Source organism: Lissotriton helveticus, chromosome 9, assembly GCF_964261635.1.
Source record: "Lissotriton helveticus chromosome 9, aLisHel1.1, whole genome shotgun sequence".
In the NCBI taxonomy this organism is placed as follows: Eukaryota; Metazoa; Chordata; class Amphibia; order Caudata; family Salamandridae; genus Lissotriton; species Lissotriton helveticus.
Genome location: NC_136070.1, coordinates 309702479 through 309774567, shown reverse-complemented (window position 1 = coordinate 309774567; position 72089 = coordinate 309702479).

The following is a 72089-nucleotide window of genomic DNA, read 5'->3' as shown; positions in this document are numbered from 1 at the left end:
CATAGAATAGCTACAAGTAGACCATAAAGGTCCTGTGAAAAAAAATTGCACTGCAACAGAAAGCAAATTACAGATAAGGAAGGAAGCAGGTGCCAGCCAGACTGGAAGTTTCAAAATTACTGACACATTAATCCCCCCCTAATTAATTCATGGCAGTTGAAGAAGGGCAGGTGTGCTTGCTTTCACTGCAACAGAAAGCAAATTACAGATAAGGAAGGAAGCAGGTGCCAGCCAGACTGGAAGTTTAAAAATAAGTGACACATTAATCAACCCCAAATTAATTCATGGCAGTTGAAGCAGGGCGGCGTGCTTGCTTTTTTTCACCCCCATAATCTACAGTGATAAACAAACCTAATGGGTGGCAGTCAGGATGTACCAGAGGGTGGCATGGGTGTACCAGAGGGTGGCAGTGGTGAAACAGAGGGTGCTGTGAACCTGTGATGATAAACCAGACGTAGAAACAACATAGTCGCGGCCGTTGCGAGCCGAAAAGTAAGTTCGCAATTGCGAAATGGTCCACAAATTCTCGCGAACGCTCGCCAACAAAAAAACCGGAAAAATCCGCTAATCCGCGAGAGTTCGCGGATTTTGCGGATTGCGAATCCGTAAATCCGCAAATTCGCGTACGCGAGATCCGCCCATGGGCCGCTCCCGGGCTCCCGAGCTCCCGAGCTCCCAAGCAGAGAGCTGCCGCGGTCAGCAGTTCCTCGAACGTCGGAGCCCCCACTGCGGCAAAGCGGTAACAGAACAGCAGAAACACACCAGATTTTCTTCCTTTTCGCCACGGCGTTTCTTCACCTCCACCGCACCAAGCCAAAAACGCGATAATCAGTCAGCAAAACAGCAAAATCCAGGTGAGCCGGGTCTGGGGACAGAGAGCTCCTCACACACGCGTCTGCATGGATGCCATCTTGCCTCCGGAAAAAAGCTTGCTTCTTGTTTTCCTAAAACTTATATTTCCAGGTCAAAATATAAATAGGCAGTGCAAATAATTTTACAACCCGATTGTCTTTCTTGATCTAATCACACATTTAAAATAACTTACTACAAGCCCCACTGTCAAAGCGTCTGCCATGCATTGTAACTTTACATATGCAGCTCTACAGTATCTTAACCCATACTGCTTCAGGATTGCTAATAAAAACTATCTCATTGGCAATGAGTAGAACCTGCAAAAAGGGTTACATGCAGTGTTGATTGTACCAAGTTTCCGTCACAAGGACATAATCCTAGAATGCGTGACCAATCATTCATCATGGGAAAGGTAGTGAGCCTGTGCACAATACCTAGGCGAAATCGTATCAGTAACATCCGATCATACGGTCTTGTTACATATGACAGATATGGCTGTATCCCTAAACATGTCAACATAATATGGTTGTCCATTACCGATTGTTTTCCTTTCTCCAAAGACCATCGCTTGTTCTCCAGATAGGACAAATAATCCTTTTTTAGTGCTTTTCTGGAGGTGATGTTCATACAGTCTGGGTTTGTAAAATATTCCGGGTGTCAAATCTCTTCTGTCAACTCCTTGATGTGTCAAAGCCATGGGCTGCGATAAAAATTATCCAGTTTTAAACAGTCCATAATCACATCCTGGTTAAAAACTGCTTCAGGGGTAACAAGGGGCAAGACTTTATATTATCAACTATATGCCTCATGCCTACCTCGGAATGACAAATGCATGTTGCAGTTGAACCAGGTACTGCTAATAAGTAGCGCAGGAAGTTAATTTCACAGTTTTGTATACATTGTGCATTAGTAAACCCCCATATACCTGCGCCATATGTGGCTGATGTGACACATTTAGTTTTATAAATTTCAAGGAGCTTTGAGACCGGTCGACTGCCAAGCGCCCCAGTGGCTCTTAAAAACATATTTTTCCTAGCTAGTATTGCAGCTGACCAGCTGCCCTTCTGATCGAAATTTATACCTTGGTGGGCAAATTTGTCCACACACTCAATTTTTTTGCCATTAATGAAGATGTGGCATTTCTTAGCATTTCTTTTCCCACACTTCATGCTAAATGTTTTACTTATGTTCACTTGCAACCCCCTCACCTGCATGTAATTGACAAAATGTGTTACTGTTTTCTGGAGGCCTATTTGTGTCCTTGACATTACAACCGCGTCGTCCGTGTATAATAAAATTGGGACTGGGTTATTATTTATTTTTGGATAATCATGGGGGAGCTCGGCCAGCCATTCACCCAGACTATTGATGTACAATGAAAAGAGGAATGGGGCAAGGACGCATCCTTGCCTCACTCCCTTTCCAATACCGAATCTGACCGAGCACTCCCCATTTATTCCATATCTCACCCTAGCTCCGTCCTCCCGATAAAGTTCTTTTATAAATAACAATACGCCTTTTTCAACACCCAACTCGGATAAAATGTCCCATAATTTGTTGTGTATAACACAATCGAACGCGGAGGATAAATCAACAAAATTTAAAAACAAATTTCCACTTTTTGCCCGAGTGTATTTATCGATTATTAGGCAAAGATTCAGGCCTTTGCTCAATTGTGCCCAATCCACTTCTAAAACCATATTGTAACCGTGATAAAACACCCATTTCCTCCGCCCATAATTGTAACTTATTTAAAAATACCCTTACAACCACCTTCAGCAGAGAATCTAACAATGTTATAGGGTGATAGCATTTAGGGTCATCACGATTTCCCTTCTTAAAAATGGGTATTAAAACAGCATCTGACCAGGACTTTATAAAAAACAATTTGACAACACTTATTTAAAATGTTCAGTATTAATGGTGCCCCGATGTCGGTATTTGACCTATACATGTCAACTGGGACACCATCCGGCCCTGGAGCCATACCTGGTGCACTTTTTTGTATTGCACACACTATCTCAACCAGAGAAAAACTAATATCGAGGGGATATACAGGTGGGCTCTCATGATTCACATGGCTACCCACTGCATCAAAACTTCTTACTTGGGGTAGTTCCCTCCCCGGTTCGTTATCTCCTGGGCTCGTACCTGCATTGTATACACCACTAAAATAGCATATCCAGCTATCTTCTGTGATGGCTATATCCATCTTTTCACAATCCCTCGCCGAGAGATATGGACAATTCACTATTTTCCAAAACGTAATGTTGTCTTTCTTTATTCAAGCCTCATGTAGGTCTTGCCAGAGTTCTTCTTTTAGTTTGGATTTTCTTTTGGGCCTGTTTATAGAGCAGTCTGGCTTCCCTTAGCTCTTCTTTATTTCTAGGTTTCTTTTTCAAAGCTATTTTTAGCATCTTATGTGCTTTACAACCATCATGATCGAACCATACCTGCCTTTTGCTCAATACCATCTTTTGTTTAACCGTGAGCATTTCTTTAATCTTAGTTGAAATGTTCGTGAAAGCTATATTACGTCCACACCCTTATTCTCCTCCGCTAAGCAGACATTGAAATCCTCTTGTGTCTCTTTTACAAGCAGTCCCAGGAAGGGAGTGGGATCAACCTTCTGCCATTTTAATGTATAACCATTTGTACTAGATATATTTATTTCCTGGTTATATAAAACGCCCATCTCCTCCATTCTATTATGGGTACCATTCTCAAAAACAATGGAAACATTATTAGGATAGTGATCACTCACCGCAGAGTGTCGCACATGTAAGAATCCTTATAAAGTTCTTATTTTTTGAAAACAAAACAAAATCAATTGTTGTGTTACATCCTCGACCTATGTATGTGGGCTTAAAAGCTACTGGGGGTATACATAATTCATTAACATAATACAGATTGAATTCAGACATGATCTCATTTAACAAATCACCCACAGCGGAGTGTATAAAGTGAGGTACCATGTCATCAGTTTCCCCCCTAGGCCACAAATACTGCTCTGATGGTACCTACACAAATAACAATTAAAATCCCGTCCCCATAAAAAAATAAAGATCCCCTTTAGGCCTCTCTTGTATTTTTACCAAATTCCTTTGCAGTTGGTTCAAGACATTCAGTATCATATCTTTCGGAACGTTATTATAAAAACTAATAATGATCAAACAACCAGCTCCCTTCAGCTGAATATCCACAATCTGGTAAAAATCATTATTTTTTACAAACATCAATTTCTCAATACTTAACAAATTCGAAATATAGGTATATAGCCCATCTTTAGGTCTGCCAGCTTTACTATAGAGTGCTGAAGTATGGTAGGTCTTGAACCCCTCCATATGCAACTCACTAATTTGCCAGGTCTATTGTAAGCAAATTATCAAATGATCATTTACGACTTTCAGCCATGCTGGGTCCTGAATTTTTGAGGCCAGCCCGCGGTTTTCTAGAACAATAGTTTACAATATTGTTTCCCTAATGATGATTGTAACCTATCATATAGCTTGAAGTTTAGTTTATTCATATCGGTTTTAGAGATACTGTCAATAGATAGTTCCTTTACATGGCTCACAATTTCCAAGTCTTTATTTCTTTGTCGATTAATAGTGAGTTTGGTACATAACTGGGAAACAATCATTATATTGCTCTCCAGAGGGTTGTTTGCACCACATTGCGATAGGGACACTTTTATTATCCTGTTCTCTGCCCATGTTGCCACGACCGGACAGTTGGTGAGCATGTGGTCCTTACTACCCCCTCTGGGGTCATAGGACGTTAGTCAATCAACGTTCCCTCATGATGATAGAGGTCTGAATCTATTTTGTACATCCACTTTAAAAAGATTCCCCCTGGATCTATAATTCAGCCCATTGTAGGTACACTGTCTTTGCAAATTTGGAGGAATATAGAAGAAACCCAAAGGAAGTACACACATTTCGTTCTCAGTAATATGTGTTTTTCCGATCCTAGTCAATATTGCATGGATAAGTCTGGGGTCTCTGAACGTTAAAACAATATAGTCCCCCTCCGCCATTTTCCCTTTATTATCTACCCAATTTACACAGCGGGCCATTTTAAAGTTTGAGAAAAGCGCTTCATTCAAACCAGTCTTATTCCCTAGCCATGAAAGGGATCTATTTCGTAAGGTTTCTCAGGATTCATAAGCTGCTTCCGGTAGTGGGGGGACATTTGCTATCACGATTACATAAGGCGATGGAGCCAGTGGCAGATCAAGATGGCTACCATTATTATTATAAATCTTAGGTGTGGCCTTCTCTATTCGTTGTTTCTTCTCTGTCCCCTTGGTCGTTTGCAATTCCAGACCCTGATTCTGGGTTGCTTGATTGGCCATAATATTATTAGTGATAGTATTGTTAGGCTTACCCGGGACATCATGATTTGCAGGGCCATTCACTCAGGAAATTGCAGGGTTTAGTGGTTGTGATGACCTACCAGGTACGGGTGGGTGACTTATATTGACATTTTGCCTCTCTAAGTTATTTTTTAATTGAGTCTCAATCGCCTCCATTATTCCAAAGAGATTTCCCAAAGAGCCTGTTAGAAAAGTATACAATGTATCCAGTGTTTTAGTTATATTAACCAAATCCTTTTTATAATTGCCCATAGGGAGTCTGGTTTTATCGTACCCATCACCCACCTGTTTTTTATTCTGAGGTATCTTATCTGTCTTGCTTATAGTTTTACTTTTCCTACCTAGTTGTTTTTTTTATTTTTAGCCATATTTATATTCGAGTCTTCGGTCACCTGTTGGTTACCCTTATTCAGTGAGGGGTTTTTCGGTCTTTTACATGGGGGCTCAATCTCTTGCTCAGAGTTGGTCACCTCAATCTGATCGGTGAAATCCAATACACACCCATTTATTACACCTGTCTTAACTTCCCGTGCATTAATTAGCTGACCCTGGCTATATTGAGGATCTTCCCCTACACTTGAATCTGCCGCTAGGGACAGTCTGCCCTGTGATAATGTCTCCTCTACAGATATTATTTGTTCCTCAATCGCTCCCATAGCCCCTTTTAGATACATCATTAATGATTGTTGTCTGCCTCGGCCTCCTTTTTCTATATTGATACAGGAGGTAGAAACATTCTTTCTTTTTCCCATGGTATATATTTATACAATGTAACCTGCCCAAAAAAGAAATTAAACCAGAAGTAGGGCAGCACACTGCAAATAAAGAATTGTACAAAATTATCCTGGGTTGGACGTAAAAAAGAATAAGATGACAATGGACGAACAACTAGGTGCCAAAAAGTAAAAAAAGCACATGTGCAAATTACGGTGGAATAAGGGACGCAGGGCTAAGGTGCCAATTGGCAAGAAGCAAAATATCTGAATGTGCAAATAACGCTTAAATTACAGCAGAACACTACCAAAGCAATGTGCAAATTACACTGGAATGGGGGATACAGGGCTAAAGTGTCAATTAGCAAGCAGCAGAATACCTGAATGTACAAATAACGCTTAAATTACAGCAGAACACTACCAAAGCAATGTGCAAATTACACTGGAATGGGAGATACAGGGCTAAAGTGCCAATTAGTAAGTAGCAGAATACCAGAACGTACAAATAACGCTTAAATTACAGCAGCACACTACCAAAGCAATGTGCAAAATATGCTAGGATAAGAAAGAAGGGTAAAGTGCCACTAAACGAGCAGCATCGTGCCGAAATATGCAAAAAACACTTGTAACGCAACCATACACTATAAGAACAATGTAACACTGAAATAGAGAAAGCGGATAAAAGCCCAATTTGCCAGCAGCAAAATACCACAATATTCATAAAACATTTGTACTGAATTATGATGGGCCAAGTCCCAAACCTATATTGGATACTACATAGGATCGAAGTTAAAAACTGGTCAAGAGAACTAACTAAAAATACTTATAAAAATCACGGTTACATACTAGTCAAAGTAGAGTACACATTTAAACAACAGTCATATATGACATATGTGGAGGTCGAAATAATATACACCAAGTTCTGGGGAGGGCAAAAGTATAAGTATGTGGGGTACGAGTAACTCACAGTCCTTGGGTGGTCTGACACAATACCTCTCCCCTGGCACAATCCTAGTTGTTAGAGGAGTGACCCTGCCCTGCCTCCTCCTGGCGATGACGGGCAAGGACGGACCCGCCCTAGGCCCGGGCATCGCCCGTGCGCATCCCGTGCCGCGGGAGCCTCCGTCAGGCCTTGTACTCCCGATGTCCCGTCAGGTGGAGCTACTCCTCCTTCTCCTGCGAGACAGCGCTGCCCTCTGGATGTTGCAGTCCGGGCAGTGCATAATCCGCGTTTGGGAAGGAGAGGAGATAATGATGCGGCAAGAGGAAGAGTCACAGGAGCTGCTGGTGTATTTTAACCCACGTTTTGGAATCCCGCAGTATGGCAGCAACAAATCAAACGAGCCGGCAAATGAAAAGGGCGTCTCTCAGTCAGTCTCTATCTGTCAGTCAGTCTCTCTCAGTCAGACAATCTCTCTCTCTGTCTCTCTTTCAGTCAGTCAGTCTCTCTCAGTCAGTCTCTCTCTGTCAGTCTCTCTCTCAGTCAGTCAGTCTCTCTCTGTAGTCTCTCTCTCTGTCAGTCTCTCCGTCAGTCAGTGTCCTAGTCAGTCTCCCTCTCTACTCTCTTTCCTTTCTCTCTCCATTCTCTCTCTCTCTCCACTGTCCGTCTCTCTCCACTCCCTCTCAACTCTCTGGGGGGGCCATGGGTATATTACCTGCAAAGTCTGCGGGCCGCCAAGGAAGGCCTGCCGGGCAGCTGGCGGCCCGCGAGTCGCACTATGAGTACCACAGGCTTAGGTGAACAACTGGGGTCTGGTTGAGGCAATATGATTCCTGTAATAGATCCTGAAACTGCAGTACTAAGCAGTTTGTGACCACAGTAGTGTATGCACAATATACTAAACACATTTTGGCAGTTGGAAATGTCTTTCTGATTCACAAAATGGGTTTTGCGATCCATTCCACATTGCATTTACGAGCGGACATCAAAGGAGAACCCCGTTCTAAATATGAGTCATAGTTTTACATATCAATGGAACTGATCAGTTACTGACACCTCAAAGGAGGAAATTAAATAACAAAGAGACATGTATCCCTTTGAAGGTATTTCCTTAGAACACCTTTCCAATTGAGAATCATTTTGGGCTGCCTCAGGGAGACTAGGCAATGCTTCTGAGGACTAATGCCTGCTCACCCAGATGTATTCCCAAATAGAAAACATTTTTAGAAGCTGCACTGATTCCTTAATGCATAAAAGCTATCCTTAGAGCAACTTTCCTCTTTCTGTATGTGCTGTAGAAGGCAGTTCATGAGGAAAGAGGAAATAACAAGGAGAAATAAAGATATTTCTCCTCATTATACCTCGGGAAGCAGTAGCATTTTGATGTAGTCCCAGGATTACTAGTGTTGATAAATCTAAGAATACACCACAATCCATGGGTGGATGCAAGAGAAAGTCCATGCTCCACTCCCAGCTTTTAATGTAACACAATGGAGTGCAAGCCGCTGCATTGCATTGCCTTTCTTCACAAAGCCATGCAATGTGGCACAAATTGCCCCTTGCCTGACCTTGTAAATATTACTGAAGCCCTAGCATTGACCTTGCGTTTCCTTGGTTGAGGTAAGGACAATCCAAAGCCTTGAGAAATCGGGGACCCATTGTTGTGGTGTTTTTTTTTCCAGACCGGCAGTCAGGTAAGGCAGCTTCAACCTGAGCATAGAAACTGTAGCAACAGAGAGTTTTCTGCAGTGTTAGAAGACAACATTATAATTTAATTACATGTCTCCCTTTGCAGCTCAGATCTGTGAGTTTGAAGGTAACTATATAGAAAGGAGGGGAACCAGGAGTGTTGTAGGGCCATCATACATGCTCCTTAAAGTATCTAGAATGTCAGCAAAGTTATGCAGTTCCCAGTGAAAGCTAGTAAAGAAGGACTGAGTAGGAAGGTTCTAAAGTAAGGAAAAGGCTCCAATAGGAGCAAGGGCCTTCACGCTCCCAAATGAGTGTCATGCTTCATCATTGGACTAGCTCCTCGTTGGGCCGGTGCTACAAAGCCCAATGGGCAAACACAAGGGGGCTCTTTGCTGGAGATCTTGTTAGACTAGCCTTTGATGAAGTGGGCTATGTATGCTAAATATGTGCTGTAGATTGCTAAAATAAGTGTGGGTAAAGTGTGTTACAATAGGGGAGCAGATGCTCAAAACAAAAAGTTCAATGAAGGAGTTCTCTAGCCTAGATAAAATAATGTTCGCTACCACAGGATATAAAGGTCCTAGATAGCTTGGTGGATTAATAGTTTACTTGGTAAACATGTTTCTCGCCCTGTTCAGTCAGAAATGATCACATGGTGATTCTTTTGGACCTACAAATTACCCTAATCTAGACCGTGCCCCATTTCTCCGGGGGTGAATGCTCAATTTGAGATAACCAGTTGCTCAACCAATCATGTGGTAAATCTTGTACCGTAAGTTTGATAAAAACCATCTCTCTTTCACAGATTGAAAGTATAAAAACAAAAAGTGATTAATTTAACGACAATTATAAGGTAAATATTTTGTACTCTTTTCGTTACATTTCTATCACATTGAACTACTATTAGTTCCACTGCTTCATTTCTTTAATCCTCAGTTTCCTGCCTTTGCTACTTCCCTCATTCCTTTCTCTATTACATACTTACTCAACTCCTTCCACTCTTTTTCTCAGTCCCTCTCTTCTCATAGTTCCTCACTCTTGTTCACTCACTCCATCTCTATTACTCTTAGTGTCTTTGACTGATCACTGTATCACTATTTGTTCTTAATGCTTTCTCTGTGTAGTTGAAGCACACTAAGTGGCATATTATGAATACAGCCAATAAAATTATTGCTCTTTTTATTGGCAGAAAACTGGTGCAAAAGCGGCTTTAGCGGCAGTTTTCTGCCGCAAAAGCAGCTTTAGCGACACATTTCTGCCGATAAAAGCTGCAAAACTTTTATTGCCTATGTTGATAATATGCCCCTATGTTATTTACATTAGGGCTATATTGTCCAGTATAACAATCAAAATTGCTCTCCAAAGACACCAGGCAAAGCAGACGCTCCCTCAAACAGATCACCAAGCGCAATTTACCCTACTTACAGCCTAGCCTGTTCTCTGTCGAGACTTTAGCAATCTTTAGAGCACAAGATAAGATCTTTTCACATGGAAGAGTCAGACATATTGCAATTCTACTTAAGAAACAAGCATTGGCATAGACAATAGGTCTCGCTTTTGGGACCTTATACGTGTTTAGACATGCAACAGTTGATGTTGCTGCACCAAGGATATTATGCTGCATAACTAAATACTTAGAAGGTCCCAAAGGCGAGATCTATTGGCTATGCCAATGCTTGTTTTTCTTTCACTTCGTTATCTATTTTGTTTTTCACAATTATACCCTCTTCTGTCTTTTCTTCGGTAAATAGATCTATTAAACAGTATCTCTTCTTTACTCCCTATAGCTGTCTTTCTTTTAACATCACTCTCTGTTTACTTTCCTTATACTTACACTTTTTAAAAAAAAATAAAAATTTTTGGGTTAGCTCCCGGTCCGCGTACCGGGAAGCTAACCCGGGAGCGAACCAAAAGAAATAGAGCTTGCCAGAGTGCTAAACATTGTAGCAATTTTTTTTGAAAGCGAAGGTAGTTCTGAAAAGAACTTTTTTTTTATATTTTTGTTGTTTTATATTTTTTTTGTATTTTTTGAACATTTTTTGTTTTTTTTGTATTTTTTGAACGATTTTATATATTTTTTGGTTTTTTTGGGGGGGGGAAACAACAAAAAACAGGCGTTGAAAAGGGCTCAACAGGAGCAAAAAAAAATTACTGGGGGCGGTTGGGGCAATCATGGTGTTCATATGCAAGGTTGAGTGCATTGATGCTCATGTTGCCACAAGCTAATAATGCACGACAGCGCATACATAAATGTATCATATTCCCAAAATTTGGTTGGATATTTGGCACAGTTTCCCGTGCCTCCTCTGGTGTTAAAGAAACCGATGTTGTTGATCTCGCCACAGGAGTTGCTCTAGGATTGTCCATCATATCCCTTAATTCCGCCCGGCTGTAATTTAGGGGATGTTTCCTCGTCATGTGCCTATGCATGGTGTGATTACCATAACTGTATTTTTTGTCCGTCCCTCTGGACAATTGTTCCTTGCATATGAGGCATGTTGCGTACCTGGCATTGACCTTTTTTTGGCCAGGAGGGATGGAAAAAAACTGCCAGATGAAACTGGCTTTCTTTCTTGAAACCCGGGGCAACTCTTCCAGGAATTGTGGTTGTTCTCCCTCCTCATCCATTTCTTCATCTTCCTCCTCAGTGTTGGTAACCACCTGGGGAGGTGGTCCTCTCTTCCCATGAGGAGGTGGAGGTGGTGGTGGGGGTGCACCAGCTGCAGCAATCAATGAAGCCATTTTCACACAACCAAAATAGGTCTTCCAAGAAGCAAAATAGGTCTTCCTCTCACAATAATGAAAGTCAGAGTGAGGAAAGAAGGAGGGGTTTTCATCATTTGGAAAAAACAATACTTCTCAACCAATGAAAAGTGTTATTTTTAGGTCACCTGACCTAGCCTTCCATAATTATGAAACTAAAAGTGAAATGAACCAATGAAAAGTTTTATTAACAAGTCACATGACCTCTAACGCTCATGTTACGCGCTGCGGAACGCTCCCCGGTTAGCTTCCGGTTCGCTGCGCTTCGCGCCTCGGTCCGCGCCCCGGGACACTTCCGGGTGCGCTAACGCCATACGTCACAAGACGCATTTCGCGGCAACGCGATACGTCGCGCTTTCGCGCCGCGGATCGCTTCCGGGGAGTTGCGTTTCGCGCCTCGGTCCGCGCCCCGGGGCACTTCCGGGTGCGCTAACGCAGTACGTCATAAGACGCATTACGCGGCAACGCGATACCGTCACTATGTTGATTTCTTACCGGTTCGCGGACCGGATCGCGGAATCAAATTGAGCTAACGGGAAGCTTCCCGGTTCGCGGACCGGGAGCGAAACAAAAAAAATATTTAAAAAAATTATTAATAAACATATAAAATATATTTTTGGATTTCAAGAAGAATACATTTTACAGCTATAGATATTAGCTTTTAAAAAACCAATGAAATTCATTGAAAAAACCATAGGTTATAGACCATATATAGTTAGGAATTAGCATTTACAAAACCTTGAAAATTCACTGAAAAAAACATAGGTTATAGACCATATATAGTTAGGAATTAGCATTTAAAAAACCTTATTTTACTCACACAAAACCATTGAAATTCCATATATAGTTAGTTGTACTAACTATATATCGCGCACCCGCAATCCACTGCTGATCATGTCACATATTACATCATTCATGACATGGTCAGTGACATCACTGATGACATCACTGATGACATCTCAAATGACATCACTGATGACATCACTGATGACATCTCAAATGACATCACTTATGACATCACTGATGACATCTCAAATGACATCACTGATGACATCACTGATGACATCTCATTTGACATTACTGATCACATCACTGATAACATCATTCATGTGATAATACGATGAACCTCTTCAGACTCTAATATAACCTTAGATACACTCAGTGTAAACAGACACTCATAGACTGTCACTCATCCATGGAGTTACTCAGACACTTAGTCAGTCATGCAAAGAATCAATCACACCTCCATTTCCTCAACTATACAGTTATACACACCTTACTTATTCAAACATATACTAAAACATATTTACTCACTTATACAATCCTGGATACAAGTTCACAATGATCCATACAGCCACTCACACATTCACTGGCTCTTATGCACAGTTATTTATATATGTCAACTCTCACATGTACTGTGTTTTACATATGTACTTACTTTGACATGTAGCACTGAGATATCCATTCACTCACCAATACACTCATGCACACAGTCAACCGCCCATACAGCTGTTTCCACATGCACTTTTGAACCCATACATCTAGTCAATCAACTGCTCACACATCTATGCAGAGAGTCATACACCTCCCAGCCACCCACACACACACTCAGTCTCCCATACAAATGCTTGGGCAACCAATCAATAACCCATACAGTTAATCATATAGCTACTGATCAACACATGCAGCAGTTTACAGAACAACAGACATAATGATGCACAAATTAAGACAGTTTAGTCACTAACCCATGCACTCACTGAGACACATTTAATCAGTCACTCATACAGTCAGCCATGCCCCTACTAAATCCTTCATCAAGACACTTATACATCCATTCATTCTTCAATATGTAAGACATATTTTAACTTTACAGAATTATACAGTCACTGGATGACGTCATCAGTGATGTCATCAGTGATGTCATTTGAGATGTCATCAGTGATGTCATCAGTGATGTCACTGACCATGTCATGAATGATGTAATATGTGACATGATCAGCAGTGGATTGCGGGTGCGCGATATATAGTTAGTACAACTAACTATATATGGAATTTCAATGGTTTTGTGTGAGTAAAATAAGGTTTTTTAAATGCTAATTCCTAACTATATATGGTCTATAACCTATGGTTTTTTCAGTGAATTTTCAAGGTTTTGTAAATGCTAATTCCTAACTATATATGGTCTATAACCTATGGTTTTTTCAATGAATTAAAATTAAAACTTACTGGGGCCAGCAAAGGAGCCCTCGCCTGCCCGATCCTGGCCTGCATCCTCCTGAACAGCACCCTCCTCCTGTGTCCTCTTGCCCTTGGGGGGAGCTGATGTACAACATGAAAGAAAGAAAGACCAGAAAACATGGATGAGATTTGTCAACCAAATCAAACATTTCAAAAGAACTATAACAAAATATTTTTGAGAAATAGCAAATAGATAGACAACTATTCCACGGGATATATTGACCTATCTCATGTGGTATACTACGTTATTCGTATTGCCTGATTTGCGGACCGTTGACTTTCAAAGTTCCTATGTAACTCAATAAACAGACTACTAAAAAGGTTTGCCTAGGCCTGGCAGGCAGCAGTCCGCAGCACGCAAAGTGACAGACAAAGTCCATCCTGCTTGCAGGTCAGTGAATACTCAAACTATCAATCCACCGACCACCACCACTATTTCTTCTTATAGCCATGTGTCTAAAGGAAGGACTGGACTTCAGTCTGTTGGGGCTGATTTAGAAGTCCCTTGCGGCTCATTTTCCTCCATTGTTGCGTGACTTTTGTGACGCAGCGGCAGAACAAAAGAGTCGCCATGGTGCGACGTATATATTAAAAAAAAAATGCATATGGGAGATGCATCACGTTGTAAAGCCCTGCACCATCAGGGGGCGTTCCGGCGCAAGGGAGGGCGTTCCTGCGCAGGAACGAATCCTAGAAGTGGGTGAGGGAAATGTACAAGATGTCAATCAGTCACTTTTAGGACAATGATGCGTGACTCAAACCCTGCGCCTGCTTGAAGCCGACGTACGGCTTGATGCAGCATTGGGGAGATAGGGCACCCCGGAGCATTGCTGAAGCTGCGCCATCGTTGGCACGCAACTCCAGCAATGCGCCGCCTTTACGCCACAGATGCGTAAGGCTTCTGTGACGTTTTGGGCCAATGGGTGGTGGTGGCATGGCGCACAATTACTGCCGCATCCCTGCTACTTTGCAGGGATGCGCCGGTAATTGAAAATATGACCCTTAGTGTCTAGCATTACGCAGTTCTTTACACTACACTCATACATAATTTCTCAGGCCAATGAAATGAACACAAAATACAAAACAAATAGGCATAGTAGCAAGCAAGGCTACTGAGAAGGAGAGCAGTGCACCTGAAATGCATAGAAGATTTTGAAATATAATTTACCTAATGTAATCGGCAGCATTATTGCTCTTGGTAAAGAACAAACATTTGCAAATAACAGAGCCGGATAAAACAGATTAGTGATGAAATAGCTAGAAATGGCTACTACTACTCACCAAGCCCGGGGACCTCTACGCCGAGCGCGTCCAGCAAGTCCCGTTCCCGGTCCATGACATCCGTCCAGCGGTGGGTGGCCTGGTTATAGGTGCGCCGGACCCTAGAGAGCTTAAACATGGCCCGGCACACCTTCTCCCACCGCTTCCGGCGCTCCCGGATGCCATAGCCGGTTGCGATCTTGCCGCCTCCCAGGATCGTCTTGGGGAGGCGGCGCTGGGCGTGGAAGATGAGTGCGGCCACCTCCTCTGCGCTAAAGATCTCCCGTGGCATCACTTGCTCCCCCCTCAAACGCCCGTACGGGAGCCGGGCACGGGGTGCGGGACCCTTCCCCTTCTCAGGGTGCTTCCCGGCTCCCTTTCCCATGGTCTGGGCAGAAATGAGTTAAATAATAAAGAAGAAATAGAATAGGGAAGAAGAAAATAAAAGAGTTTAAAAAAGTAGTTTAAAATTAACAAAAAGTAGCAGGAAACACAAAAATATAGAGCTAGAAAAATAGAGGGATAGATAATAAGTAAAATAGATCAAATAAACTTCAAAAAAAGCAAAGGATGGCAGAGATTCAGAGAGGATACAGAAAGCATACCCAGAACCATAGCAATGAATGAGAAACAAGATGGCCACGCCCATTCACGACCGCGTGGGTAAGTTCGCGCGAGATTTTCCTCGCGAGCACGTGCGAAATTGTACTAGCGAGCAGCACACTTTGCGAGATTACACATAGCGGCCGGAAACGGAATTACGTCACGCAAACAAGATGGCTGCACCCGTGTACGACCGCTAGGGTAACTTCGCAAACGTATAGCTACAAGCGCCTTGCGAACACGAAAAAAATCATGCGAACATACACGCCGCAAAAAAAAAAAAGTGTATTCGCTCGCATTCGCGGCTTCCGAAATCGATCTCGCACGGATTCGCGCCCCGCAAATGACGCGAAATTGCAGAAAAACGATTTTTGCTAAACTGAAAGCAATCAGCAGGTGCAAAAGTTAAAACTTAACATTAGTAACCATTCACTCTAGTGCTTCCTGAGGGGCCCCTCCAGAGTTCAGTTGCCTATTTGCAACTATTCCATGACCCTGCTATGACCCAAACAGCAGGCTCATAGAATAGCTACAAGTAGACCATAAAGGTCCTGTGAAAAAAAATTGCACTGCAACAGAAAGCAAATTACAGATAAGGAAGGAAGCAGGTGCCAGCCAGACTGGAAGTTTCAAAATTACTGACACATTAATCCCCCCCTAATTAATTCATGGCAGTTGAAGAAGGGCAGGTGTGCTTGCTTTCACTGCAACAGAAAGCAAATTACAGATAAGGAAGGAAGCAGGTGCCAGCCAGACTGGAAGTTTAAAAATAAGTGACACATTAATCAACCCCAAATTAATTCATGGCAGTTGAAGCAGGGCGGCGTGCTTGCTTTTTTTCACCCCCATAATCTACAGTGATAAACAAACCTAATGGGTGGCAGTCAGGATGTACCAGAGGGTGGCATGGGTGTACCAGAGGGTGGCAGTGGTGAAACAGAGGGTGCTGTGAACCTGTGATGATAAACCAGACGTAGAAACAACATAGTCGCGGCCGTTGCGAGCCGAAAAGTAAGTTCGCAATTGCGAAATGGTCCACAAATCCTCGCGAACGCTCGCCAACAAAAAAACCGGAAAAATCCGCTAATCCGCGAGAGTTCGCGGATTTTGCGGATTGCGAATCCGTAAATCCGCAAATTCGCGTACGCGAGATCCGCCCATGGGCCGCTCCCGGGCTCCCGAGCTCCTGAGCTCCCAAGCAGAGAGCTGCCGCGGTCAGCAGTTCCTCGAACGTCGGAGCCCCCACTGCGGCAAAGCGGTAACAGAACAGCAGAAACACACCAGATTTTCTTCCTTTTCGCCACGGCGTTTCTTCACCTCCACCGCACCAAGCCAAAAACGCGATAATCAGTCAGCAAAACAGCAAAATCCAGGTGAGCCGGGTCTGGGGACAGAGAGCTCCTCACACACGCGTCTGCATGGATGCCATCTTGCCTCCGGAAAAAAGCTTGCTTCTTGTTTTCCTAAAACTTATATTTCCAGGTCAAAATATAAATAGGCAGTGCAAATAATTTTACAACCCGATTGTCTTTCTTGATCTAATCACACATTTAAAATAACTTACTACAAGCCCCACTGTCAAAGCGTCTGCCATGCATTGTAACTTTACATATGCAGCTCTACAGTATCTTAACCCATACTGCTTCAGGATTGCTAATAAAAACTATCTCATTGGCAATGAGTAGAACCTGCAAAAAGGGTTACATGCAGTGTTGATTGTACCAAGTTTCCGTCACAAGGACATAATCCTAGAATGCGTGACCAATCATTCATCATGGGAAAGGTAGTGAGCCTGTGCACAATACCTAGGCGAAATCGTATCAGTAACATCCGATCATACGGTCTTGTTACATATGACAGATATGGCTGTATCCCTAAACATGTCAACATAATATGGTTGTCCATTACCGATTGTTTTCCTTTCTCCAAAGACCATCGCTTGTTCTCCAGATAGGACAAATAATCCTTTTTTAGTGCTTTTCTGGAGGTGATGTTCATACAGTCTGGGTTTGTAAAATATTCCGGGTGTCAAATCTCTTCTGTCAACTCCTTGATGTGTCAAAGCCATGGGCTGCGATAAAAATTATCCAGTTTTAAACAGTCCATAATCACATCCTGGTTAAAAACTGCTTCAGGGGTAACAAGGGGCAAGACTTTATATTATCAACTATATGCCTCATGCCTACCTCGGAATGACAAATGCATGTTGCAGTTGAACCAGGTACTGCTAATAAGTAGCGCAGGAAGTTAATTTCACAGTTTTGTATACATTGTGCATTAGTAAACCCCCATATACCTGCGCCATATGTGGCTGATGTGACACATTTAGTTTTATAAATTTCAAGGAGCTTTGAGACCGGTCGACTGCCAAGCGCCCCAGTGGCTCTTAAAAACATATTTTTCCTAGCTAGTATTGCAGCTGACCAGCTGCCCTTCTGATCGAAATTTATACCTTGGTGGGCAAATTTGTCCACACACTCAATTTTTTTGCCATTAATGAAGATGTGGCATTTCTTAGCATTTCTTTTCCCACACTTCATGCTAAATGTTTTACTTATGTTCACTTGCAACCCCCTCACCTGCATGTAATTGACAAAATGTGTTACTGTTTTCTGGAGGCCTATTTGTGTCCTTGACATTACAACCGCGTCGTCCGTGTATAATAAAATTGGGACTGGGTTATTATTTATTTTTGGATAATCATGGGGGAGCTCGGCCAGCCATTCACCCAGACTATTGATGTACAATGAAAAGAGGAATGGGGCAAGGACGCATCCTTGCCTCACTCCCTTTCCAATACCGAATCTGACCGAGCACTCCCCATTTATTCCATATCTCACCCTAGCTCCGTCCTCCCGATAAAGTTCTTTTATAAATAACAATACGCCTTTTTCAACACCCAACTCGGATAAAATGTCCCATAATTTGTTGTGTATAACACAATCGAACGCGGAGGATAAATCAACAAAATTTAAAAACAAATTTCCGCTTTTTGCCCGAGTGTATTTATCGATTATTAGGCAAAGATTCAGGCCTTTGCTCAATTGTGCCCAATCCACTTCTAAAACCATATTGTAACCGTGATAAAACACCCATTTCCTCCGCCCATAATTGTAACTTATTTAAAAATACCCTTACAACCACCTTCAGCAGAGAATCTAACAATGATATAGGGTGATAGCATTTAGGGTCATCACGATTTCCCTTCTTAAAAATGGGTATTAAAACAGCATCTGACCAGAACTTTATAAAAAACAATTTGACAACACTTATTTAAAATGTTCAGTATTAATGGTGCCCCGATGTCGGTATTTGACCTATACATGTCAACTGGGACACCATCCGGCCCTGGAGCCATACCTGGTGCACTTTTTTGTATTGCACACACTATCTCAACCAGAGAAAAACTAATATCGAGGGGATATACAGGTGGGCTCTCATGATTCACATGGCTACCCACTGCATCAAAACTTCTTACTTGGGGTAGTTCCCTCCCCGGTTCGTTATCTCCTGGGCTCGTACCTGCATTGTATACACCACTAAAATAGCATATCCAGCTATCTTCTGTGATGGCTATATCCATCTTTTCACAATCCCTCGCCGAGAGATATGGACAATTCACTATTTTCCAAAACGTAATGTTGTCTTTCTTTATTCAAGCCTCATGTAGGTCTTGCCAGAGTTCTTCTTTTAGTTTGGATTTTCTTTTGGGCCTGTTTATAGAGCAGTCTGGCTTCCCTTAGCTCTTCTTTATTTCTAGGTTTCTTTTTCAAAGCTATTTTTAGCATCTTATGTGCTTTACAACCATCATGATCGAACCATACCTGCCTTTTGCTCAATACCATCTTTTGTTTAACCGTGAGCATTTCTTTAATCTTAGTTGAAATGTTCGTGAAAGCTATATTACGTCCACACCCTTATTCTCCTCCGCTAAGCAGACATTGAAATCCTCTTGTGTCTCTTTTACAAGCAGTCCCAGGAAGGGAGTGGGATCAACCTTCTGCCATTTTAATGTATAACCATTTGTACTAGATATATTTATTTCCTGGTTATATAAAACGCCCATCTCCTCCATTCTTTTATGGGTACCATTCTCAAAAACAATGGAAACATTATTAGGATAGTGATCACTCACCGAGTGTCGCACATGTAAGAATCCTTATAAAGTTCTTATTTTTTGAAAACAAAACAAATCAATTGTTGTGTTACATCCTCGACCTATGTATGTGGGCTTAAAAGCTACTGGGGGTATACATAATTCATTAACATAATACAGATTGAATTCAGACATGATCTCATTTAACAAATCACCCACAGCGGAGTGTATAAAGTGAGGTACCATGTCATCAGTTTCCCCCCTAGGCCACAAATACTGCTCTGATGGTACCTACACAAATAACAATTAAAATCCCGTCCCCATAAAAAAATAAAGATCCCCTTTAGGCCTCTCTTGTATTTTTACCAAATTCCTTTGCAGTTGGTTCAAGACATTCAGTATCATATCTTTCGGAACGTTATTATAAAAACTAATAATGATCAAACAACCAGCTCCCTTCAGCTGAATATCCACAATCTGGTAAAAATCATTATTTTTTACAAACATCAATTTCTCAATACTTAACAAATTCGAAATATAGGTATACAGCCCATCTTTAGGTCTGCCAGCTTTACTATAGAGTGCTGAAGTATGGTAGGTCTTGAACCCCTCCATATGCAACTCACTAATTTGCCAGGTCTATTGTAAGCAAATTATCAAATGATCATTTACGACTTTCAGCCATGCTGGGTCCTGAATTTTTGAGGCCAGCCCCGCGGTTTTCTAGAACAATAGTTTACAATATTGTTTCCCTAATGATGATTGTAACCTATCATATAGCTTGAAGTTTAGTTTATTCATATCGGTTTTAGAGATACTGTCAACAGATAGTTCCTTTACATGGCTCACAATTTCCAAGTCTTTATTTCTTTGTCGATTAATAGTGAGTTTGGTACATAACTGGGAAACAATCATTATATTGCTCTCCAGAGGGTTGTTTGCACCACATTGCGATAGGGACACTTTTATTATCCTGTTCTCTGCCCATGTTGCCACGACCGGACAGTTGGTGAGCATGTGGTCCTTACTACCCCCTCTGGGGTCATAGGACGTTAGTCAATCAACGTTCCCTCATGATGATAGAGGTCTGAATCTATTTTGTACATCCACTTTAAAAAGATTCCCCCTGGATCTATAATTCAGCCCATTGTAGGTACACTGTCTTTGCAAATTTGGAGGAATATAGAAGAAACCCAAAGGAAGTACACACATTTCGTTCTCAGTAATATGTGTTTTTCCGATCCTAGTCAATATTGCATGGATAAGTCTGGGGTCTCTGAACGTTAAAACAATATAGTCCCCCTCCGCCATTTTCCCTTTATTATCTACCCAATTTACACGGCGGGCCATTTTAAAGTTTGAGAAAAGCGCTTCATTCAAACCAGTCTTATTCCCTAGCCATGAAAGGGATCTATTTCGTAAGGTTTCTCAGGATTCATAAGCTGCTTCCGGTAGTGGGGGGACATTTGCTATCACGATTACATAAGGCGATGGAGCCAGTGGCAGATCAAGATGGCTACCATTATTATTATAAATCTTAGGTGTGGCCTTCTCTATTCGTTGTTTCTTCTCTGTCCCCTTGGTCGTTTGCAATTCCAGACCCTGATTCTGGGTTGCTTGATTGGCCATAATATTATTAGTGATAGTATTGTTAGGCTTACCCGGGACATCATGATTTGCAGGGCCATTCACTCAGGAAATTGCAGGGTTTAGTGGTTGTGATGACCTACCAGGTACGGGTGGGTGACTTATATTGACATTTTGCCTCTCTAAGTTATTTTTTAATTGAGTCTCAATCGCCTCCATTATTCCAAAGAGATTTCCCAAAGAGCCTGTTAGAAAAGTATACAATGTATCCAGTGTTTTAGTTATATTAACCAAATCCTTTTTATAATTGCCCATAGGGAGTCTGGTTTTATCGTACCCATCACCCACCTGTTTTTTATTCTGAGGTATCTTATCTGTCTTGCTTATAGTTTTACTTTTCCTACCTAGTTGTTTTTTTTATTTTTAGCCATATTTATATTCGAGTCTTCGGTCACCTGTTGGTTACCCTTATTCAGTGAGGGGTTTTTCGGTCTTTTACATGGGGGCTCAATCTCTTGCTCAGAGTTGGTCACCTCAATCTGATCGGTGAAATCCAATACACACCCATTTATTACACCTGTCTTAACTTCCCGTGCATTAATTAGCTGACCCTGGCTATATTGAGGATCTTCCCCTACACTTGAATCTGCCGCTAGGGACAGTCTGCCCTGTGATAATGTCTCCTCTACAGATATTATTTGTTCCTCAATCGCTCCCATAGCCCCTTTTAGATACATCATTAATGATTGTTGTCTGCCTCGGCCTCCTTTTTCTATATTGATACAGGAGGTAGAAACATTCTTTCTTTTTCCCATGGTATATATTTATACAATGTAACCTGCCCAAAAAAGAAATTAAACCAGAAGTAGGGCAGCACACTGCAAATAAAGAATTGTACAAAATTATCCTGGGTTGGACGTAAAAAAGAATAAGATGACAATGGACGAACAACTAGGTGCCAAAAAGTAAAAAAAGCACATGTGCAAATTACGGTGGAATAAGGGACGCAGGGCTAAGGTGCCAATTGGCAAGAAGCAAAATATCTGAATGTGCAAATAACGCTTAAATTACAGCAGAACACTACCAAAGCAATGTGCAAATTACACTGGAATGGGGGATACAGGGCTAAAGTGTCAATTAGCAAGCAGCAGAATACCTGAATGTACAAATAACGCTTAAATTACAGCAGAACACTACCAAAGCAATGTGCAAATTACACTGGAATGGGAGATACAGGGCTAAAGTGCCAATTAGTAAGTAGCAGAATACCAGAACGTACAAATAACGCTTAAATTACAGCAGCACACTACCAAAGCAATGTGCAAAATATGCTAGGATAAGAAAGAAGGGTAAAGTGCCACTAAACGAGCAGCATCGTGCCGAAATATGCAAAAAACACTTGTAACGCAACCATACACTATAAGAACAATGTAACACTGAAATAGAGAAAGCGGATAAAAGCCCAATTTGCCAGCAGCAAAATACCACAATATTCATAAAACATTTGTACTGAATTATGATGGGCCAAGTCCCAAACCTATATTGGATACTACATAGGATCGAAGTTAAAAACTGGTCAAGAGAACTAACTAAAAATACTTATAAAAATCACGGTTACATACTAGTCAAAGTAGAGTACACATTAAAACAACAGTCATATATGACATATGTGGAGGTCGAAATAATATACACCAAGTTCTGGGGAGGGCAAAAGTATAAGTATGTGGGGTACGAGTAACTCACAGTCCTTGGGTGGTCTGACACAATACCTCTCCCCTGGCACAATCCTAGTTGTTAGAGGAGTGACCCTGCCCTGCCTCCTCCTGGCGATGACGGGCAAGGACGGACCCGCCCTAGGCCCGGGCATCGCCCGTGCGCATCCCGTGCCGCGGGAGCCTCCGTCAGGCCTTGTACTCCCGATGTCCCGTCAGGTGGAGCTACTCCTCCTTCTCCTGCGAGACAGCGCTGCCCTCTGGATGTTGCAGTCCGGGCAGTGCATAATCCGCGTTTGGGAAGGAGAGGAGATAATGATGCGGCAAGAGGAAGAGTCACAGGAGCTGCTGGTGTATTTTAACCCACGTTTTGGAATCCCGCAGTATGGCAGCAACAAATCAAACGAGCCGGCAAATGAAAAGGGCGTCTCTCAGTCAGTCTCTATCTGTCAGTCAGTCTCTCTCAGTCAGACAATCTCTCTCTCTGTCTCTCTTTCAGTCAGTCAGTCTCTCTCAGTCAGTCTCTCTCTGTCAGTCTCTCTCTCAGTCAGTCAGTCTCTCTCTGTAGTCTCTCTCTCTGTCAGTCTCTCCGTCAGTCAGTGTCCTAGTCAGTCTCCCTCTCTACTCTCTTTCCTTTCTCTCTCCATTCTCTCTCTCTCTCCACTGTCCGTCTCTCTCCACTCCCTCTCAACTCTCTGGGGGGGCCATGGGTATATTACCTGCAAAGTCTGCGGGCCGCCAAGGAAGGCCTGCCGGGCAGCTGGCGGCCCGCGAGTCGCACTATGAGTACCACAGGCTTAGGTGAACAACTGGGGTCTGGTTGAGGCAATATGATTCCTGTAATAGATCCTGAAACTGCAGTACTAAGCAGTTTGTGACCACAGTAGTGTATGCACAATATACTAAACACATTTTGGCAGTTGGAAATGTCTTTCTGATTCACAAAATGGGTTTTGCGATCCATTCCACATTGCATTTACGAGCGGACATCAAAGGAGAACCCCGTTCTAAATATGAGTCATAGTTTTACATATCAATGGAACTGATCAGTTACTGACACCTCAAAGGAGGAAATTAAATAACAAAGAGACATGTATCCCTTTGAAGGTATTTCCTTAGAACACCTTTCCAATTGAGAATCATTTTGGGCTGCCTCAGGGAGACTAGGCAATGCTTCTGAGGACTAATGCCTGCTCACCCAGATGTATTCCCAAATAGAAAACATTTTTAGAAGCTGCACTGATTCCTTAATGCATAAAAGCTATCCTTAGAGCAACTTTCCTCTTTCTGTATGTGCTGTAGAAGGCAGTTCATGAGGAAAGAGGAAATAACAAGGAGAAATAAAGATATTTCTCCTCATTATACCTCGGGAAGCAGTAGCATTTTGATGTAGTCCCAGGATTACTAGTGTTGATAAATCTAAGAATACACCACAATCCATGGGTGGATGCAAGAGAAAGTCCATGCTCCACTCCCAGCTTTTAATGTAACACAATGGAGTGCAAGCCGCTGCATTGCATTGCCTTTCTTCACAAAGCCATGCAATGTGGCACAAATTGCCCCTTGCCTGACCTTGTAAATATTACTGAAGCCCTAGCATTGACCTTGCGTTTCCTTGGTTGAGGTAAGGACAATCCAAAGCCTTGAGAAATCGGGGACCCATTGTTGTGGTGGTTTTTTTTCCAGACCGGCAGTCAGGTAAGGCAGCTTCAACCTGAGCATAGAAACTGTAGCAACAGAGAGTTTTCTGCAGTGTTAGAAGACAACATTATAATTTAATTACATGTCTCCCTTTGCAGCTCAGATCTGTGAGTTTGAAGGTAACTATATAGAAAGGAGGGGAACCAGGAGTGTTGTAGGGCCATCATACATGCTCCTTAAAGTATCTAGAATGTCAGCAAAGTTATGCAGTTCCCAGTGAAAGCTAGTAAAGAAGGACTGAGTAGGAAGGTTCTAAAGTAAGGAAAAGGCTCCAATAGGAGCAAGGGCCTTCACGCTCCCAAATGAGTGTCATGCTTCATCATTGGACTAGCTCCTCGTTGGGCCGGTGCTACAAAGCCCAATGGGCAAACACAAGGGGGCTCTTTGCTGGAGATCTTGTTAGACTAGCCTTTGATGAAGTGGGCTATGTATGCTAAATATGTGCTGTAGATTGCTAAAATAAGTGTGGGTAAAGTGTGTTACAATAGGGGAGCAGATGCTCAAAACAAAAAGTTCAATGAAGGAGTTCTCTAGCCTAGATAAAATAATGTTCGCTACCACAGGATATAAAGGTCCTAGATAGCTTGGTGGATTAATAGTTTACTTGGTAAACATGTTTCTCGCCCTGTTCAGTCAGAAATGATCACATGGTGATTCTTTTGGACCTACAAATTACCCTAATCTAGACCGTGCCCCATTTCTCCGGGGGTGAATGCTCAATTTGAGATAACCAGTTGCTCAACCAATCATGTGGTAAATCTTGTACCGTAAGTTTGATAAAAACCATCCTGACACATAAAGACAAACATGAAAATATGTATTTGTCAATCACAAATAATCGTTTCTGAACAAGGCATGCGAGGCAACTGTCAACAGCATGCCCCAGAGTAATGTGTACACAAAACAATGTAATAAAATTGACACCACCACAAACACACAATATGACTGAAGCGAGAACACTGTATTGAAGAATACTTACAATGTCAGCGTATACGTGAAAAATAACAGACGCACTCAATTAGGGTGATGGATCCGCCTCTGCAAGTAAAAGAAGCAGAGATAGGTCGCTTATGCCTTCCCCCCACTACTGCATCCGGGCCCTCTACTTTGTCCTGCAGTCTATTGAGAGTCTGACCCATAGCTTGTACTTGCTGAACCAATGCTTCCAGCATGACCTCCGTGTGGGAACGCTTCTCCTGCCGCCGTGCCTTAGGGGCCATGGCGATAACGCGCCCTTCCCGCGTGTGACCGCCCAAGGGAACCTACACCCCGCGACAGTTCCCCAACAGGAGACCGTGACCTTCTTACCGTCTGTTGTAGCGACACCAGCCAGCCCGTGCAGCCACGCAACCAGAGCCAAGACTTACTGGCTAACCCAGTAAGCTCAGGCGAGCCGCCCGCTCTAGCCTTCTATGGCTCCCAGAAGCGATGAACTGCTGGTCAGCTGATGCCGCTTCCTCTTCCCCCAGTGTTCACCACACCGACTGCCAAACTCCACTGTATGACGTCCTCTTGTTATGCCAGCTGACACTGTGTAGAAAAGTAAAGAATTGCGAATTTCGCCGCGTTGCGCCTGCTAAGCTATGCCGCTTTGTTCACCTGGGTGCAGCTCCCCCACTTCAACTGGAATCCTTCCCCAAGTTGAGGGTGTAACACAGAAAACCACTAGTGAAGTCCCCAAACGATTATACCCGCTGATAGCTCCAGCCCTCCCTATGCCAAACCACTCTGGTCCTGCTCCCACACCAGCGCTTGCAAGCCGTAGAATTGTGCCAAACTACCGCCCCGCTTCCGATGGTGTATTGTGCCCAGAAATGTCCACACAAAGGAATCACTATTGTGCCCCAGAGCGCGCTGCCAGAAATGCCCCCTTTTCCGCCTCCCTCGTGCCAGAAAACAAAACACGGGCGGCTGCTCCCTTAAATCAGCCGCGCCCCCGAGCCCCGTTACCAAATGCCCCCGGGGTCAAAAACGCTGCGGTCTCTGTCCCGCGAAGCTCCGCTTGGATCCCAGCCGTCCGGGTCTCCGCTCCTCGCAGCTCCGCTCGAGTCCCAGCCTCACGTGATCCCCTGGCAATTCGTCTGGCCGGCGCAGCGATACAAGCGATGAAGCTCCTCGGCGATGCTCCGGCTCCTTGCTCGAAACGCCGCCTCACTGCTCCCGAATGCCGAACCTAACAAGAAAAAAGGCAAACGATTACCAGGACAAGGATAGCGCGCAGATGCTACGGGGGAGGCAGCCGTGCAACAAAGAGGCTGTCTCCCCCACAGGCTCGCCCATTTAATGGGGGTAAGCGAGCCTGAGGACTTCCGGGGTGGACACTCTTGAACCGGAAGCTCTAAAATGCTTCCGGTTCGCGGCTGGAATGCGGGGGCGCGATTGGATCCCACGAAAGGGGAGGGGGGGGCGCGAGGGCAGCATCGGAGATGACGCGTTTCCTCACCCCCTCCCTCCTTGTGAATAGGGGCTAGGAGGGACCGCCATAATGGCGGCCCGTCCCATTCTGGTCCTGGCTCCTGTAATTACCATCCTGCGGGGAGAGTGTGTTAAGATTCAATAAGGTATATCTTACCATAACGGTAAAAGAACATTTCTATCTCATGAAGAAGGGATACCTACACGGACGTGGAACGGCATCCACCTGAAGACCTACGCCGGCTCTGCTTCATTGAAGGGAGGCAAGGCAGGTGGGGTGGAGTCTATTTATGCGCAGACCAATCAATGCCTGTCTTAGCATACTGCCACTGGAGCCATCCGGCTTACAATGTGGTGCAGACACAGATGGATGCCATGTTGGCAGGAAGGAAGGAGAAGTTTTTTTCATATTTGTGGAGTGGTAATTGTACAACTAAGTGTCAAGACAGATAATAGGCGTGTAGTATACCAGCGTCATATATCAATCATTGTTAGAGTAGTCGAACAATCAAACCATCCTCTATTTATAAAATTTGCAAAGGTCAACTGTGTCTTATTATGATGAACTTCCAAGAGTGTAACTCACGTGGAGGATGTCAATTACAACAAGGTGATCAATGGTCACAGTTTTGACCAACAGTGTTGGTAGGGCCTAAGGTTCATATAGCCTCCAATTGACAGGGCTACAGAATAGTCACGAAGAGTCAGATTTCAGGAGGTGCCTGGAAACCATTTTTAGGGCTTCAGATGGGGCAAGGTCAGCACTCCAGGCTACACTACAGAATGCATATTACAAGTGTCATCAATGTGGCAAGCAAGAATAGTGTATGTAGCCCCTCTTGATGTACAAAGTGTCCATATTGCACTAGGAACTAAGGTGTTGAAGGGCAATGCTGTCCAAATTCTATTACTAGTTGATCATAGTATGTCTTATATCCTTTCAGTATGGCCTCCCAAGGGGGAGTGGTTGTTGGTTAATTCAGCCTATGAAATCCCATGGTTGAGGTCAATAATGTGTGTGGAAAGTCGGAAAAATCAGTATTGTTCTTTTCTGAACAGTGCGCTCTTGCACAAGGATAGGAGGGCTTCCAATACAATCCAACTTATGTCATTGGGGTTTGACCCACAGTGAAAAAGTGGGTAATCTTCTTGGTATTCAATTTTCTGCAGCGTATGTTACTATGATGTTACATGATCCTAACCTTTTCTGCTCTGGTCGTCATGTCTATATATCACATGTGGCACGGGCAGATTATCATGTATATGCAATTTTTTTAGTCGTAATTTGTGTGGTTTTTCTGTACCCATGTAGTGCTCCTTAGTTAGATTTATTTTGTAGCATCAGTATGGGTGCATACATTGCAAAAGGCACAGGGCAAATGTCCCACCACTGGAGGAAGATCATAAAAGGCCTTTGCATAGAACTTGTTGATTTTCTTGGTCTTGTATGGATCAACATATCCTTGAGGTTGTGTATAAGTTTGAAGGCAACTGTAGGTAGAGGTAGGGAAAGGGTGCCTGTTTGTGTTTCCTAATGATTTTTTGAAGAGCATTGGACTCAGGTGTGAATGTAGTATCACAAGTTAATGCCTACTAGGCCTACTGCGTGTTTCTAGTAGAGCCCCCCTGTTGTTGTTTTTATGCAGTTCATATGTACTAGGTACTGGTTGGCCTCTAAATTTGCTGCTAGAGGTCCTGAAGTGGGTATACCTTTTTTGGATCTTATGATCCATCTGTCTAATGGCAGACCCCATGCAACTACGTTTAAAAAGCCAACAGATAGCAACAGCGTGCTTTTGTATGATAGCCATCAACCAAAAATTTTGGTGTGACAATCTGCTCTAAGGCAGTTTTTGAGAGTGCCTCGCAATTACAGTAGCTCATATGACCTTGATATACAATCACAACAACTGCCAGTGAATCTGGAAGCCCACCAGTACCTGTGACAGTGCAAAAGAGCTATATTGACTAGTTGCCAGAGGTATTTACTCTGTCCAATTAGGGACCACCACTCTAGTCAGGGTAAGTCAGATACACACCTTAAATTAACCGGAGCTCACCATCTGGTAGCTTGGCACGGAGCAGTCAAGCTTAACTTTAGTGGCATTTTTTAAAGTATTTGTGCAACACTAATTACAGCACAACGGTGACAAACACCAGACACAAATACTCTGCAACAAGGTAGAATAATAGAGCTTAATTTAATGAAAAAAACAAGAATTACACAACAAAAATCCAATAAGTAGAACTAAAGTTATTAATTTTTCAAAAATATCTTGAATTCTAGTGCTTAATAGTCAATAGTACTTAGAGGTTACTTGAGGTTGCACTGGACCTGGTCAAATCAGAAAAGTCAAGTCGACCACAATGGAGCGTAAGTCAGATAAAGCAGCCACGCAGACCTTCCTGAAAACAGTACTGTTCCAGAGGATGTGGCGACTTCCAGAAGCAACTGCGTTAGTTCAGATTCAGGCAGTCCGGTCCCGAGTCGTCGTCAAACCCCTATACGACGAATGCACTGTATTGTCAACATGCCTCACAGTCGAATCCCTTCACCTTCATTGAACCCTTTATGACGAAGACACAATGTCGCAGTCTAGCCTCACAGTTGGGTCCCGCGTCATTGCTGAACCTCTTATGAAAAAGGTGCTTTGTCATAGTTAAACCGCGCTGTCGATGCTGTGGAGTTTGCAAGCAGTACTGCATCGTGTCAAAGGCAAATGCATTGGTTTTGACTGACACAAAGCAGGAAATGCATAGTTTGTGGCAGGAAACAGCTGCAGAACCTCTTGAAGGCCCAGGACTGGATTTGCACCTTTTGGCAGGGCAGAATTCACAGTTGGCAGAGTTCAGCTGCTAAAGCAGAGTTGAATGAAGTCTATGATGTCCCTGAGACTTCAGAATAGAAGGCAAGTCAGCAAGCCCTTGGAGTCACTTGGTTCTGGGGATGTAGTGAGTCGGGTCCAGTCCTTCCCACCACCATGCAAGAGACAGCAGGGCAGGCACAGGTGAGCAGGTGTCCAGCGGGTACAGCTGAGTCCAGAAGAGTAACAGTCCTTCCAACAGCACAGCAGTCCTTCTTCCTGGCAGAGTGCCCTCAGGTCTAGAGTGTACAGAGGTGCTTGTGACAGGGGTCGAGAACGTATATCCATTTCTGCCTTTGAACTGAGGGAGACTTCAAAGAGGCATTTGAAGAGCACAGGGTCCCTGCCCTTCCTGCTCTGGTTCCAGGCTCACTACATAGGGCTATACAACTCTTTGTGTGGAGACAGGCACAGTGCAAGTGTCAACTCCTTCCTCCCACATAGCCCAGGAAGACTCATTGGCCTGGTGATAGTTCATCATGATGTGAATGTCACACCTCAGTTCCCTTTGTGTGTGAATGTCTAGAGAGAATTCCCAATGCCCAGCTGTCATCCACCCCAGACGTGTATTCAACGAAAGACAGAGTCACAGAATGGTTAAAGTAAGAATATGCCAACTTCCTAAAGGTTTGTTAAACTATGGAGTTAGGTCCTTAGGGGCATGGAGTAGGTTGGATCTTATAATAACAAGAAAAAAACAAAAATATCTCCTACACCCTTATTTTTACTACAACTTCTTTCAAATGGTCAAACCACAGCTTCTTTAGTTTTCTTTAGTTTAGTTAGACTAAAGAATTGTGGTTTGACCATTTGAAAGAAGTTGTAGTAAAAATAAGGGTGGAGGAGGTATTTTTGGTTTTTTTCTTGTTAACTTCCTAAAGGTGGCATTTTCAGATTTAAAATTGGACTTCACCATAAGTTGTTATTTTAAATTGTGAGTCCAGAGACACCAAACTCAAAAATTCCATCTTCTCCCAATTGAAAATTACACTTATAAGACTTAACAAGACAATCCCAATGTTAACCAATGGGCAAATAGGTCTCTCAGTAGTGAAAAATGAATGTAAGACTATTTCACTACCTGGACATGTAAAACTCAAAAAGTACATGTCTAGCATATGAAATACATTGAACCCTGCCCTTCGGCCTGTCCAAGGCCTACCGAAGGGGTGTCTTAAATGTATTAAAATGAGGATTTGGACCTGGCAAGTGGGTTACCTTACCAGGTAGACATGGCAGTTTAACACTGCACACACAAGCTCTGCAATGGCAGGACTGAGTCATATTTAAAGGGCTACTGAAGTGTGTGGCACAACCAGTGAGGCATGCCTACTAGTAGCATTTAATTTATAGGCCCTGGGAACACATAGTGCACTTTATTAGTTATTTATAAGCAAACTTAAAATATAATAAATTATTAATACGCCAATGTTACCATGTTTTAGACCGAGCACCTGCATTTTAGCACTGGTCAACAGTGGTAAAGTGCCCTGAATCCTAAAGCCAGCAAAAATGAAGTCAGCATAACAGGAGTTTAACTTAACTAAAGTATTGGCATGTGCTCTCACACTGGATAATTCCACCCACTCAGAGTATATAAATGTTGTCAGTACTGGAATAGCGAGCATATTCTGGCATCTGAATGAAGCCTATCTAGAGATGGAGAAGGGGAACCCAAGGAGGAAAATGAACAGCGAGGGGTGGTCTTAAGCTCTTTCCAGACATAATAGTACTGGTAATAGCCATTGCTCCTGGGAAATAGAAGGAAACATTGGTTCATACCAATGGCTTACAGCAGTACACATCATGCCATCCCTACCAAAATGAACAATTACATGATATAACCGTGCAATGTTGAGGAGTAAAAGTGTATTCATATTCACTCAGACATATCTAACATATATGTTTTGGCAGTACCTATCCTGGCTACGATATTTTTGCAATGAGCTATTTATGTGCTCAATATTCTGGTATATAACCACTTCAGAGCTCTGGATGATGTTATAGGAATTATAAGTCAGGTCTACAAGGAGTTCCAAGCAGCCAGGCCACTTCTTCCAGATCCCGAGAGCAGTTTCTGTGATGATGGTTCTTGTAAAGGTCCTTCAGGTTTGTGGGTCCAGTCCCTGTCAGGCAGTGGGTGTTAAAGCACTTTGAAACAGGTAGATTTTTAATTTTTTAAGTCTTTTATAAGAAATGAGCGTATGTACTCAGTGGATTACAAAAATATAGCATCTGACCTGCTTATACATAAAAAAAGAATCTTAGAGGCAGATGGTGTCTCTGTAAAAATATACGGTCCTTGAGGATAAATATTTTCTCACCTTTCGAAGTATGAAACATTGTGGTTAATATTGATGTTTTTATGGAGTTATGCTTGGCATCAGTTTTTGAATATCACAGTTTGTGCTGCGCTAACACTGATTACAACCTTTCTGTCACCAACTTGTGGACCCTTATTAATGGAAATCTGAGATCCTTCAGTATGGCTGCACTTGAAACATATGCATCACTCAATGTCATTAAACAAAAGTGTTTATTTTACCACAGCTTCCCCACTAATTATATGTACTAAATGAACACCTTCTAAAACAACTACCGGGATATATGTGTTCCATTTATTAAAAGTGAAAATTAAGTGCTAATTTGTTAACCGCTCCAGTTTAAAATAGAGGCGTCATAAATTGCAAACAACTTACTGAGTTTGTACGGTCTGCACATAATTGCTGTAGGTTTTATTTATTTTTTCTTTCCACAAACAGAGTTAACTGTGAAACATAAGGAAAATGAATTATAGATGTAAAAAAAATTCCAGAATCATCCTTCCTTACATCTATGGTTGGTTAAAATGTGAACAACTTTATCGAATGAGTTCATTTTGTAGCTATATAGGGAGCGTTTGAGGCCCGTTGGTATGTAGTTGAACAATTTACCACTATTCAAATTACATTTCCTTCTACCCACTAGTGAACTCATTTTGTGCAAATGACCCAGTGCCCATTTAAGTCACATTGTGCATTCGTTTGTCTGTGCATATGTTATTTGTGCACTAGCAAATCGGTGCAAATATTCTTTTATTACCGACTTGTCAGCAAAATATGTAATTTGGTTCCATCGAAAAAAATATTCATGGATCAAAACTCCCCCAGTCCTTCTCCTGCTGCATATTTGATACCTGCCTTTCTGCAGTGCATGCTCTATCACAGGAAGTGACAGAGCTTTTGTATGTGATGTAGATAGCACAATTTTGCCCAAAGTAGGCACACGATCCCGTTATCCTGTATGCAGTCGTTGTCCGGGATTGTGATATGGCGGCAAGCCTTCATATCAATAATGCGCACATAGGTAATCAAATAACGTAATTTAACTTGGAAGATTGATAGTTGGGTCTGCCATTTCTCTTTCTATTTTCTGGTTTTGTCATAGATTTTCTCTCGGCTTAGTACTTGTTAACAGCAATACGGAAAGTTGTAAAAATAACAGTCATAGATTTATTGGACATTGGAACACATCACTGTACTTACAGAAAAAGCATTGAGGGGCTTATTTACAAGCCCATTGTGCCGCCGGTGCGTCACTTTTATTGACCCACTAATGGCGCAGTATGCCTGCCTATATTTACAAGATCATGTAAAGCCACCCTGCGCGTCTTTTCATTGCCTTGTAAATGTTGCCCCCTTTCATGCACTACTCTGCGTGAAAGAGGTTTTCCATGGGTGTTGCTGTGTGTATTCCCATGCAACATCCATGGAACCTGACGCATTCCCAGATTTTCCAGGCTTTGTAAACCTGGGAAAGCGTCATATTCCTATGCCTCCCCAGGGAAGGCGTAAGAGGGGTGCAATGAGGAGAAATACCTTTATTTCACCTAGTTGTTCTTCTTCTATGTGTGCTACATTTTGCAGCACACATAGAAAGAGGAAAACACCTCACAGTCCTTGGGTGGTCTGACACAATACCTCTCCCCTGGCACAATCCTAGTTGTTAGAGGAGTGACCCTGCCCTGCCTCCTCCTGGCGATGACGGGCAAGGACGGACCCGCCCTAGGCCCGGGCATCGCCCGTGCGCATCCCGTGCCGCGGGAGCCTCCGTCAGGCCTTGTACTCCCGATGTCCCGTCAGGTGGAGCTACTCCTCCTTCTCCTGCGAGACAGCGCTGCCCTCTGGATGTTGCAGTCCGGGCAGTGCATAATCCGCGTTTGGGAAGGAGAGGAGATAATGATGCGGCAAGAGGAAGAGTCACAGGAGCTGCTGGTGTATTTTAACCCACGTTTTGGAATCCCGCAGTATGGCAGCAACAAATCAAACGAGCCGGCAAATGAAAAGGGCGTCTCTCAGTCAGTCTCTATCTGTCAGTCAGTCTCTCTCAGTCAGACAATCTCTCTCTCTGTCTCTCTTTCAGTCAGTCAGTCTCTCTCAGTCAGTCTCTCTCTGTCAGTCTCTCTCTCAGTCAGTCAGTCTCTCTCTGTAGTCTCTCTCTCTGTCAGTCTCTCCGTCAGTCAGTGTCCTAGTCAGTCTCCCTTTCTACTCTCTTTCCTTTCTCTCTCCATTCTCTCTCTCTCTCCACTGTCCGTCTCTCTCCACTCCCTCTCAACTCTCTGGGGGGGCCATGGGTATATTACCTGCAAAGTCTGCGGGCCGCCAAGGAAGGCCTGCCGGGCAGCTGGCAGCCCGCGAGTCGCACTATGAGTACCACAGGCTTAGGTGAACAACTGGGGTCTGGTTGAGGCAATATGATTCCTGTAATAGATCCTGAAACTGCAGTACTAAGCAGTTTGTGACCACAGTAGTGTATGCACAATATACTAAACACATTTTGGCAGTTGGAAATGTCTTTCTGATTCACAAAATGGGTTTTGCGATCCATTCCACATTGCATTTACGAGCGGACATCAAAGGAGAACCCCGTTCTAAATATGAGTCATAGTTTTACATATCAATGGAACTGATCAGTTACTGACACCTCAAAGGAGGAAATTAAATAACAAAGAGACATGTATCCCTTTGAAGGTATTTCCTTAGAACACCTTTCCAATTGAGAATCATTTTGGGCTGCCTCAGGGAGACTAGGCAATGCTTCTGAGGACTAATGCCTGCTCACCCAGATGTATTCCCAAATAGAAAACATTTTTAGAAGCTGCACTGATTCCTTAATGCATAAAAGCTATCCTTAGAGCAACTTTCCTCTTTCTGTATGTGCTGTAGAAGGCAGTTCATGAGGAAAGAGGAAATAACAAGGAGAAATAAAGATATTTCTCCTCATTATACCTCGGGAAGCAGTAGCATTTTGATGTAGTCCCAGGATTACTAGTGTTGATAAATCTAAGAATACACCACAATCCATGGGTGGATGCAAGAGAAAGTCCATGCTCCACTCCCAGCTTTTAATGTAACACAATGGAGTGCAAGCCGCTGCATTGCATTGCCTTTCTTCACAAAGCCATGCAATGTGCCACAAATTGCCCCTTGCCTGACCTTGTAAATATTACTGAAGCCCTAGCATTGACCTTGCGTTTCCTTGGTTGAGGTAAGGACAATCCAAAGCCTTGAGAAATCGGGGACCCATTGTTGTGGTGTTTTTTTTTCCAGACCGGCAGTCAGGTAAGGCAGCTTCAACCTGAGCATAGAAACTGTAGCAACAGAGAGTTTTCTGCAGTGTTAGAAGACAACATTATAATTTAATTACATGTCTCCCTTTGCAGCTCAGATCTGTGAGTTTGAAGGTAACTATATAGAAAGGAGGGGAACCAGGAGTGTTGTAGGGCCATCATACATGCTCCTTAAAGTATCTAGAATGTCAGCAAAGTTATGCAGTTCCCAGTGAAAGCTAGTAAAGAAGGACTGAGTAGGAAGGTTCTAAAGTAAGGAAAAGGCTCCAATAGGAGCAAGGGCCTTCACGCTCCCAAATGAGTGTCATGCTTCATCATTGGACTAGCTCCTCGTTGGGCCGGTGCTACAAAGCCCAATGGGCAAACACAAGGGGGCTCTTTGCTGGAGATCTTGTTAGACTAGCCTTTGATGAAGTGGGCTATGTATGCTAAATATGTGCTGTAGATTGCTAAAATAAGTGTGGGTAAAGTGTGTTACAATAGGGGAGCAGATGCTCAAAACAAAAAGTTCAATGAAGGAGTTCTCTAGCCTAGATAAAATAATGTTCGCTACCACAGGATATAAAGGTCCTAGATAGCTTGGTGGATTAATAGTTTACTTGGTAAACATGTTTCTCGCCCTGTTCAGTCAGAAATGATCACATGGTGATTCTTTTGGACCTACAAATTACCCTAATCTAGACCGTGCCCCATTTCTCCGGGGGTGAATGCTCAATTTGAGATAACCAGTTGCTCAACCAATCATGTGGTAAATCTTGTACCGTAAGTTTGATAAAAACCATCCTGACACATAAAGACAAACATGAAAATATGTATTTGTCAATCACAAATAATCGTTTCTGAACAAGGCATGCGAGGCAACTGTCAACAGCATGCCCCAGAGTAACGTGTACACAAAACAATGTAATAAAATTGACACCACCACAAACACACAATATGACTGAAGCGAGACCACTGTATTGAAGAATACTTACAATGTCAGCGTATACGTGAAAAATAACAGACGCACTCAATTAGGGTGATGGATCCGCCTCTGCAAGTAAAAGAAGCAGAGATAGGTCGCTTATGCCTTCCCCCCACTACTGCATCCGGGCCCTCTACTTTGTCCTGCAGTCTATTGAGAGTCTGACCCATAGCTTGTACTTGCTGAACCAATGCTTCCAGCATGACCTCCTTGTGGGAACGCTTCTCCTGCCGCCGTGCCTTAGGGGCCATGGCGATAACGCGCCCTTCCCGCGTGTGACCGCCCAAGGGAACCTACACCCCGCGACAGTTCCCCAACAGGAGACCGTGACCTTCTTACCATCTGTTGTAGCGACACCAGCCAGCCCGTGCAGCCACGCAACCAGAGCCAAGACTTACTGGCTAACCCAGTAAGCTCAGGCGAGCCGCCCGCTCTAGCCTTCTATGGCTCCCAGAAGCGATGAACTGCTGGTCAGCTGATGCCGCTTCCTCTTCCCCCAGTGTTCACCACACCGACTGCCAAACTCCACTGTATGACGTCCCCAAACGATTATACCCGCTGATAGCTCCAGCCCTCCCTATGCCAAACCACTCTGGTCCTGCTCCCACACCAGCGCTTGCAAGCCGTAGAATTGTGCCAAACTACCGCCCCGCTTCCGATGGTGTATTGTGCCCAGAAATGTCCACACAAAGGAATCACTATTGTGCCCCAGAGCGCGCTGCCAGAAATGCCCCCTTTTCCGCCTCCCTCGTGCCAGAAAACAAAACACGGGCGGCTGCTCCCTTAAATCAGCCGCGCCCCCGAGCCCCGTTACCAAATGCCCCCGGGGTCAAAAACGCTGCGGTCTCTGTCCCGCGAAGCTCCGCTTGGATCCCAGCCGTCCGGGTCTCCGCTCCTCGCAGCTCCGCTCGAGTCCCAGCCTCACGTGATCCCCTGGCAATTCGTCTGGCCGGCGCAGCGATACAAGCGATGAAGCTCCTCGGCGATGCTCCGGCTCCTTGCTCGAAACGCCGCCTCACTGCTCCCGAATGCCGAACCTAACAAGAAAAAAGGCAAACGATTACCAGGACAAGGATAGCGCGCAGATGCTACGGGGGAGGCAGCCGTGCAACAAAGAGGCTGTCTCCCCCACAGGCTCGCCCATTTAATGGGGGTAAGCGAGCCTGAGGACTTCCGGGGTGGACACTCTTGAACCGGAAGCTCTAAAATGCTTCCGGTTCGCGGCTGGAATGCGGGGGCGCGATTGGATCCCACGAAAGGGGAGGGGGGGGCGCGAGGGCAGCATCGGAGATGACGCGTTTCCTCACCCCCTCCCTCCTTGTGAATAGGGGCTAGGAGGGACCGCCATAATGGCGGCCCGTCCCATTCTGGTCCTGGCTCCTGTAATTACCATCCTGCGGGGAGAGTGTGTTAAGATTCAATAAGGTATATCTTACCATAACGGTAAAAGAACATTTCTATCTCATGAAGAAGGGATACCTACACGGACGTGGAACGGCATCCACCTGAAGACCTACGCCGGCTCTGCTTCATTGAAGGGAGGCAAGGCAGGTGGGGTGGAGTCTATTTATGCGCAGACCAATCAATGCCTGTCTTAGCATACTGCCACTGGAGCCATCCGGCTTACAATGTGGTGCAGACACAGATGGATGCCATGTTGGCAGGAAGGAAGGAGAAGTTTTTTTCATATTTGTGGAGTGGTAATTGTACAACTAAGTGTCAAGACAGATAATAGGCGTGTAGTATACCAGCGTCATATATCAATCATTGTTAGAGTAGTCGAACAATCAAACCATCCTCTATTTATAGAATTTGCAAAGGTCAACTGTGTCTTATTATGATGAACTTCCAATAGTGTAACCCACGTGGAGGATGTCAATTACAACAAGGTGATCAACGGTCACAGTTTTGACCAACAGTGTTGGTAGGGCCTAAGGTTCATATAGCCTCCAATTGACAGGGCTACAGAATAGTCACGAAGAGTCAGATATCAGGAGGTGCCTGGAAACCATTTTTAGGGCTTCAGATGGGGCAAGGTCAGCACTCCAGGCTACACTACAGAATGCATATTACAAGTGTCATCAATGTGGCAAGCAAGAATAGTGTATGTAGCCCCTCTTGATGTACAAAGTGTCCATATTGCACTAGGAACTAAGGTGTTGAAGGGCAATGCTGTCCAAATTCTATTACTAGTTGATCATAGTATGTCTTATATCCTTTCAGTATGGCCTCCCAAGGGGGAGTGGTTGTTGGTTAATTCAGCCTATGAAATCCCATGGTTGAGGTCAATAATGTGTGTGGAAAGTCGGAAAAATCAGTATTGTTCTTTTCTGAACAGTGCGCTCTTGCACAAGGATAGGAGGGCTTCCAATACAATCCAACTTATGTCATTGGGGTTTGACCCACAGTGAAAAAGTGGGTAATCTTCTTGGTATTCAATTTTCTGCAGCGTATGTTACTATGATGTTACATGATCCTAACCTTTTCTGCTCTGGTCGTCATGTCTATATATCACATGTGGCACGGGCAGATTATCATGTATATGCAATTTTTTTAGTCGGAATTTGTGTGGTTTTTCTGTACCCATGTAGTGCTCCTTAGTTAGATTTCTTTTGTAGCATCAGTATGGGTGCATACATTGCAAAAGGCACAGGGCAAATGTCCCACCACTGGAGGAAGATCATAAAAGGCCTTTGCATAGAACTTGTTGATTTTCTTGGTCTTGTATGGATCAACATATCCTTGAGGTTGTGTATAAGTTTGAAGGCAACTGTAGGTAGAGGTAGGGAAAGGGTGCCTGTTTGTGTTTCCTAATGATTTTTTGAAGAGCATTGGACTCAGGTGTGAATGTAGTATCACAAGTTAATGCCTACTAGGCCTACTGCGTGTTTCTAGTAGAGCCCCCCTGTTGTTGTTTTTATGCAGTTCATATGTACTAGGTACTGGTGGGCCTCTAAATTTGCTGCTAGAGGTCCTGAAGTGGGTATACCTTTTTTGGATCTTATGATCCATCTGTCTAATGGCAGACCCCATGCAACTATGTTTAAAAAGCCAACAGATAGCAACAGCGTGCTTTTGTATGATAGCCATCAACCAAAAATTTTGGTGTGACAATCTGCTCTAAGGCAGTTTTTGAGAGTGCCTCGCAATTACAGTAGCTCATATGACCTTGATATACAATCACAACAACTGCCAGTGAATCTGGAAGCCCACCAGTACCTGTGACAGTGCAAAAGAGCTATATTGACTAGTTGCCAGAGGTATTTACTCTGTCCAATTAGGGACCACCACTCTAGTCAGGGTAAGTCAGATACACACCCTAAATTAACCGGAGCTCACCATCTGGTAGCTTGGCACGGAGCAGTCAAGCTTAACTTTAGTGGCATTTTTTAAAGTATTTGTGCAACACTAATTACAGCACAACGGTGACAAACACCAGACACAAATACTCTGCAACAAGGTAGAATAATAGAGCTTAATTTAATGAAAAAAACAAGAATTAAACAACAAAAATCCAATAAGTAGAACTAAAGTTATTAATTTTTCAAAAATATCTTGAATTCTAGTGCTTAATAGTCAATAGTACTTAGAGGTTACTTGAGGTTGCACTGGACCTGGTCAAATCAGAAAAGTCAAGTCGACCACGATGGAGCGTAAGTCAGATAAAGCAGCCACGCAGACCTTCCTGAAAACAGTACTGTTCCAGAGGATGTGGCGACTTCCAGAAGCAACTGCGTTAGTTCAGATTCAGGCAGTCCGGTCCCGAGTCGTCGTCAAACCCCTATACGACGAATGCACTGTATTGTCAACATGCCTCACAGTCGAATCCCTTCGCCTTCATTGAACCCTTTATGACGAAGACACAATGTCGCAGTCTAGCCTCACAGTTGGGTCCCGCGTCATTGCTGAACCTCTTATGAAAAAGGTGCTTTGTCATAGTTAAACCGCGCTGTCGATGCTGTGGAGTTTGCAAGCAGTACTGCATCGTGTCAAAGGCAAATGCATTGGTTTTGACTGACACAAAGCAGGAAATGCATAGTTTGTGGCAGGAAACAGCTGCAGAACCTCTTGAAGGCCCAGGACTGGATTTGCACCTTTTGGCAGGGCAGAATTCACAGTTGGCAGAGTTCAGCTGCTAAAGCAGAGTTGAATGAAGTCTATGATGTCCCTGAGACTTCAGAATAGAAGGCAAGTCAGCAAGCCCTTGGAGTCACTTGGTTCTGGGGATGTAGTGAGTCGGGTCCAGTCCTTCCCACCACCATGCAAGAGACAGCAGGGCAGGCACAGGTGAGCAGGTGTCCAGCGGGTACAGCTGAGTCCAGAAGAGTAACAGTCCTTCCAACAGCACAGCAGTCCTTCTTCCTGGCAGAGTGCCCTCAGGTCTAGAGTGTACAGAGGTGCTTGTGTCAGGGGTCGAGAACGTATATCCATTTCTGCCTTTGAACTGAGGGAGACTTCAAAGAGGCATTTGAAGAGCACAGGGTCCCTGCCCTTCCTGCTCTGGTTCCAGGCTCACTACATAGGGCTATACAACTCTTTGTGTGGAGACAGGCACAGTGCAAGTGTCAACTCCTTCCTCCCACATAGCCCAGGAAGACTCATTGGCCTGGTGATAGTTCATCATGATGTGAATGTCACACCTCAGTTCCCTTTGTGTGTGAATGTCTAGAGAGAATTCCCAATGCCCAGCTGTCATCCACCCCAGACGTGTATTCAACGAAAGACAGAGTCACAGAATGGTTAAAGTAAGAATATGCCAACTTCCTAAAGGTTTGTTAAACTATGGAGTTAGGTCCTTAGGGGCATGGAGTAGGTTGGATCTTATAATAACAAGAAAAAAACAAAAATATCTCCTACACCCTTATTTTTACTACAACTTCTTTCAAATGGTCAAACCACAGCTTCTTTAGTTTTCTTTAGTTTAGTTAGACTAAAGAATTGTGGTTTGACCATTTGAAAGAAGTTGTAGTAAAAATAAGGGTGGAGGAGGTATTTTTGGTTTTTTTCTTGTTAACTTCCTAAAGGTGGCATTTTCAGATTTAAAATTGGACTTCACCATAAGTTGTTATTTTAAATTGTGAGTCCAGAGACACCAAACTCAAAAATTCCATCTTCTCCCAATTGAAAATTACACTTATAAGACTTAACAAGACAATCCCAATGTTAACCAATGGGCAAATAGGTCTCTCAGTAGTGAAAAATGAATGTAAGACTATTTCACTACCTGGACATGTAAAACTCAAAAAGTACATGTCTAGCATATGAAATACATTGAACCCTGCCCTTCGGCCTGTCCAAGGCCTACCGAAGGGGTGTCTTAAATGTATTAAAATGAGGATTTGGACCTGGCAAGTGGGTTACCTTACCAGGTCGACATGGCAGTTTAACACTGCACACACAAGCTCTGCAATGGCAGGACTGAGTCATATTTAAAGGGCTACTGAAGTGTGTGGCACAACCAGTGAGGCATGCCTACTAGTAGCATTTAATTTATAGGCCCTGGGAACACATAGTGCACTTTATTAGTTATTTATAAGCAAACTTAAAATATAATAAATTATTAATACGCCAATGTTACCATGTTTTAGACCGAGCACCTGCATTTTAGCACTGGTCAACAGTGGTAAAGTGCCCTGAATCCTAAAGCCAGCAAAAATGAAGTCAGCATAACAGGAGTTTAACTTAACTAAAGTATTGGCATGTGCTCTCACACTGGATAATTCCACCCACTCAGAGTATATAAATGTTGTCAGTACTGGAATAGCGAGCATATTCTGGCATCTGAATGAAGCCTATCTAGAGATGGAGAAGGGGAACCCAAGGAGGAAAATGAACAGCGAGGGGTGGTCTTAAGCTCTTTCCAGACATAATAGTACTGGTAATAGCCATTGCTCCTGGGAAATAGAAGGAAACATTGGTTCATACCAATGGCTTACAGCAGTACACATCATGCCATCCCTACCAAAATGAACAATTACATGATATAACCGTGCAATGTTGAGGAGTAAAAGTGTATTCATATTCACTCAGACATATCTAACATATATGTTTTGGCAGTACCTATCCTGGCTACGATATTTTTGCAATGAGCTATTTATGTGCTCAATATTCTGGTATATAACCACTTCAGAGCTCTGGATGATGTTATAGGAAATATAAGTCAGGTCTACAAGGAGTTCCAAGCAGCCAGGCCACTTCTTCCAGATCCCGAGAGCAGTTTCTGTGATGATGGTTCTTGTAAAGGTCCTTCAGGTTTGTGGGTCCAGTCCCTGTCAGGCAGTGGGTGTTAAAGCACTTTGAAACAGGTAGATTTTAAATTTTTTAAGTCTTTTATAAGAAATGAGCGTATGTACTCAGTGGATTACAAAAATATAGCATCTGACCTGCTTATACATAAAAAAAGAATCTTAGAGGCAGATGGTGTCTCTGTAAAAATATACGGTCCTTGAGGATAAATATTTTCTCACCTTTCGAAGTATGAAACATTGTGGTTAATATTGATGTTTTTATGGAGTTATGCTTGGCATCAGTTTTTGAATATCACAGTTTGTGCTGCGCTAACACTGATTACAACCTTTCTGTCACCAACTTGTAGACCCTTATTAATGGAAATTTGAGATCCTTCAGTATGGCTGCACTTGAAACATATGCATCACTCAATGTCATTAAACAAAAGTGTTTATTTTACCACAGCTTCCCCACTAATTATATGTACTAAATGAACACCTTCTAAAACAACTACCGGGATATATGCGTTCCATTTATTAAAAGTGAAAATTAAGTGCTAATTTGTTAACCGCTCCAGTTTAAAATAGAGGCGTCATAAATTGCAAACAACTTACTGAGTTTGTACGGTCTGCACATAATTGCTGTAGGTTTTATTTATTTTTTCTTTCCACAAACAGAGTTAACTGTGAAACATAAGGAAAATGAATTATAGATGTAAAAAAAATTCCAGAATCATCCTTCCTTACATCTATGGTTGGTTAAAATGTGAACAACTTTATCGAATGAGTTCATTTTGTAGCTATATAGGGAGCGTTTGAGGCCCGTTGGTATGTAGTTGAACAATTTACCACTATTCAAATTACATTTCCTTCTACCCACTAGTGAACTCATTTTGTGCAAATGACCCAGTGCCCATTTAAGTCACATTGTGCATTCGTTTGTCTGTGCATATGTTATTTGTGCACTAGCAAATCGGTGCAAATATTCTTTTATTACCGACTTGTCAGCAAAATATGTAATTTGGTTCCATCGAAAAAAATATTCATGGATCAAAACTCCCCCAGTCCTTCTCCTGCTGCATATTTGATACCTGCCTTTCTGCAGTGCATGCTCTATCACAGGAAGTGACAGAGCTTTTGTATGTGATGTAGATAGCACAATTTTGCCCAAAGTAGGCACACGATCCCGTTATCCTGTATGCAGTCGTTGTCCGGGATTGTGATATGGCGGCAAGCCTTCATATCAATAATGCGCACATAGGTAATCAAATAACGTAATTTAACTTGGAAGATTGATAGTTGGGTCTGCCATTTCTCTTTCTATTTTCTGGTTTTGTCATAGATTTTCTCTCGGCTTAGTACTTGTTAACAGCAATACGGAAAGTTGTAAAAATAACAGTCATAGATTTATTGGACATTGGAACACATCACTGTACTTACAGAAAAAGCATTGAGGGGCTTATTTACAAGCCCATTGTGCCGCCGGTGCGTCACTTTTATTGACCCACTAATGGCGCAGTATGCCTGCCTATATTTACAAGATCATGTAAAGCCACCCTGCGCGTCTTTTCATTGCCTTGTAAATGTTGCCCCCTTTCATGCACTACTCTGCGTGAAAGAGGTTTTCCATGGGTGTTGCTGTGTGTATTCCCATGCAACATCCATGGAACCTGACGCATTCCCAGATTTTCCAGGCTTTGTAAACCTGGGAAAGCGTCATATTCCTATGCCTCCCCAGGGAAGGCGTAAGAGGGGTGCAATGAGGAGAAATACCTTTATTTCACCTAGTTGTTCTTCTTCTATGTGTGCTACATTTTGCAGCACACATAGAAAGAGGAAAACACCTCTTGTGATTGTTTTTGTGCAGGAAGGTGTCTCTTGATGCACAAAACATTTGTCCCTACAATGCAGACACCCTTGAACCATGGCTCTAGGTGCTTGCATTGGAGCACGGCACCCCATTGTGCACCGGCGCAGGGGAAAAGGAAAGGAATGCACCATGTCTTGTAGGTAGAGCACATTCCTGCCTTTTTCTTGTGACCCACAGCAGTGCAGCAGGAAAGCTTGCTGCGCTGCTGTACATCAAAATATTGTAAATGAGGCCCTCTGGCACTTATTTACAAGCCATTTGCACCGCCAGTGTGCTACTTTTGTTGATGCACTGGCGGCGCAGTGTGCCTGCCTATATTTTCAAGGCCACATTAGACCACCCCGAGCGACTTTTCATTGCCTTGTAAATGTTGCCCCCTTTCACGCATTACTCTGCGTGAAAAGGCATTCCACAGGTGTTGCTGTGAATGTTCCCACACAACATCCATGGAACCGGGCGCATTCCCAGATTTGCGAGGTTTTGTAAACCTGGGAATGCATGAGATTCCTGCACCTACCCAGAGGAGGCATAAGGGAAGCTCAACAAGGAAAAATACCTTTATTTCTCCTAGTTTTTACCTCTTCTAAGCGTGCTGCAGAATGCAGCACACATAAAAAGAGGAAAACACCTCTAGTGATTGTTTTCGTGCAGGAAGGTGTCCCCCCTACAATGCAGACACCCTTGCGTTATCGAGCAAGTGTGCCCGCATTGGGCATGACAGCTCATTGTGCGCCAGTGCAGGGGAAATGGACTGTCCTTTTCTTTGATACACAGCAGCGCAGCAGGAAGGCTTGCTGCACTGCCGTGTGGCAAAATATTGTTAATTAAGCTCCGCCCCGCCAGTTGTAACTTAGACTGTGGTGGAGCACGGCCTACGTGACCCCCGCCCCCATCCTTCTCCGAGTCCCTTGCTGCAGAATGTAGATCCTCGAGATTGACATCGAATCCACAATGACGCACTCCCGCTTCCTTCTGCATCCAATTGCAGCCTCTGGAGGATTCTCTTGTGTGTGCATGCGTCTTATTGTACGCATTCACACTAGAAACCTGCAGAAACTGCGAGCCCTTCCTCAGCTCAGCGCATGCGCCCGGGCATCCGGCTCCTTATTCTATGCTGCACAAAAAGAAAGTAAATACGGTAAGTTATTTTATTTAAGGTGGTTTGGTAGTGGGTGGGTAGCAGAGTTTTTTGGCGATCTAAGCATTGCAAGCAGAACGCGGAGTGTCAAAAGCTCGAAAAAATCCAGCGGTTGAGCGAAGTTTGAAAAGGATGACAGCATGCAAGTGTCACTTTGGAAATGCTGCCGCTTCTCAAATAAGCAATTAAATAAATGAATACATGTACATAAAATATGGGTTGCATGACGGGGTGCGAGGTGGGAGAGTGTGGGAAACATTGGGAGGTAAGGGAGGGGAATAAAAAGCACTGTGAAAAAAAGTGTACATGGGGAGAGAGATATCAAGGAAATATGCACTCCAATAGAAGCCATAAAATAAAAAGTCTATTTGAGAAAGTAGTGGAAGGATGCTGTTAGACATTAGACACTAGAATGTAACTGCAAAGTAAACAGCGGTTCATTTTTCTTTTTCTATAGAGTTTTTAAAGTGAGATCAGTCATTTCAGCTGCAGTGACATGCGTAAGTGTTTTTCTTATTAGTAGTTGTCTTTGTTGGTACTTTTTGCTTATGACACTCTTTACATCTTGTTTTATTCAGTTTTTTCTAGTCTGGGACATTTGGTCTTTTCATTAATCCACTATTCACGCACTATTTTCTATATTTGGCTATGAGTAAATCACATACAGGCATCATTGGCTCAACCTTTTGTAGTCCCCTGGACTTTTCTGGCGATGCTTTAACATTGTACATTTGTTTAGATTTATTCATATCAAACTTTAGTTCTTGTGTCATTTTATGTTCTTTTGTATTTTCCCACAGTTTCCCCTGAAGAAGGGAATTCTTCCCGAAATGCATTGGGCATGAGGGCATGATCAAGCATTTACGTTTATTTCAACACCTGATTGTTTTTGAGTATTGTGGTTTCACTACAAAATGTATAAAGTTTTTTTGTGTGTATCTGCATTGATTAATAATGCAGTTCAATTCATGATTTCGTTCCAATGAAGAACTTATATAAAAGTCTAGATTGCAGTAATTTGAAAGTGTGCATCAGTTTCTTTGGATAGTTTTGTAAAAACGTTTTTGTTAAAATTGTTTGAATTTTTGACATTTTCATTCTAGCAGTGCACTTGGTAAACTGGTGGTTTCCACCAGCGGTTTTCGGTAGTTACTGGCTGGCAGCCTATGCACCAGGTAGCATGCATTCTTTGTTTAGTGTAGATACACATTAGGTTTCCTTTTATTAAATAGGGAGTGCGCAGACCTTCTCTGCTGATTGTTAGCATCCTATGACCAGGTGACAGGGGATCATCCTTGACCTGTACCTGCTGTTGGTCTTGTTCATGTTGTTCTAATATATATCTTTGGGGAAAAGGACAAGTACTACGTTCTGTTCCTCTCTCTCTTGTTGTTACTTGAACAATGAAAAACATACATAAGCATAATATAGTAAATATATTACAATCCATCTAAAGCGTTGGCCATGCTCCCATAGAGTGGTGCCTCACAGTTTTCTATAATAACACCTGGAATCAGTGAAGGAAGAAATCCACGTGGCTGAATAAGAACAAGAAAAATGTATAAAAAACTTTTAACCTTCTGGATAGACCGTAGGGGGAACAGGGGTCTCTCAAACCGATGCTGGAAGGAGGGCCAGAGGGTCTTAGGGCCCCATTAGGATGTCGGGCGGATTGCCTCCGCCAGGGTGGCGGTGGCCACCGCCACCCTGGCGGAGGCAATCCGCCCGACATCCTTCCCTGCATTCCCCGCCGCCATATTACGATGGCGGAGGGGACCGCAGCGGTGGGAAACACCGCCCGCCTGTTTTCCGCCCCGGTCGCCTGGCGGCCGGGGCGGATAAGTGATAACATGGTGGCGGTGTCTATCAGACACCGCCAGCCATATTAGAGTAGGCATCTGACAATGCCTTTCCGTGGCGGCAATGCCGCCACGGAAAGGTAGGCGGTCTTCACTCTGGGGGCCCCCTGCGGGCTCCCAGAGTGAAGCACAGTAGGGGGGTGCACACAGGGGGGTACCTATGGTACCCCCCTGCATTTGCATAATGAAAGCGGCAGGCACAGCGCGGTGCCTGCTGCTTTCGTCATGCAAATGCTGCAAAGCATTTTCAGCATTGTGGCGGGCGGTGCAGAGTGCACCTACCGCCACAATGATGGGAATACAGGATGCGCCCGCCACTGTGGCGGGCGCATCCTAATGCTGCCAACGGGACCCCCGCCCTCATGGCGGCCGGTCCCTAGTACCGTGAGGATGGCGGGCGGGCAAAGTCCGCCCGCCATCCTAATGGGGCCCTAAGTGTCTACAAGAAGGACCTAATGAAAATAAAGTACTGTTAAGACATACTGTGCGTAAGGAGTTTTATATGCACAAGCATACATAGAAAACTGCCATTCCTAACACTAAAGTCCTTATCAGAAATCGGGAAAACACACCATAATTGGGGGCGGAACACAAGTCGATATAGGTTCAATGGTGTAACTTATTATCCAAGCAACCAAGACGTTCCAACTTGGGAAGAGTAGGGTAAAACAAAGAGGGTGAATGCTCTTACCCTGCTCATATAATGAGATAAACAGTCCTCTGGCTGACAGCATCCCCTACAAGAACTGGGTAGGGCAATATGTATATCTGGAGAGCAGATGGAAAGAGTTTACATAAGATTTGTAAGACCAACAAGTGTGGGCTAATTTTAAGAGGAAGGTGAAGAAGGTGAATGTAATACCTACCGCACAAAGAGATGTTGTGGATGCACCAATTAGACAGAAGGGATTCGGGCAATAGATAGGACTACACTATCTGTAGAGAAAAGAGAAGAACATCTTGTTGTCAACTTTAAGCCTAGAATTGCAAACAAAATATAAATTCCATGATGACCAAAAGGATACCTTACGGAAAAATTCTTACGCAAGGTTCTAGATATGGGATTCCGTATGGGCTAGGGTCCCGTTCCATGCATATACATTTAAAAAACGGGAACCGGTACTAGGGCTCTAAAAAACAAAGAAGGAATGTCGCATAACGCTTAAGTCCTTGCACTTACGGGTGATAAAAGCTAACAAGAGGCTGACTGTCTGGCGTACCTGATGGGTGATCCTAGGTCCGCGGACGGGATGACGCCTCCATCGTGTAGCAATCACAAGTATGCAGGGTGAAGTATATATACCCTTGATGTAAACGGTACGGCTGCGAGATGATGGACGTGGAAAGCGTCACTAGCCCAGCACGTGAAACTCAAGGCGTGCAGGTTACTAGACCGCATAAATTGTATTTAAAATAGGAAGCTATGGTGGGTGCCATATTGAAATACTTGGTATCAAGAAGTTAAGAGGCTAGACTGCACTAGTGGAAGCAGGTATGAAGGAATTAATGAAACCGAATAAAAAATACCCAAAGGACATGTAATGCGATTAAATTTGACATATATGGAAAAAATAAATAAATGGAATAGAAACCAACCAATCACCTTAACCATGCTCATTTATTGAATAAGAACATAACCCAAACACGGAGCAGCATGAATAATGGGATAAGAGTCTGCCAGAAGATCCTAAGTATGGTGAACGCAGGGAAAAAAGGGTATAAAAAAGGGGCGTAAGTCCAGGGTGGGCTTGAAGGGAAACAAAACATTGAACAGGGAAAAGAGCGGGCATATTTCCCAAAAATGGTTACACTCAAAGGAAAGCATTCTCCCATGGTAGGTGCTCATTCAGTCCTGAGGATGCTGTCTGTAATGTAAACATCCAATATACCTCTTTTTTCTTCTTAGGCATCAATGTTGTTGTCCCTAGGGTTGTGTATTTTCTCAAAGATAATCCATCTAATGTCAGAAACCAAATGTTGTTTATCAAGCCTATGGTCTTCAAGGGGTGATCCTCTGCGTTTGTTTTTGTTAGATGATTTGTGTTCACTTAATCTCATTCTGAACTCCCTGCTGGTTTCGCCCACGTAACCCTTTTGGCAGGGGCAAAGTATTAAGTACACAACATTAGCTGTTCTGCAGTAGTCATGTCGCTGAAAGTAAATTTTCTCTTTCCCCACTCCGATTCTGCTGATACAATTGCTGATACACTTGCGTGACAATTGCCGCATCCATGCGTTCCCATTATGGGGCGAGTGCCACTAATGGATTTCTGGACAAATTGTCCAGTGGTCTAACAACGTGATCTTACCAAAGAATTGCACAGATTTGTATGGCGGCGGAATGCGAACACCGGCTTAGCCATAGTTTTAGTTTGGTCACCCGTATTAAGGCTATGCCACTGGGAGCAGATAATTTGTTATTAAAGGTTGAGTGACGTGTCACGCATACCAATTGGTCTTCATTACTGGTGGTTTTGTCTTTTAATAAGGCCTCTCTCTTATAATATTGGGCTCTCTTGTATGGCTCTCTTATGGTTCTATAGGGATACCCTCGGTTGAGAAGTTTAGTTTTCAATTTAGCAGCATGGCTTTCAAAATTGGCAATGTCCGTACAGTTTCTACGCAGCCTTACAAAATTGGCTGAATAGAATGCTGTGTTTTTGGTTGCGCAGATGGAAGCTTTCATATTGGAGTATGGTGTTTATAGCTGTAGGTTTAGTATACAATGATACCTCAATGTTACCTTAAATGGCCTTAATCCAGATGTCTAACAATTCGATTTTTTCTCTAATAATGTAAGGACTAATAGACAAACAGACACATTGGAATCTTTGGACATTGAGTCCTTATATAGTAATATCCCTCAGCTTGAGGCTATTACAGCAGTGGAATGGTTTATTTTAACCTTCTCAATAGATTGCAATGTGCCATTTATCATTGACCTCCTTACCATTGTACCTGATGAAAACACCTTCTTGTTCAATGGGGATCTTTATAAACAGGTTAAGGGCGTCAGTATGGGGGAATCATTTATATGGCCCTTTTTGAACATCAACTTGTCTATAATGAGGTAGACCCTTTCTCGAGTCGATATACCAATGGTCTAGGTATATCGATGATATACTGTTCATTTGTAAGGATGACCCTCTAAAACTACAGGAGTTCCTGAAATGGATAAATCTATGCGATGTGAACTTACCTTTCACAGCAAAAATTGGAGATAGGGAAATTGAATTCCTAGACATTGAAATCAAAGAAGTTGACTCTGTAGTCCAAGTAGATCTTTACACAAAATCACCAGGAAGAAACACATTATTGCATTTGTCGAGTTATCACCCTAAAAGTCAACGAGAAAGCATACCAATGGGACAATTGTTACGTGCTTGACGTAATTGTACCAGTGTACAAGATTTTGACATGAGGGCAATAACAATTAAACAAAAGTTCATAGATCGTGGTTATCCCAGGAGACTTGTAAGAGAGGCATATAAAAGGGCCAGGTTTTATTTAAAACAAACACAAGAAAAGATCCTCCACAATTGGTATGTGTCACTAGACATTCATCTTTGAATGAAAAGATTCGGCAAACAATCAATGCCCAATGGCACACACTTAATACAAATTCTGAACCAGACAAGGCACTTTCACGCCCCATGTTTGCCCACAAGCTAAACAAAAATGTAAAAGATCTGGTGGTTCATTCCAGATTGCAGTCTAAACCGCCATTCATACAGAAGACTTTAGGCGGGAGTCACACCATCACAGGCAACCACAAATGTTCCCATTGCAAAGCATGTGATGTGGCGATAGTCACAGATAAATTCTCTTATCAAACAAATAAATCAGACTTAGGACCTTCACCAATTGCAAAAAGGACAAATTTATATATCTGTTACTTTGTCCCTGCGATAAGGGAGATGTTGGTGAGACGTCACAACAATTTTTGGGCCGTTTGACAGAACACCGTTCGTCCATCAAAACAAAAAAATTAACAGCTACGATAGTTAAACACTATCTAGAAATGAACCACCGTGAGACTGAAATAAGATGGCTGATTTTGGGAAAAATTGAAATCAAAAACAGCCAACAAACTGAATCAGTCAGAAAACGCAGAAAAAGGTTTTGGATTTTTTTATTTAGCTCCCATATTAATGGGTTAAATTCTGAGATCCCATGGGACCAAGCCATACCCTATAATGATTAATATGGCCTGTAGCTCCGTGGTTTAGAGTAGGTGTCTCTTTTTTAGTTATCCTTACTTTCATTGGATCGAATCTCGCAGTGCATTCATGGATATATGCATAGCTTTCTTTTTTCTGGTCTAGATGCCCATAGAGTATTAAACATTATCAGGTGTTAAAATGTCCATATCGGGTCCTTTTATATATACTACTTTAGGGGATTTTCCTCAGGGTAGTTGTCTTGTGTTTACTCCCCACTATCTTACTCAGTAAACATGGATATATAGGTACAGTTGATCTGCGGCAACATATATATTTATACTTTTTCACCCATGTTTATTCACCACCAGATTATTTGCATGTGTGCATCAGATCGTTTTTCCATCTATTTATGCACAGCGATTTGTCCATAGCAAGGAAACCAATTTTTTACCTTGCTATTTACATCGTGGGATTTTGTGTTTGTCATCGTCCAGTTTGTTGTGTTTGGCCGAGCTTGGCTCTGTCTTTGTTATCAAGTGATATGCTCATCTGATCTCTCCCCACTGGTATCTAAATACCACTCCTTTTCGCGCTGTCAGATTATCTGTGTGCATGCATCAGATCGTTCTAATATCTATTCATGCACAGCGATTTGTTCATAGAAAGGAAAACATTTTTTTACCTTGCAATTTAGATCGCAGCTTTTCTTGTTTGCTATCGTCCGGTTTGTTGTTTTGGCCCGGCTTGGCTCCACCTTTGTTATCAAGGGACATGCTCACGTGATCTCTCCCCACTAGAATTTAAATACCACGGGCCAGATGTAGGCAAATTCTGTTTTCCGACTCTTAAATACCGACTCATACCGAATCGGTATTTCAGAATCGGAATACGGGATGTAGGAATAAATTCGGAAAAAATGACCGATTCGGTAACACTCGGAATACGTGATCGGTATTTGTTGTTGTTGTAAAGCTTTTATTCGACATTTTTGCCATAAAGCCAACACATAGAAAAAAATACATTTATAAGCATAATCATAATCAATTTTTTTTTTAAAACAATAATGTCACATATGAAAGATTCAATATATACACGTATTATATCTTGGAAAATCACAGGTTATTTACAGTTAACGTGGGGATGCATTACTTTTGCACCATCCATAAAATGGGTTTCTTCCAGTTTATGGTAATTTACAAGACCTAACAATAAAAACACTATTTGCACCAATTAAATAATTAAAAATGCCAGTAGTTAAAAATGCTAAAATCTAAGTTTTTAATCCATATTTTTTCCTAATCAAGCAGACACTGTGGAGGTACCGACTAACCCCAAAGGATATCAACTGAACAGTCGAGGATCTAAACAATCTTTCGGCCTCTTTGTATGAGCGTATACCTAAATTTCTACAAAGAGGTTTGATCCATTTCCTACTCTGTGATTTATATAATGGGCAAAAAAATAGAACGTGTGCCTCATCTTCATTTTGTTTCAGATCACACAGTTTACAGTATGGGTCTTTCCCGCTGGAGTTAGGATTTCCCCACCGGCACGTGTTAGCATTTATTTGTAGAATCCCATATCTGTATTGAAGATATATGGTTTTAGCCAAGGGTGGTTCAACTTCGTCCATTAACTGTTCAAATATAGGGGTATCTTTAAACTGCAAAAATTTGAGGGTTAATGAACCAGTGGTACTTTCATATACGTTGGTATTTATATAATACCAATAAGCAGTTTTTACCTGGTCTTTACAGTTTGTTTGCAAAGTGGTTGGGTTCTTCCAGAAGTAGGATAAACCAATTTTTATAAGCCATGAGGATATATGCTTCAGCCACTTGATCGAATTAAAAGTGTCCAATTCCATAATCTCCATTAATCCAGCTCTATAGTCTGCAAGTTCCGGGGTAGACCATAATCTTACCCAGTAAAGCAGAGGCCTCAGCCAACACAAATAGTCTGTACGCTTTAAATTGATGTCTAGAAAAACTGGAATTAAAGGTGTTCTTGTTGGCAATCTCAATAGGCGCCTACAGAACATATTCTCATCAATTTCAAATGTTCTGTTTGAGTAAGGTCCCCAAATCTCGGCGCCATATATTGCAGCAGTTTGAGCTTTAGCTCTAAACACTTCAATTGCCGGGGTTATGGCTTTTGAAGTGCTCCCTCCATGGATTTTTAAAATAGGGAGAGAGTTGTGCTTGAGTGTCAACCTACTTTTTTCCAGTTGTTTTGTCCAAGCCAGTTTACTATCGAGCCTGATACCCAGATAATCAAAAAACTCCACGTACTCTAGTTTAGTGTTATTTAGGGCCAAGTTTTTCTTAAAAGTTTTCGAGGGATTAATGGCCATGTACTTGGTTTTTGATGAGTTAATTTCTAACCCCTTTAATTCGCAGTAACTATTAAATTGATTTATTAAGTTTTGTAGGCCTTTGGGTGTTTGAGATATTAGAATTGTATCATCTGCAAACAGCAGCGCTGTAATTGCCTCATCGCATAGTTTTGGTGAATCATGATTACATTGAGCCAGATAGGTAGGAATATCGTTTACAAATAGTGAGAAAAGGGTCGGGGCCAGCACGCAACCTTGCCGTACCCCCCTCTAAACTGGTATGGCTTGAGTAAGTTCACCATTTCTACCCCATCTTACTTTTGCAAAGTTATCAGTATGAAGCTTTATAAGATTAAACAGCAGTGCTTCCGGAACGCCCATATTCCTTAAGGTATCCCATAAAAGTGAACGGGGGACGAGATCGAACGCTGAGCGTAGATCCATGAATGCGACATATAAGCTACACTTCTTTATTTGGATGTATTTCCAACAAATACACATAAACCTGTGTACCTGATCCACAGTGCTTATCCTGTTTCTAAATCCTGCTTGAAATTTTGAGAGGATTTTAAATTCCTCAACCCAATATAAAAGTCGGTTTAAAATGTGTCTGGCAAAGATTTTTTGTAAAATGTCTATTAAACTTATGGGTCTGTAATTACCTGGGTTATAGCGATCCCCTTTTTTATAGATAGTGACTATTTCCGCCCCCTTCCATGATTCGGGAATCGGAGTTCCTAAAAAAATGGAATTACATAAAAAGTTTATGTAGGGGCACCATACTTCAATGTTATGAGAAAACAAATCCCCCGGTAGTTTATCAGGGCCTGGTGCCTTACCGGCCTTAACTGCCTTTATTGCACACAGTGACTCTTCGATACTAAATTTTATTAGATCAGTACAAAGAGAAACGGGTCCAATGTGATTTTCATCTGGGGAAACCCCTGGCAGGTCATATAATTTTAAAAAGTGGTCATACCAGATTTTTTCGTCAAGGAAAAAGTCTCTGTTGGAATTACCCGATTTATTATTTTTTGATATCAGGCTCCAAAAAGTACATTGATCGTGCTTCTTGGCAGCAATTAAAAGCTCTTCCCAGATCAGATCATCTCATTCTCTTTTTGCCCTAGAGAGGAGGTTTTTATATTCATTCCTACACTCTCTTACCCTCGTCTGATCCTTAGATTTTACAGCGTTGATTAGATTGCCCTTGGCTAGACGACACTGTTTGTTGTACCATGGTGTCTCTAGTTCCAATTGCCTTCGTACGTTGCCTTTGCTGTTATTGCAAGTTTTGCTCAGGAGGGGAATTAATGACTCAACTAGGTGATAATGCATTTTTAGGACCTCTTGTGATCCCAAGGTCAAATTGTCATATAGCGGGATAACATCTGAAAAGGTATTATAAATGCCCACAAGTACATATTGTTTTGCCAAGATGTGTGCCCATTTTATAGCTCTCCTGTTATTGCAAACCTCTACCTCTCCCACCTCCATGGTCAATTCCATTCCACTATCAGTTTTTAGAAACGGTTGAGGAATTAGCCCTAGTTGTAAGGGGAAGTGGTCACTTTCTGGTCTATTTATGATAGTGAAGGCCAACAACAGATGCCACAAATTAGTAGTAATCAATACAAAATCAATCAATGATTTGGATGCACCCTTACTATATGGGGGGTTTGCTGGCTTATCTGGGTCCAATCTACCATTACATGCCCTTAGATCGAAGGATACCGTTAGTTCATAGATCTGCATAACTGCAACTGAACTTTTTACTGGTTTTACACTATCAAGGGAGGGTATATCAAGAGCCCTATCTTCATTTTCTAATAGATTATCAAGCCCCAGCACAGGCTCGAATTGGCAATTGAAATCCCCACCTATAATTATTTGTGAGTTTGGCTCTAGTTTACTCAAATACGAGCTTAATTGTTCCACAACCATTGACTCATTTTTTTGGGGATTAGGTCTATTATAGATGTTTATCAAATATATGTCCCCCATATCCTTCATAGTGATCTTGAACCCAAGCAGATCTTTGGAAGCAATGTTCAGAGATGATACCTCAACATTCAAACATATTTTTATCCAGATTAGCAAGCCCCCTGAGGGTCTACCTCTTACAGAAGCAGTAGCCCCGCAGTGGAATGTTTTGTATCCAAGTCTGTGCACCATATTGATTGCCCACGTTTCCTGAAGGAGCATGATATCATGCTCCTCCATGAAGGAGCTCCAATCTCCATCACACAAGTTTCTTGATAACCCTGCGATATTCCATGAGAGGATTTTTAAATCACATCTTGGGGTATTCTGTGCTAAATTAATAGGACAAACACTACATGTGCCCAGTATGCTTGGTGTTACCCCCTCATTAGGGTCATCTAACAACCTGCTATTAGGAACCAAACCTGGCTGCTCAGTATGTGCCAGCGATGTCCTATTTTGGTTTTGTTCAATATAAACATTTGCTATATCTCTCCCTGGATGGTCTTCGGGTATTTCGGTATTTTCCGAATCAATAAATACCGAATCGGTAATACCCATTCATTCCTATGGTCCTCCTGGCCTATAGGAATTAATGGGAATTACCGAATCGGTATTTACCGAATCAGAAAATACTGATTCGGTAAATACCGATTCGGTAATTTTAAAAATAACCCATGTGAGCCTGTGAACCAATCAGGAACACCCACCACACCCCACAACAAAGCCACAGAGGAACCAATCAATCAGATGCAACCGCCCCTCCCCAGTACCTGGGAGTGGCCACACCCATGCAGGTGCAGAGCAACTGTACTGTTTGGAGAGCAGGAGGAAACAGGGAGGAGCAGGCTTCCCTGAGCATACATGATTAGCAGAATGGAGTCCCAGGATGGCCAGAAGGATGCAGCTGAGCGCAGGAGGAAAATCAAATTCAGCCCAGCAGAACTGCAGGTGTTGGTTGAGGAGGTGGTTAAACACCACACCCAAATCTTTGGAAAACAGTCTATGCATGTTGCAGAGTCTGTCAAACGTAACACCTGGCTGGACATCCAGTCCAAGGTAAATGCTATTGGGGTCATAAACAGGGACATAGATGACCTCAAAAAAGATGGTACGATCTGCGGATCATCACCAAGAAAAAACTTGCAGCACAGAGAAAAGAAGCTGGAGCCACAGGTGGAGGGAAAAACAGAGCACCAAGATAGACAGACCTTGAGGAGCTGGTAGAATCCACCCTGGAGCCGGAAAGTATCCATGGGATTGGGGACACTGACAGCTCTGCCAGAGCTGCAAAGAAACAAGGTAAGATGCATGGACATTAATCCCCACCCATTTCCCTGTCCCCCTTCCCCACTGTGTGTGTCCGCATCACACTCCAGAACAGGTGTCACTTATGTCCAGCAATGCATCATGGGAGACGTAGTCATAGGTACATACATCCATGCAGTCACCATAGTATTCAGCAAGGCATGAGACACACTACTACCAGAAACTGGTGAAGACTAGGCAATTGTGTAATAGAAATGTGATTTAATTATTACACACAGGTGAACTACACCACTGACCCAATGTCCATATCTGTCCACAGGAGAGTCATCGCGCAGTAAAGCACAGGAAAAAGAGGAGAGGGCACCGACAACTGAGAGGAGGGAGAAGACAAAAGAAAGAGCAGGTCATAGCGCTGTTCAGAAAGTCAACACCACAGCGCAGGAAGCCACAACACCTGAGCGACCCACCACACCACAGCCTCAGTCACCTCTGTTGTTTCGGACACAAGAGTTGGAACCAGCAGCACTTTCACCCACACCAACATCACAGTCATCTGTGCAGGGAAGGACAAGGAGGCTTGATGTGCCCCCTCTCAGGATTCTGCAAAAGTCAGATGAGGAAGATGAGGAGGGTGTTATTCCAAGTAATCCACCTGTGGCTGACAACGCTGGGCAGCAGACTACCTCAGGATCTGTGCGGGCCAGTGTCCAAGGCCAAAGGGCACAGGAGAGAGGCGAAGGCCAGGATGGAGAGGGGGGTCTTCTGTGGTCTTGAGGCCACCATGGTAAAAGTCCAGCGCCTGCAGGCAAAGGCACTGTTAGCAGTTCACAGGCAGGTGCGCAGTATAAATTGCAAGATGTCAAACATAGACCAGGGCATTGGCAACATGACTGAGAGCATGCAGTCCATGGCAAAGGGGATGACAGACATTACACAGTGCTTGAGTGCTCTCTGTGACAAATTAGATAGAGACCACCACGAGAGGCGCAGGGATCATCAGTGTATGCGGCAACAGTCAAAAGCCTTGAACCACTTTGCTACAGCAACCTCCCTGCTGTGCTGGCGTTCCATCGCCATGCAGGATGCCATTATGCACTGCTGCACGGATTTGTCAAGGGAGATGGGGAGAGTCACCTCTGCCATGGAGCTGATGCTCACAAACCAGGCAGCCACTGCTGGAGACACAGGTGTCAGGGAAACAGAAGACTCCACCAGCAGGAGTGGCTCTAGCACTCCTGTCCCTGACATGCGTAGGAGCAGCAGGCGCCAATCTGCTGACCCAGGCACCACCGAAAGTGGCACCACCGAAAGTGTTGAGACCCAGCCTCGTGCATCCCGCACTGTAGTACGTGGGCGCAAACGTTGAAAATGCCCTCAACCCACAGGACAGGTCACGGTGAGGTTAACTGTGACCACCCAGTCAAAAAAATAGACATTGTAGTACCATGGTGTGGTATGATTTAAATGCCATAGTGACAATTAAACTACGTACTTCAAATACTAAGCCTGTCTTTGTCTCCTTACTTACTTAGAAATATCAGTGTGTGATCTCTGCCCATCTCAGTCTCCCATCTGTTTCTGGTGCTGCTCCTGTTGCATAGGGCTCTGCCTGTTCTGTGTCATCATCAATGTCCTCATGATGTGTGATCTCCACCTCCGTGCCTTCCTTGGTTGCAAGATTGTGCAACATGGCACAGGTCGCTATCATTTTTCAGCACAGGATTGGAGTATACTGGTGTGCACCTCCTCTCTTGTGGAAGCAGCGGAACCTGCTTTTGAGGAGTCCAAATGTGAGTTCCACAACGTTGCGAGTCAATTTGTGAGCCACATTGTAACGCCTCTCACTCCTGGTAGATGGATTGAGGTAGGGGGTGAGCACAAAGGACCGCAGGGCATATGCGCTATCGCCTAGGTGGAAAAGAGAGTGCCATTAGTTACATACTCATGATACATTCATCTGCTATAACTATCAGGGTGTGTCACAGTCATTTACCTAGCAGGTATCCTTCCCCAAACTCACCAGCAACAAGGCGTGTGTATATCCCACTGTTCTGGAATATGTACGAATCGTGGGTACTCCCAGGGAATTTAGCCACAATGTCTGTAATGATGTTGCCAGCTTTGCATATCACCTGCACATTGAAGGAGTGCGTTGACTTCCGGTTCCTTTATATGTGTTCTGTGGCTGCAGGTGGGCAGAGTGGGATGTGGGTGCCAGCTATGCAGCCTATCACGTGAGGGAAGTGTGCCAGTTGATATAAATCTGTTTTGGTATTCGCAAGTTCCGCAGGTGTGTCAGGGAACCGAATATAATGATGCATTCTGTGCATCATGGCCTTAAGGAACTTCCTAAAGAAACGGGACAGGCAGCTTTGGGATACACCACCTAATGCAGCAATCACACTCTGGTAACTACCAGAGGCAAGCAGGTGTAGGCTACACAGCACCTGCACATGGGGTGGGATGGCATGCGCCCTTGGTGTTGGGTGATCCAGGAGTGGGTGCAGGTCCCTGATCAAGTCCAGAATGATTCTGGGGTGTAGCCTGTACCTTTGCAGTATCTCTGGCTCAGTCAATTGGAAGAGTGTTATCCTCTGCCTGTACACTTGCTCCTCCCTTCTCCATACCCTCTCTCCTGCTGCCTGTAGCCGTAGCCGCCTTGCTATGACGTAGAATGCCGCCATTCTGGTTACACTGTTGCATTTTGGGGGCTTATTTTGTAGCCTGCACCTGGTTACCACCTGCTTTCAATCCATGGTAAATACCAACTCTTAAATACCGAATTTCATGGGATTTGCTATTTTTTGGGTTTCCTACATCTCCATAGACATTTCTTACCATTTCTTATTTACCGATTCGGTAAATAAGAAATCGGTAACTAAGAATTCGATAAATTCCGATTGGGTAAAATACCGACTCATATTTTCTGAATCAGTAGATTTTTTACTCCTACATCTCCTTTTCCAAATACTGGTCGATAACGGCCAAAATTACCGAATTTCGTCCGTTACCGACCGGTATTGGGCTACCTACATCTGGCCCCACTTCTTTTCGCGCCGGTTCACTTTTCGGAATTATTTCAGCCCGACTGGGAGGCTGCCGCGCCATGAATTGAGCTGCAAACATTTTTGGGATCATCGGAACTGGTAAGAAGGGAATGAGACATTGCGGGCTCTCGATGCTCGCACTTGCCATTACCGAGGCGCTTTGGAAATATATGTGTACCAGGTTTCATTATTAGGGGCATTCTACTTAGATATAATGAAGGCCTCTGTTAGTAGTGTCATTTCCTTGAAATTAGAAGCTCCGTGTTTAGAACCACCGGGTTCCATTTAGAGTTAGCCCTATGCCACTTGCGGCATGGTTACAATTGCATTTACATGTATATGTAAACTTTTTTATTCCATCTTTGAAACTTTTTTGATATTCTGAGTGTTTGCGGCACTGACGTACCATCTCAGTTAATTTTATATGTTTAGAGTATCTTAGTCAACTTGATCTATTTTTTACTATGGGATCAGTTTCGTGTGTCAACTTTCTGATAACATTAGCAACTTTGTTACGAGCATCTTCTCCATTAATAGATATAATGAAGGACTCTGTTAGTAGTGTCATTTCCTTGAAATTAGAAACTCCGTGTTTAGAACCACCGGGTTCCATTTAGAGTTAGCCCTATGCCACTTGCGGCATAGTTACAATTGCATTTACATGTATATTTATACTTTTTTATTCTATCTTTGAAACTTTTTCGATATTCTGAGTGTTTGTGGCACTGACGTACCATCTCAGTTAATTTTATATGTTTATGGTATCTTAGTCAACTTGATCTATTTTGGACTATGGGATCAGTTTTGTGTGTCAACTTGCTGATAACATTAGCAACTTTGTTACGAGCATCTTCTCCATTAATGGAATATACCGTTCTTTATGGTTCATTTGTAGCACCAATTGGAATTTCGGAAGTACTAGCAGCTCGTCCGTTCGGCTAGATACATGTTATCAAGCAGGTATGCCTTGTTTTGTTGGATAGCTACAGACACATATATAGATTTTTTAACCCTTGACATTTCTTACATTGCTGTGTTGCCATTTGTTTCATTTGAATTTTTGGGCCTGTTATCTGTTTCAGAACCTTTTTCTTGAGAAATCGGTCTCTACATTAACCATCTCGTTCTGTGAAAGGCCATCAGCATATAAGGTATATAGTCAGCCTATAGGTCATTGGCCAATATCTTCCTGTAGTATAGTCTCCTTTCTCTCTCAATGATGCACATAGTGAGTAATGGAGATTTTTCGTCCTTTTGCTTTTCTGTTTTTGTATACAGCTTCAGAAATCCACAGCAACCATTTCAGGGTTACAAGAATATATATCATATTCATATGCATATATATGCTGGACAGATTCGGTATATATGCTCGCAGCATTTTTGTTATGTCAAATAATGCTTTTAAATTTAGTATTGCAATTTTTTTCATGTATTTTTTCTGAGTACCCTCTATGTTTCCCTCTATAGAACATTTATCCTGGAGAATATATATTTTATTCGTCTCTTATTCATCTTCCACAAAGGGACTTTAATTCTTCTTCTTTGGTAAGGGGTTTTTGATACTGCCAATATGAAATTCACACAAAGAGTGTAATTTACCAGTAATAGTGATGCTTTGTATGTTTGTAAAGGTTTATGTTTTTGTTACATGTTTTTGGTAAAGTGTTTATATGTTTACTTTTATGTCAATTTTTCATTTGGCTCTTTATCCTCCTATGAAAAGATAATGTGAGATTTGATATTGTAGTTTAATCATGGGTTTTTGCCATAATATGAAATCATTGTATCAATGTACACTAGTGACACTTAAAATTATATTTACATGTATGTGATATATATGTATATATTATTTTTTACAGAGCACAACATTCTGATGAAGACAGTGTTTCTGTCGAAACGTGCATAGAATCAGTTTTAATACCACCTAAAAGAGCTTATCATTCGCCAAAATGTTGTTATTGTTCTTTCACTACATCGTATATAAAATGTATCATGTTTGATGAAAAGACCATATATCCATATCAATTTGATTATGAACATGATTATGTGTATGGAGTATGTGTGTGGTTGTGAATGAATGTGATTGGAATATTTTGTGTAATTGTTAGTCTCTGTATGAACTTTTTCCTATTTCTAAGATATGTTTTTATAATGAATTAAAAAAAGATAAAAGATAAATAATAAATAAATGTTGTTATATTTTTCTAATTCTTTAGTGTCACTGTTGTTTGTGTCTTTTCCCTCATGAAGTTTTGAGGGATTTAGGGATTTGAAGTAGCCCTAGAGTATTTATATTAACCCCCTGAGGGTCCTACCTGTGAATCACCCAAAACCTCATTTTGAGAGGTCAGAAGTGAACATGCTTTTGGCAAGGGATGATGGGGTGGCAGAGGATAGCAAGCTTCTTCCTAACCTCCTGTCTGCCATGGTGCAAGATGGGTCAGTGGAAGGTGTGAACTTGTTTCCTGCACCGACCACAGAAAAACAGAGTGACTGCTGCCAGCTGTGAAACAGTTTGTCACTCTGTTTTCCCTGACTCCAGGTGTCACCCTTTATTGTACCCATGATGTGGACACTGGGTCCTATAAAACACAAAATGTACAGATTGACTGACAGGGTGAAAGCTAGCATCAAACAAAAAGTTTCTATGAAGTTGGTGTCAGGAGTGATAGAGTCATCCAACAGTTCTTGGGCCAGCCCAGTGGTCTTGGTCCCAAAGACTGCTACACCTGGTGCCACACCTGAACTGTGGTTCTGTGTGGACTGCTGTGGGCTCAATTTCATCATCAGGATTGACGTACACCCGATCCCCAGAGCTGATGAGCTCATAAATCGGCTATTAGCTACCAAATTCCTCAGTATCTGTGATTTAACATCTTTGTTATGGCAGATTGCCTTGACTAATGGGGCGAAGGAGACGTCTACGCTTTCAACGTGAGTGGGGCACTACCATTTCTAGGTGATGCCCTTTGGGTTGAAAACACTCCTGCCACCTTTCAAAGGTTGGTCAACCATGTGTTGGCTGGACAGGAGGATTTCAGTGACGCCTACCTGGATGACATCGCCATGTTCATTTCTAGCTGGAAAGAGCACTTGCACTACCTCAGGGAAGTGTTGAAGGCTCTGTAGAAGGCTGGCCTCATGACCAAGGCCAGGAAGTGCCGGATCAGGCAGGGGCCTTTGGTGTATTTAGGGCACCAGGTAGGAAGCAGCCAAGTGGTGCCACCACATCCTAAGATTGACACCGTTCTGGCTAGGGAGCCCCCCCAAATCCCAGACTGATGGGACAGCCTTTTTATGTCTCATCGGATACTGCAGGAGATGTGTCAAGGGATATGGCACCATTGTTTTCCTCTTGACTGAGTTGACTTCCAGGAAGCTACTAAGTAAAGTGATCTAGATTGATGCCTATCAGACCTCTTTTAATGCCCTGAAACAGATGCTTCAGCGCATGGTGAGGGAGCGGTACTCTCAAAACTGAATAATGAGGGCTTCTACCAAACTGTAGCCTTCATTAGCAGGAGGTTGCTTCCCAGGGAACAGAGGTGGAGTGCAACTAAGCGAGAAATTTCTGCTGTGGTCTGGGCACTGAAGAAGCTAAGACCCTACTTGTTTGGGACTACTTCCGGTTTCAGACACACCACAGGCCCCTCAGATGGTTAATCCAGATGAGGGGTGACAACTCAAAAACTTTGAGGTGGTCCATTTCCCTACAGGGGTGGCGTTGCGATGGAACACCACCATGGTGCAGAACAGGCCAATGCTGATGGTCTGTCCAGCTTCTTCTGCCTTAGCAATGAAAACTCCCAGGAGGGTGGGTAATTCTCCCCACTTTTTAGCTGTAGGGGACACATGTTAGACCTGGCACCCCTGGCATGGTTCCCCTGTCCTTTTGCCTCCACCTTCTGTGTTTTTGACTGTGTGCCTGATTTTGTTTTTGATGGTTAAGGTAGTCTGAGCACTCTTCCACAGCTGATCAGTGCCAACGTCAAATGCTCATTGTAAATTTTATTTTTGATTGGTTATCCACAATTTGCATATTTGATTTACTGGTAAGTCCCTAGTAAAGTTTATTGTGTGTGTCCAGGGCCTGGAAATCAAATGTTACTAGTGGGTCAGTAGCACTGATTGTGCCACACACACCAGTAGCCTTTCAAATGTATTTCAGACCTGTCACTGATGAGAACTCCCAGGAGGGTGGGTAGCTCTCCCCACTTTTCAGCTGGAAGGGGCATGTGTTAGACCTCGCATTCTTGGTGTGGCTTCCCATACCTTTTTGCCTCTACCTCCTGTATTTTTGACTGTGTGCTGGATTTCATTTTTGCTGGTTTAGGTACTCAGAGTACTTTGCCACTGCTGATCAGTGCTATAGTGCAATGCTCCATATGTAAATTGTAATTCTGATTGGTTATCCATGATTGGCATATTTGATTTACTGGTAAGTCCCATGTAAAGTGCACTGTGTATTCCGAGGACCTGGAAATCAAATGCTACTAGTGTGTCTGAAAGACTGATTGTTCCACCTTCACCAGTAGCCTTTCAAATGTGTCTCAGACCTGCCACTGCATGCTCAGTGTTTAACTGTCATGTCGACCTTGCAATTGCACACAATTACCAGACCCTAACCCTCCCTTTTTTTACATGTAAGTAACCCCTAAGTTATGCCCAAAGTACACCCATGAGCAGGAGTGTGTTAAAGGTAGGACATCTACTGGTGTGTTTTACATGTCCTGACAGTGAAATACTGTGCATTTCTATTCTCACTCTTGCAAGGATTGCTCTACCATAGACTATCATTGGAGCTGTCCCGCAACATATTACAAGAGTAACTTTCAATTGGGACAGCAAGAGATTTGGAGTTTCGGCTCTCTGAACTCAGAATTTAATAACACATCTTTTACTAAAGGTGGTTTTCAAATTGTGTGTTTAAAAATGCCACTTTTATAAAGTGACAACAAAAAAGAGATTTGCCTACCCTTCATATATTTTTGAGTTTTGTAATTGCTGAAGCAACAATGATAAACACGTTTCTTCTGTTTATCATAAACATTTATTTGTCATTTCATTCATAATTTTTGTTTTTTGAACATATATGCATGTGGAAAAAGAAATAGTTGCCCTTTCAGCTTCTGCTCACATACCACAAGTAATAATTTTCATAAAAAACAAGTGATTTTATACAGTAGAAAATTAAACAACATGTGATTTATATACAGTGAAAAAAGTGATGATGCTTGTCAAAACAAATATGCAAGATGATGATTTCACTCATGCATATAGCGCTTTTATACTATTTAGTACATTATGAACAATAAAGTTTTTTATAACACAAAATGAAAGACCTGCTTGTCTATTTTAAACAGACATAAATCAGTGCGCCTCGTTTTACTACTAGGCTTGTGCCGACGCATTTCGAGTCCGGACAATCAATCGCCAAACTCTCATCAGGGCTTTAATGTTCTGATCTACAAAATGAAATGTTTTGACAACATTAGAACGGGACCCATCTCTATTTGTGATTACTGCACTGTCTACCGTGATGTCAAAGAGAATACCTGAATGAGTGGTTTCGTCTTTCAATATAATTTAGGAGCGTTGTGGCCATCCACCGAGCACCTGCAAGGGAACATATTTAAAACACTCTCAGTGTTTTAATTGATTTTTATGAGTTAATGCTTATCATGCATACAGGGAAAGAGTACATACCTACAGAGGGTGCTCCTAAACCTCGATTTACTCACGATGTGGATCAAAATATTAGGGACTTTGTTTCGTGTTTCTGGAAATCAAAAAACGTTTGGATTTTTGGTTACATTTCCATTCCTTAGTCATTATTGTAAGTGAACCACAAGGGTGGAGTGAGGCGCAATGGTACCTGGATGAGTCGTTATTGAGTCATAATATCACTGGGGATCACTTGACCACACCCGGTTGACCAGATGGATTATACTTCAATTGCTATCTGCAATAAAGTAACATGATATTTTGAGTAATTTATTCTCTTGGCGGTGTCTTATTTGCGTGTGTTACGCTAGAGAAACTCACCGCAGTTAAGCGCTCGTTTTCCTGGTAATCAGTCTCTCCTGCCAAAACGCCATTACTCCTTCACCAAGTGTTTGCTCAAAGTGTTGTTTCTATACTGTCATGTGATGAGTCATGTGACCTCGTGTCTTCCCTAAGCATTGTGGGATATGTAACTTCAATTGGCCCAGCCGACCCTTCTGTCCCATGAGCTCAACTCCCCCCTTTTTTCCTAGAATTTTGAGCGGGTTTTGACTCGCGTGAGTTGGGACAGGCATTCAATCCACTAACTTTTGGGAGACACAGTAATTAGTAGCAGCAGGGGTGCAAGCTCCTGCCAAGTATGTCGGAAAAAGAAACGTTGTCTTTCACAGAAACTCACATACAGAATTTAATTGCTTCTGCACCTTTCTCTACCGTTAAATTGAGCGTATCAGCTAAACAACAGAATGAGTCTGAGAGATTGACACGTCTTTTTAAAAAACATGTTCGCACTGAGCTACATGGGTATTTTCTATTACAACATCTGAAAGCGGGTACTATACCGTGGGGTTTACAGGTAAAAAATATACCAGTTATTTTCACTGAGGACACTGAATATAAAAAAGGATTCAGTTACATCAATACGAAATGTAGCCGTGATCTCATGGTACATACAATTGAGACTGCCCAGAGACTTTGCAGTAAAGAGGAAGGTGAGATTGATGAACTGATAAAGGCAATTAATGACAATCAGACTGTTACGGATGCTAAGGCTTTACTAGATAAATTCGAGAAAGAAATCCAAAGCTTTAGGGATTTCACTATCAATTCTAAAACTACACAGTTTGAGAAAGACTCAAAGTCATTCAACATTGAACAAGTTTATCCCTTCCTGAAAGAGGACTTTTACACTCTACCTGAATCACGTTGAGCACTAAATACATTCCAGGGAAGATCGAGGAATAGGTTCACTACCTTCTCGAGTGCCTCCTCTTCGGAGTCCTCAGGGTCTGACTCAAGAGACACTAACCCTAAAAAACAAGTCTCTTTTTTAGAGAAGGGAGGACAACCAAGAAACCGCTACAAACAACCATGGGAAATGCGGACCCGCAGTCGGGTCTACAAATCCTAGAGACATCCGCAATAGTGAATTTATCAAACAAACAATTGACTGAAGATGAGGAAAAGATTCTGAGTTTAGGTCTCAAATTTGTCCCCTCGAGAAAGACTGATTTTACTAAATTAAAACTTGAGGCACTAGATTTTTGTAGGAAGATCAGATTAAAAACTTTCTTCGCAGGATCTGAGATACCTGCAGGAACAGAAACTACTGGACTCAGAGTAAAATCAAAATTCATGCCTTCCTTTAATATACCGAAGCAGGTTTATGCTTATGAACAAGCTGTCTTATCCTCAATCTCAAAACTTGAAAAGGCAAAACATTTTAATCATAACAACATCAGTAAAGACCAGATTAAAGCAATCCAAAACTTGAAACAAGATACGTCCGTGGTTATTAAACAAGCAGACAAGGGCGGGGCGGTAGTTATCTGGCCTCGCGAGATGTACCTTGAGGAAGGGAGATTACATGTCAATAATAAAGAATGGTACAGGCCAGTCAACGCTGATCCAGTAAAAGAAGTCCAAGGAAAATTTTTGAAAATCACTCAAGATGGGCTAGATGAAGGATACTTGGGTCCCAAAGAGTTCGAATTTTTAAATAAAAAATCGCCAAGGACCCCCATACTTTATTTTCTACCCAAGATACACAAAAACAGCTCTAGACCACCAGGACGCCCGATTGTTTCGGGGTGTGACTCGGCATTGGAACCAGTGTCGAAGTACATTGACTTTTTTCTTAAGCCTTTCTTACAGGGGGTGGACTCTTATTTAAGGGACACCACCGATTTCATCATAAAGATTGAGGACACAGTGTTTAATGAGGAGACCCAAGTGATGGCAACATTAGATGTTGCATCACTTTATACACAAATCCCCCAAGAGGAGGCACTTGAGGTTATGGAACTTTACCTTGACCAACGAGAACGCCCTCATCGTGTTCCAACCAAATTCATTATTCAGCTGGCGGAGGTGACCCTTAAAAACAACTATTTTAAATTTGAAGACAACTTTTTTGTTCAAATCAAGGGCACAGCTATGGGTTGTCCTTATGCGCCGGAGATGGCGGTGCTCTATATGGCCCAGTATGAGAAAAGATTTATCCAACACAATAATCCCTACAAGACGCAAATCCTACATTGGTTGAGGTACATTGATGACATCTGGCTCCTGTGGCAGGGGAGCCAGATTGAACTCAATGAATTCTATGACTGGCTTAACACCAGACATAGGGACATAACATTTTGCATCCAGTCCAGCAAAATTAAAATGACCTTCTTAGATGTGGAAGTTAGTTCACATGATCAGAAACTAAAAACATCATTGTTTAGAAAGGTCACTGATAAAAACACCACTTTACACTTCAGGAGCTCACACCCAAAGAGCTTAAAAGAGAATCTCCCTTATGGGCAGTTACTCCGCATTCGGAGAAATTGCACGGAGCTTTCCGACTTTGAAAATCATGCCTCGGTCTTCTGTGAAGCAATGATTAAAAGGGGTTATCCGAAGAAATTGTTGAACCACTCTAAAAAACGGGCCAGATTCACGCCTAGAGAAACATTGTTGCAAGTGAAAGAAAAATCAGAACTTGAAAAATTGGTATGTGTAACTACTTTTGGCCCCCAAACAAATCAGTTCAAAAAGATCGTGCTGAGAAACTGGCACCTATTGGAGAATCTTGAGGTCCCCCTACAAAAACCGATATTTGTCATGAAGAAAAACACAAGCATTGGACAGCAAATAGTGAGAGCAGATGTCTCGATTCCCAAACAAAAAAGTGATTTGATTTCCCAATGGAATTTAAAACCCATACAAGGCCATCGCAAATGTGGGAATTGCGTGGCTTGTAGCCACACTATTGAAGGTACAGAATTTGCCCATAATGGAATAAGGTGGAAACATGAGCAATTTACTAATTGCAGAACCAAAAATGTTGTGTATGCCATCCGCTGCCCCTGCAGTCGAATATACATTGGCAAAACAAATCAGCAAGTGAATGCGAGAATCACACAGCATAGATCACGCATAAAAAATAAGGTGTCCACTGCACCCATGGTGGAACACTTTATGGAGGAGAAACATGGTGAAAACGAATTTCAGTGGACTGTGTTGTCAGTCATAAACGCTCCGAGTTCCTCTGAGATTGAAACCACATTGTTACGTAGGGAGGCCTATTTAATAATGAAATTCAATAGTGCACTTAGTGGATTGAATAGCATGAGTGAAGTCAATAGATTCTGAATGCTTATACTTAAAAGAAATGCATTAGTGGTATAACAGAGGGACTACATATCCCACAATGCTTAGGGAAGACACGAGGTCACATGACTCATCACATGACAGTATAGAAACAACACTTTGAGCAAACACTTGGTGAAGGAGTAATGGCGTTTTGGCAGGAGAGACTGATTACCAGGAAAACGAGCGCTTAACTGCGGTGAGTTTCTCTAGCGTAACACACGCAAATAAGACACCGCCAAGAGAATAAATTACTCAAAATATCATGTTACTTTATTGCAGATAGCAATTGAAGTATAATCCATCTGGTCAACCGGGTGTGGTCAAGTGATCCCCAGTGATAATATGACTCAATAACGACTCATCCAGGTACCATTGCGCCTCACTCCACCCTTGTGGTTCACTTACAATAATGACTAAGGAATGGACATGTGACCAAAAATCCAAACGTTTTTTGATTTCCAGAAACACGAAACAAAGTCCCTAATTTTTTGATCCACATCGTGAGTAAATCGAGGTTTAGCAGCACCCTCTGTAGGTATGTACTCTTTCCCTGTATGCATGATAAGCATTAACTCATAAAAATCAATTAAAACACTGAGAGTGTTTTAAATATGTTCCCCTGCAGGTGCTCGGTGGATGGCCACAACGCTCCTAAATTATATTGAAAGACGAAACCACTCATTCAGGTATCCTCTTTGACATCACGGTAGACAGTGCAGTAATCACAAATAGAGATGGGTCCCGTTCTAATGTTGTCAAAACATTTCATTTTGTAGATCAGAACATTAAAGCCCTGATGAGAGTTTGGCGATTGATTGTCCGGACTCGAAACGCGTCGGCACAAGCCTAGTAGTAAAACGAGGCGCACTGATTTATGTCTGTTTAAAATAGACAAGCTGGTCTTTCATTTTGTGTTATAAAAAACTTTATTGTTCATAATGTACTAAATAGTATAAAAGCGCTATATGCATGAGTGAAATCATCATCTTGCATATTTGTTTTGACAAGCATCATCACTTTTTTGTCACTGTATATAAATCACATGTTGTTTAATTTTCTACTGTATAAAATCACTTGTTTTTTATGAAATTTATTACTTGTGGTATGTGAGCAGAACCTGAAAGGGCAACTATTTCTTTTTCCACATGCATATATGTTCAAAAAACAAAAATTATTAATGAAATGACAAATAAATGTTTATGATAAACAGAAGAAACGTGTTTATCATTGTTGCTTCAGCAATTGCAAAACTCAAAAATATATGAAGGGTAGGCAAATCTCTTTTTTGTTGTAACTTCAATTGGCCCAGCCGACCCTTCTGTCCCATGGGCTCAACTCCCCCCTTTTTTCCTAGACTTTTATAAAGTGGGCATTTGTTTGTATAGATCTTCAAAATCCAAATCTCGGATAAAGAACCTAGCAGGAAAAAATTATTATCGCTCAGTTTGAGGCAAAAAATCTGGCAAAGAAGGAAAAATTGTCTTTCTTGTGTCCCCTCACTCACCAGGGTTTCTACACGGTGGCATGCTACGACTTGCGGAATTACGTAGGAGCACTATTTGTGAGGAACCATGTGTGGTGCAGTGGTGTGTATGGAGTGGAGTGAGTTAAAAATATCTAACTAGTGGGCAAAATAACTTTATTCTGGCTCCTAGTTGATTTGTTAAAAATGGGAAGGGTCTCTAGGATGCCTGGTTTCAATGAGTCGTGGGTCCCTAGTGGACGTCAACATGTTTCGAGCTTCCCCAATGCTCTTCTTCAGAACAAACACAGGGGCCAGCCCTGTGTGTACCACTCCTTAAGTGACCTAAAATGAGGAAAAATGGATCGCGCTACAACTAATAAGCAAGTGTGGTTAATACATAGAACTTAATAATCACTTAGTATTAGTTCTCAAACGTGTGGGAAAAATCCTCTCGGGCGTATTCACCTGATGTGTCCCTCGAGACCACATTTGTTTGTATAACCATCCTGTGTGCCTCTGCATGATTGTGGATTCACCGTCTGGTTTTAGACTTACAGGAGCTATTTGTGCATTTATTCCAGACACTCACACAAAAGGAGATGAGATGTGTCCTGCATATGCTGATGAGCCATCCTGGGCTGAGTTGTGGGAGGAGTTGTCACGAGCACCTGAGTACAGCTGGAATCAAGGGGAACCCTTTCCAAGGAAGAAGACCTGAAGAGCTGTGAGGAGGAGCACTGCCACTTTACTATGTGTTGCTTTGCTCGGTTGGCCTGCAGTTGCTGCTTCTGCCAAGGAGAGGACAAAACTGGACTTTGCTGTGGAACCAGCTTGAGAATAATCTCCAATGACTTGTGTGTGTGCCTCCTGTTCAGAAGTCTCAGGGACACAAAGATTTCACCTACAGCCTTCTTGAACTCCACTGCTGTGAATTCTGACCTGCCTGGGGTTGCCTATTCCAGTTCTGGTCTCCTGCAGGTTGTT